Genomic DNA, 72,089 nt, shown 5'->3' with positions numbered 1-72,089 from the left:
CACAATTCGTGATAAACCAAAATCAACTCTACAAAAGAACACCCCAAGGAATTCTCCTCCTTTGCATTGACCATCACAAAGCCAAAAAAGTCATGGGAGAGGCTCACGACGGAGAATGTGGCCCTCACATGAGTGCAATGATGCTTACACGGAAAATCATGCGGCTAGGTTACTACTGGACCACCATGGAAGCTGATTGCCGTAACTACGTCAAACATTGCCACAATTGCCAAATCTTCGCCAACATACAACACATACCACCATCCCTTTTATACACCATGACATCACCCTGGCCTTTCTCAACCTGGGGCATCGACATCATCGGGAAAGTCAACCCGATAGGCACCAAGGGGCATCGCTTCGTCCTCGTCGCCATCGACTACTTTACCAAATGGGTAGAAGCACAGTCATATGCAGTCTTGACCGCCAAACAAGTGGCCAAGTTCATTCAAAATAACATCATCTGCCGATACGGGGTACCCCATGAAATCATCAGCGATCAAGGCTCTCACTTCCGGGCGGAAACTCAAGCTTTGTTGGACAAATACAAGATCAAACGACATCGATCATCCCCTTACCGTCCCCAGACCAACGGAGCGGTGGAGGCAGCGAACAAAACTCTTATCACCATTATCAAGAAAATGCAAGACAACTACCGCGATTGGCCGGGCAAACTCCCATTCGCAATCTGGGGATACCGAACCTCCATTCGAACACCGACAGGCGCCACACCTTTCTACCTAGCATACGGTATGGAGGCGGTTCAACCGGTAGAGTTAGAGGTCCCTTCTCTACGCATCCTACTGGAGAGTCAAGTCCCTAAGGCGGAATGGACCCGTCGACGGTACGAACAACTCACTCTTCTAGACGAAAGGCGACTCAACGCCTTGCACAACGTCCATCTATACCAACGACGTATACAGCGGGCATTCAACAAGAAGGTCAAACCCAGAAACATCCAGGAGGGCGACTTGGTCCTCAAGTCAGTTCGAGCACCATTACCCGTCGATCCGAGGGGAAAATTCAAACCCAACTTGGCCGGGCCATACCTGGTCAAGAAAATACTTTCGGGGGGCGCAGTGAGACTGAGTGACCTAGATGGGGAGGACTTTACAAACCCGACCAACCTAGACCAACTCAAGAAATACTACCCTTGAACCATGGCAACCAACAACCGAGCCTAGTTTTTACAACTAGCAACGAGATCAACCCTTTTCAAGTCAAGTTCTTCAACGTGTTCTGATTTGAAATTGCATGTTTTATCTAGTCTAAGCTGCGGCACCTTGCCCATTTCAAATGTCCTTTGATCTGTCAAAGGCAACGTCCATTTGCACTAAAACAAAAAAAAACCCCCCCTGAACTACGAGCATGGTTTGATTTCACCTTTTCAGGTGAATACGTAGGCAGTCCCTCTTATGCCTGAGGGATACAACCACAAAACCCAATTCAAATTCACAAAACATTTTGAACTACGATCATGGTTTGATTTCACCTCTTCAGGTGAATACGTAGGCAGTCCTTTCTTTCACGAGAAGGATACAACCATTCCCACAAAAAAAAAAAACATCACCCACTTCAACTTCCAAAAAAAGAAAGGGAAACCATTCCTTTCACACAAAATACAAAAATGAGCCTTTCTCCCTTTTCACAAAATACCACTTCCCAAGTGCAATTGTTTAGGACGATTTAAATCGAATTACCTTTACGAAATGGATGGAAGAAACAAGCGTTCACAATTTATGACACGAGCAACCCTCTTATTTAATTAATAATGGGAGGGATTACAATTTCAACAACAAATAAAGCTCGTCAAGTCTACAACTTGTCAAAGCTAAGGTGTCAACTAAAACACTTCACATAATAAAACTAGCACAAAACATACAATAACTAGCTAGTACCACATAATAAAAACTCACAACAATAATACAACATAATAATAAAGTGGGTAATGGAGGTCTTCACTCTTCCATTCTACCCTTGCCTTTTCCTTCGGGGTACATCTTCCCCTTACTCTTCTTGTTGGCCCGCCTAGCATGGATTTCCTCCTCGGAACGGATCCTCAACGGATCTAAGACGGCGATGGCCTCCGGTCTAGCACAAGACCCCATATTCGACCCAAGACGAGCCAATGCACGGCCCACCATATTCTTGGGGCGGGAAATCCTCCTCTTCGGTGGTCTCATCACATCGGGAGTAGCTCCATCAACATACTCCTCAAAGAAGGCACGGTTGGCCTTGCCAACCTCTCGATACTTCAAGTCGACAACCTCGTCCTTACGAAATTTGGATCTCTCTTCCAAGGACGGAGCTCGTGACCACTTGACATAAGCGGGAGTCAACCATGTCGTGGCAACGGGGTTTGGTACCTCCCAAAGTGGCCGAGTGGCCCACCACCTTTCGAAGAACTCCACAAGCTCGGAGTTCCGGAAAAAATTCTCTTGGACAAGAGTATCTTGAGCGGGCACCTTTTGTTGACGCCCCATTTGCCTCATAAGCCTTTCGGGATATATGAACGAAACAACCTTCAAGCCCACCACCATCAAAGAACGAGGACTAGCACCCGAAGCGGGCAACCACGTAAGGGACCTCAAGTGCCACCACGGCACCACCCAACGGATATGAGGACCACCCTCCTCCGCCAATCTTGCGGCCCAATAGGCCTCGGTGGAAGCAAAACTATCCTGGTACAACTTCTTCCTCATGGTAAGATGACGGAAGGAATAAGAAGAAGGATTAACCGGAGGCTCCACATACCTTAGCCTCTCCAATAGCCACACTTGGAGGATCCTTGGGGATCCGAAAGAGGGAGCTTCTCCACAAGAGCCTTCCTTGTCCAAAGCTTGGATAATCTCCCCAAGCACCAACCATGATGGATCTCTACCATGCTCTATTTGCTCAATCACATGGATAAGGGTCATGATACCATGGCATCTTGGCCCCTCCTTCTTCAAGACATCAACAAAGAGGTACACATGGACGAGGCAAAATGCAAGAGCCCTTCTCCTAGCCACCTCCGAGACATTAACATCTTATCGGTTCGAGAAGATGTTGATAAGAGCCAAAATATCCACACTATGTTGAGCAAGAAGAAAGTTGATTTGGCTTGTTGATAAGCCCACATGGAGCGGAATTTCTCCTTGTAGCACAACCGAGTCGGAGGAAGCACCGGAACACAACCCGGCCACCCACCAATGGCTCCAACTTCTTCGGCAAGAGGACAAAGCTCACCTTTCGGGAAAACGAAAACATGATGCTTCGAATCCCAAAACCGAGAACATGCTTCAAGAAACGAAGGTTGCACCTTGACTTGACGAAGCACCAACTATTGACCAACTCCTATGCAAGCGAGTTGATCCTTTTCGGGAGGCGACAAATCCCGGCACCATTGTCGCAAGGCGTTCTCAAAAGCATCCATGAAATATTTTTGTGGAAGAAGAAGAGGTTTTGTAGAGATGATTTTGTGTTTCGGATGATGAAATAATGAAGCGCAAACGTCCCTATTTATACAAAATGATCAGCGCATTTTTCAGAAAAAGGGGAGAGCCGGCTTCCATCGCCAGGCTGTTCGCGCCTCTTTGAGGCTTCTCCAGGATTCCCGCTGTTGACTTGTCTCTTTCAACATGTGTTTTCTCCTGACACCTCAAAACTCCCGCCAGGAAGCTCGCGCCTCTTCGTGATAATCCGGGATATTTTGTGTTTCCTCACACTCACATACGGATTTTTTTTCTTTTTTTAAGGGGGGAAGGGCTATTGAATAGATGTTGTCGTTGGGTCACGTCTGAATCAAAACACAATTTATAACTTCACAAAAAACTCTACAATTAGTAAAGAGGCAAGTAAAGGTCGGATCCCAAGGGACGGGAATTGAGATGAGATTTCTATTGAAACTAGTGGTGTCTTAGGGGTGTCACAATTTGGGTTGATGTAGAAGGTCACTAAACTAAATAGCAATGTAAGTAAATAAGCAAGATGAAATGAAAGGGTTGTACACAATTGATAAAAAGCACTAGGGTATCATGGGGTCATAGGGGAATCATGGGAATTGAGCATACAAACATGTTCTCAAATTATAAGCAAGCAATTATTGTTGTGATGGATTGAGTTGGGTTATATCTTACAATCCTAGGAAAGTTTGGATCCCGGAGCCGAATCGATTAGATTGTACAACACCTACAAGTCGACTTAATCTTCCCTACTCAACAACATGCATGGTCTAATGAGACTCGAGTTGGTTTATGTCTTACAAGTCTCATTGAAAAGATAGGTGATGGGTAAAAAATGCAAGGATTCATAGGCTCGCATTTCATCAAACATAACACGTGCATGAGTTGAGATCAAAACAAGCACTTAAATAAACCATGAAAGCATATTAATTTAAGCATGAATCATCCCCCATGTTGGTTTCCCCTAATTACCCATTAACCCTAGCTAGGTCACTACTCACTCATTATCATGTTGATCATGCTAGCAAGGTTGTCAATTATACCAATAAAAGGAAACATGATGAATAAATGAAAGTAATTAACAATAATTAAAAAGGGATTAAGAGAATTATACCTACTAATGATTCCAATAATAAAGCAAAGAATAAAAGAAGTACTTGATGCTTGATTGAGAGGTTGTCAATCTCCCAATAATAACCCAAATAATCTTCAATTACCCAAAATAAAGGATGAACAAAAGAGAGATTAAGGAAATAAAACTTGTATTAAAACTTGATTAATTGTTGATTACAAAACTAAAGAGGGATTTGATTGATATTAACTACTCTAATAATTGATAAGAAGAACATGCTCTTCTAATTAGACTAATGGGGTATTTATAGTGGAAATTAGGTGGATGCATTAGGGATAACTAAGGGCTAAACTAGTAATTACACTTTTTAGATTGAGCAGGGAGACGCCGGTATTTTTCGAAGGAAGGGTTTCTTTCTTTAAAGCTTGAAGAAGACGAAATTGTGCTGGACTGGAATCCGGGCGTATTGGTGTCGGGACGGGCGGATTGTAGCAGGGGAAGACGGGCGTCTTTGGGAGAAGACGGCCGAATTATGGTGGCTGCTGCCCGGGCGTCTTGGACAGAAGACGCACGGATTATGCTGTGGAGGACGGGCGGATTCAGGGCAATCCGCACGGATTGCTGCTCAGCTTTGTTCCTTCTTCTTTTCTTCCCTTTTCTTCATAAAATCCTTGGGGATTTCCTCGGGGATGCAAGGATCCTTTCGTCAACAATGCTCATCTACTATAATATGTACAAAGGCCTTCTAATCTTGTCACTCCTTGATGCTTGGTCATTGAATTCAATCAATTTAGTCTCGTTTTGCCATGAAAATGCAAGATTCTTACTCCTTTCCTACCAAGGGATCAAAATCTCAAAGAATATGCAAAACAAAGAGCTAAAGACAATAAATGACCCAAATATGCGCTAAAAAGCATGGGAACAAGGCTAGTTCGGGGGCTAAATATACGCTAATTATGGTCACATCAAATATCCCCAAACCGAACCTTTGCTCGTCCCGAGTAAAGAGGTGACAAAGACTAGGACCATTATTTAAACTAACCTAATAACATAGCCGATATGAGACAATTAGCGGGTCTCACTCCGCCCCTTCAACTAACAACAAGACAACCATGAGGTAGGATGCCTTCTTGCAAGGCAAGGTCGGTCTTGCCAAAATGGCGACACATCCAATCATTAAAGCAGACAAAATCAAATAATGGATGCATCTACAAAAGGAATAGCCACTTCCTCATCAAGTGGCGGAGGCAACTAAAAGAGAACAAATTTAAGAGCATATAATCCTTCACAAATACTAGTTCAACAAATTACTAAGGCTAAGAGGATGGCACTAAATCACCTCCAAATGGTGTTAAACTAGACTACTTTCGTCCTCAATTTCGAAATGCTTTCATCAAGAGCGATCGGATGGTGGTGGAATAATGATCCCTATGATGCTAGTAGCATATGACATGACAAGTCTCGAATTCTCTACAAAAGTAAAGGTTATGGATCGTCCCAAGCTCGACAAAGTGGCTTGACAAAAAGGCTTTTTGGGAATGAAATGCTCAAATCTTTATAAACAAAGGTGGATATGACTAGTATTCAAAAATTGACCTCATTCAACTTTCACATTTCAAAAATTTTAAGATGGGGTTTGTCCCTTCCGGGCGAGTGTCCTTTGCTTTCGCCAATCGCTTATTAGGCAACCGGTTAACCTCTAGACAATAGCTTTTCGGGGTGATAGTCACTCTGTCTCTGGGCAGTTGAATTCACAACCGTGTGGGGGCCCAATTCAATGGATCCCTCTCCAAAGCACATCGAAGTGGTACGCCTCCATCAAAACAACTAAATTTCTCAACATTTCAACATTTCATAACATTTGAGGTTTCCTTAGCAATAAATTACTTCCACATGACAAAATTTTCGAAATGAGCACTTCAAACTTATTGATAGAAAGTATTTTTGGGTTGCCTTACCACAAGGTCAATCAAGGTCACCTAGACAAGTTAACCAAGTCCACATCGCATCACGGGGTTGGAAAGGTGACTCACATTCAAACCCTTGACTAGGCTTTGGGTCATGGGTCAAAAGACACTAGTATGACACAATATAGGGTGTTTTACAACCATTCTAGTAGGCAAAGTCTTAAGTTGAAAAAGTATTTGTAATTGCTTAGTTTCTCTTGTCAAAGTTCTCAATTAGGCACTTTTCAAAAATATTTTATCTAAATGCAACTACATGCCATGATGCAACTATTATATACATCCTAATGCAAGTGATTCTGCCAACTAGTATGACATATAAACTAAATGCAAGTCCTAAGTTCACATTGTTATACTGCATCAATCAAAACAAAGCCACATAGTCATTAACATAAAGAGGAAAAAGGAGATTGGAAAGATCATACCATGCGGTCTTCATGATCCTCATGTCTCGGATGTGGCGTAGTCAATAAATGTGAACAAGGATAGAACAAACACAATATATACAACAATATATATATGACTACACTACAAAAGAAATAAACATGTTTTTGCGTTTTTCAATTTTTAAATTTTTATGGTTTTTTCGAAATTTTTTGATTTTTTTGATTTTTGAATAAAAGTTAAGTTAGAATTCCCCATCCCCACACTAATATGGGCATTGTCCTCAATGGCCAAAATGATGGGAAATTATGCAAACATGATGCATGATTTCTACACTAAATGCAAGCTACACTAATCTACACTACATGATGCATGGTTTTTGTTTATGACGGAGAGGATAATTTAGATTACCTCCCGTTGTGTATGCATTGACTTCCCCAAACCAATCTAGACATTATTGCTAATGTCCTAAGGATGGGTGTAGTTCATGCACACACTATGCAATGCATGAAACTAGTTTTGTCATTTTGGATTTTGAAAGGTGGGAACAATAAAATGAGAACACCTCAATGGGGCCGAGGTGTGAGTCCTCTATGGTGCTATGACTACTCCAACAATGATAAAGATTAATAAAATACAAGTTAACAAAACACAAACTTCTTTTCATGAAACTTGAAAATTAAAGAGAGGAGATGAGGAAACTTCACTTAAACTTAGGTGGGTGCCTCTCGCCCGCTCCACCTAGCTATGAAGCAATCCTCTAGAGATCGGCATCATCTCCCTCTACATCGCTATCCCATATCTCCTTTGATGCATCACTCATACTTGGGTCCATGAACTCGTCCTCTTCACTTTCAAGCTCCACCGTGTCTCCTTCACAAGAATTGTTGCTTCCCTCCTCTTGTCTTCCGTTTGCCCCTTCATTTGCCCTCTCCGAATTGGGGAAAAGTAGGTCCATTTGAGCCCATGAGGGAAATGCTCCTTCCTCACTAATCTTTCCCTTTTGAACCATATCGTGGTATTGAGGATAGAGTGCATAGTAAATGTCCACGTTGGTTTCGTATTGGCGGAAGTGCAAATCTTGTAAAATTCCCGTGACAAAGTCATCACGGGGGAGGATGAAGGGGTTAGGATGGTTGTACGGTTGATAAGGAAATGGGTAGGGAGGTACTTTGATCTTCTCATCTTGAGTTTGTTGTTCTTGTTGTTGTGGTGGTGGATTTGGAGGTGGTGCTTGTTTTGGTTGGGTTGGGTTTGGAGGGATGAGGTAGGATGGGATTGGAGACAAAGGTCCTCTTCTCGAGGAAATTCGTGGAAGGCCGGTCATCGGTAGATATATCGGATCGCTTCCTTTCGTTAACCACTTGATCCGCTTATCAACCCCCTCAAAGGTTATCCAATGATGATGAATGAGAAGAAGATTTTCATTTATCCTCGTGTTTCCCGAAAGTGGAGCATAATCATTATACTCGTTGAATCTCGGATTGAAATGCTTCGCAAGCCTAGTAATGAGTCCTCCATTCACAATGTGTTTCATTCCGTCATCATCACCATTCCTAAACTTTGCCCATTTCTCGAGTAACACTAGTGGTGCATTGAAGTGGTATGCACTTCTTCCTTGAATATTGAGGTAGGATTCCATAAACACAAGGTCTAATTGGTTCACGATCGCCGGATCTCGGCGAGCAAAGAGGGTGCCCGAGAGGAACCGGTAAGTGACCCTTAAGATCGGATTTTGGATATGAAAAGCAAGACATTCCTTGTTGTGTATGAAGTCCCGGACGGTCATAGCCCTCCACAAAGGTTCAACACTGTATTTCTTTGGCTTCGATGTTCGGGTAGGCGTAACATCGAGTCCAAGCACATTTGCGAATTCTACAAGGGTCATCATTCTTGGGACATTTTCCAACCTAAACTCTATGCATATTGTTTTGTTCAAGGTTGTAATCTTCAAAAAGCTCAAAAACTCAAGCACAAGAGATCGATAAGTTTGATCATACATATGGAAAAGGGTGGAGAGACCAAATACTTCAAAGAGAGCTTCCACTTGGTGATAAATCCCAAGTTTCCACAAGGTATTATGACATAAAAACTTAGTGGGAAGAATGTTCTTACTTAGAAGCCGGTGGAAGACTAATCTTTGCACATCATTGACAAATTCCACATTTGAGAAGTCATCAAGCCTTGTAAGATCTACAATCTCTTCATGTTCCCTTCTTAATGTGTTGACATGGGAGGTAGAAGAACTTCCCCTCATCCTTGGTCTCCTCCTATTCCTAAAAGAGGATCTTCTTGGTGCCATTCCTTGATTATAGAGCTGGATTCTTTTGATTTGTGAAGGAATAAAGATGCTCCTTGTTGATTGAGTGTTGCCTTTGGAAACCCTAGAAAATTGGGGCTTTTTGATTTTGTGGGGTTTAAGAGTGATTTAGATAAGCTTGGGAGTCATAAGGAGGTGGGTTTTATAATGCAAGTGGAAGGAAGAGTGATGTGTCACTAAATGTGTGGTGGGGTGTAAATTTAATTAAGAAAAGATGGGTCAAATCAACGTGGGAAGACGGGCGGATTCGAGCAGAAGACGCTCGGATTCAGGCTTCTCGGGACGGGCGGATTCTGGGTAAGACGCCCGGATTCTGTCACACCTAAATTCCCAAAAATATAACTCCACAAAGACGGGCGTCCCGAGCATGAGACGCTCGGATTCTTTTCTATCGGGACGGGCGTCTTCTTCTGAAGACAGGCGGATTCCCTTCCAGGGATTTTTCTTGAAATGCATAGGTAGAAAGACGGGCGTCTTTCTGCAAAGACGGCCGGATTTTTCAGGATGGGCGTTTTCCTTTCTGGGACGCTCGGATTCTCCTTCAGTCCGAAAATCTTCAAAATCTCAGTTTAGCAGGACGGATGGGTTCTCCTCAGGACGCCCGGATTCTGGCAAGACGGCCAGATTCCAGGGAACACGCACGTGTTCAAGCTGTGAATTCTTCCTTTGACTTTCTTTCCTCTCTTAGATGCTTCCCCACACTTGAAAATTGGTTCCTTCCTTCATAAAAATTCGTTAGTGACCCTCCCTCACTTACTCTCATGAAAAGAGCTCATGCTTATTATTAATAGAAATACAATAAAATTATAAATACAAGTTAGAGGGTTAGTATATTTACAAGTGGTGGTTTAGGGAGGACTTCACCAAACTCTCCCTTTGATGGTTCTTTCAAGGATGAGAAGGCCCGAGGTAGGTGACCTCGACTTCTCCAATGAACGCTCCTTCATAGTATGGCTTCAATCTTTGACCATTGACTTTGAACTTGCTTCCATCCTCCGCCTTGAGTTCAAAATCTCCATATCTTCCAACTTCGGTTATCACATAGGGACCCATCCATCTAGAGTTCAACTTTCCCGGAAAAAGTCGATAGCGGGAATTGAATAGAAGGACTTTGTCCCCTTTGTGCAAGGCCTTTTGTCTAATTCTCTTGTCATGGAGTAATTTCGTTCTTTCTTTGTAAATCTTTGCATTCTCATAGGATTGTAGTCGGAATTCCTCCAACTCTTGAATTTGAATCATCCTCTTTTGACCACTCAATTTGAGATCAAGATTAAGCGCTCGGATTGCCCAAAAAGCTTTGTACTCTAATTCGATTCTTAAATGACATGCTTTTCCATAGACAAGCTTGTAAGGGGAGGCTCCTATGGGAGTCTTATAGGCCGTCCTATAAGCCCAAAGAGCATCATCAAGCTTTGTGCTCCAATCTTTCCGAGTTTTGTTCACAACTTTCTCAAGGATTTGTTTGATCTCTCTATTTGAAATTTTAACTTGACCGCTTGTTTGAGGATGATATCCCAAGCCGGTTCTATGTTGAACACCATATTTGGTCAAAAGAGATGCAAGTTTCTTCTCATGGAAATGCGTTCCTCCATCACTAATGATCGCTCTAGGAATTCCAAATCTTGGGAAGATTATCTTCTTGAAGAGCTTGGTGACCGTTTTTGCATCATCATTTGGAGTGGAAATTGCCTCCACCCACTTTGAGACGTAGTCTACGGCCACAAGGATGTACTTATTCCCATTGGATGTCACAAAGGGACCTTGGTAGTCGATTCCCCAAACATCGAAGATCTCCACCTCTAGAATGCCCTTTTGTGGCATTTCGTTCCTTCAAGAGATATTCCCCGTTCTTTGACAAGCATCGCAATGAATGATAAATTCTCTTGTGTCTTGAAACATTGTAGGCCAATAGAAGCCCGATTGAAGAATTTTCGCAACGGTCCTCCTTGCTCCATGGTGCCCACCGTAAGGTGATGAGTGACATCCTTCCAAGATTCCTTGGACTTCCCATTGAGGGATGCATCTCCAGTAGAGCCCATCACTACACTCCTTGTAGAGGTTTGGGTCATCCCAAAAGTACCTCTTCACTTCGAATAGGAATCTCTTCCTTTGGTTGTGATTCAAATTTGGAGGGAGTACTTTTCCAACAATATAATTAGCATAATCGGCAAACCATGGGGTGATGTGCCTTTCGAGTTGTGTTTGAATGGCCATCAAAATATCGTCGGGAAATGAGTCATTGATCGGGGTTTCTCCATTTTCATCATGAAACCGGATTCTTGACAAATGATCCGCCGCTACATTCTCGGCTCCTTTCTTGTCTCTTATTTCTAAGTCAAATTCTTGAAGAAGCAAAATCCATCTCAACAATCTTGGTTTTGCCTCCTTCTTTATCAAGAGATGTCGGAGAGCACGGTGATCCGAAAATACAATCACTTTGGATCCAAGCAAGTAGGAACGGAATTTGTCCAAAGCATAGACAATGGCAAGAAGCTCCTTCTAGGTGGTATCATAATTCACTTGGGAGGGGTCAAGAGTCTTGCACTACTACAGATACAGGCTATAACAACGGTCAAAAACCGTTGTTATATAAAAAAGCGGACGTTGTTAAAGCGTCCGTTGTAAAAGGTTTTAACAACGGTTGGTTTTCTTAAGGAAACCGTTGTGAAAAATATTAACAACGGTTTTAAGTATAAAAACCCGTTGTGGAAAGTGTGACTCAATTTTGGGGGGAAAGTTATAACAACGGGTTGTTTGTAAATAACCGTTGTTGTTTGTTCTTAAAAAATAAAAAAAGTTAAATTAAATATTACTAGATGCATGTATAATTACGGCCCGTTAGAATTCCGATGCATGCAGAATATCCCTTAAATTAATTACCAACGGTTTTGAAAAAACTTATAAATGTGACTAGCTATAAATATTAAAGCATCCTTTACTAACATTCATTAATTGAAACAACATGGCAATGAACCCTAATTTTATCAACAACGAAGAATGGCTTACACAAACGATTGAAGATGATGGGAAGGTTCTCGCCGGGCTTCCCGCCGATCAACCCCCATTAATCAAAGCATCCCTTGAACATCAACGGAATTATTGGATTAAGAGGCGTGAAGCAGTCCGACTTGTCAACAAAGCCTCATCATCATCATCATCTTCATACCCTCTTCGGCTGTTACTTTACTCGCAACTTGGTCAAAGCACCAGAGATATGTTGAGTTGTACTCTTCCAACCTTATCTCCACATGCAAGTCGTGTCCTTGCATATATTCAATCTGTTATTGTAAAATATGAAGCCAATGACCCGGAAGTTAGCGGTATACCGAGTGGTGTGATTGGTGGCGGGTTGAGAAGCGCTTTTACGCTTAACCGGGGTTGTTCCGGCTTATTATACATCTTTTGATTTCCGATAATTGCTGTAATGTATTTGGTTTAAAATTAAATGAAATGATCATTTTGAAAGTGTTGAGTTATGCTTGTTTGATTTGCTTCCATTTTTTGAACTCCATAGATCATCATCATCAAGATCCAGATTATTACCGCCATCACTTGTGCATATGAACGGACAATATGGAATGAGAAGGGTTAGTAATAAGATTTGAAGCAACATTGAGAGATATGATGATGCTGATTATGGCACAACTTCCTAACATATATATTAATTAAAAAACAACTCAACCCACACATTGCTTAGTATAAATACATTGTATTATCTCAACTAACATGCATTTCCATTATCTCAATATATTCTCCAAACCCTAATCACTAAAACAAACTCCAAATAAATTAACCCTCTCCTTAATCTTTCAAAACAAACTCCAAACTCCAACAAAATGAATGATATCATCTTTAAGACTCTTACTATGCTCGATCCGTCAAGGACGCCAAAGAAGATGGCTTGACGGAGCAAGAAAGAAGAATGCGGCTATATATGATATAGCGAGATCTTTGAATTTAACCTAATGGTCGATAAAAACACATACATGGAAATGAAATAATTAGAAAAATAAAATAATGACGATGAAACAAACCTGATAATTACAGAACGTACGTAAAGAGACGATGAAATCAACAGTGACGGCGAGAAGATAAAGCGACGATGAGAAAGAGAGAAAGAGACGATGAGAAAGTGTGTGTTTTGTGTTTGTGTTTGGTCACTTTGGGTTTGTGTTTGTGTATTAAGGTTTGTGTTTTGTGGCTGCAGCAAACTTGTGTTTGTGTGGTTTATAGTATGGAAGGTATTGGCAACGGTTATTAAACAACAACCGTTGTGTAATATGTTTTAACAACGGTTTTAAAAAACACGCGTTGTTAAATAAGTTTTAACAACGGGTTTCAAAAATAACCGTTGTGATTACTTTTCACTAACTTTGCGCCAATTTTGCGCTAAATTATTAACAACGGTTGTTCATGTGTGACCCGTTGTTAAAACGAATAACAACGGTTTTTATAACCATACCCGTTGTAATTGATTTTAGTAAAATTCGCGCCATACATTCTACAACGTCTATTGTGATTTTCGTGAATAATCGTTGTTAAAGGGGCGTTGTAGTTGCCTGGATTTGTAGTAGTGTTGCTTATATAATAGATGGCGTGAAGAGCTCTCCCTACCCGTTGGCCAAGAACCGCTCCAACGGCATAGTTGCTAGCATCACACATAATCTCGAATGGTAATTCCCAATTTGGAGGTTGGATGATCGGTGCCCAGATTAGTGCTTCCTTGATTCTATTAAAGGCTTCAACACACTCATCAGTGAATTGGAATTGGGCATCTTTAAGCAAAAGTTGAGTGAGGGGTTTCGCTATTTTTGAAAAATCCTTTATGAAACGGCGATAAAAACCCGCGTGACCGAGAAAACTTCTCACCCCTCTAACATTTACGGTGGGTGGGAGTTTCTCTATCACCTCAACTTTAGCTTTATCGACCTCGATGCCCTTTTCCGAAATCAAATGACCCAAAACAATTCCTTCATTGACCATGAAGTGACACTTTTCCCAATTTAAAACAAGACTTACATCTTCACATTTTTGCAACACAAGAGAAAGATTATGCAAACATGAGTCAAAGTCCTTTCCATAAACACTAAAATCATCCATAAAAACTTCCATTATGGTCTCTAAGTAATCGGATAAGACACTCATCATGCATCTTTGGAAAGTGGCGGGGGCGTTACATAAACCAAAAGGCATCCTCCTATATGCAAAAGTACCATAAGGGCATGTGAAGGTGGTCTTATGTTGGTCATCCGGGTGTATAGGGATTTGGAAGAATCCCGAATACCCGTCAAGGTAACAAAAGAATTTGTTGGAGGCTAACCTCTCAAGCATTTGGTCAATGAATGGTAGGGGAAATGATCCTTTCTTGTTGCGGAGTTTAATTTTCGATAGTCAATGCACATACGCCAACCGGTGATCATTCTTGTGGGTATTAGTTCATTCTTTTCATTTGTCACTACCGTGGTACCTCCTTTCTTAGGTACCACTTGGACGGGGCTAACCCATAAAGAGTCCGATATGGGATATATGATTCCCGCATCAAGTAATTTCATAACTTCTCCTTTGACAACTTCTTGCATGTGGGGGTTAAATCTTCTTTGGGGTTGAATGGTAGGTCTATGGTCTTCCTCTAGATGAATTCTATGCATGCAAAAGTTGGAACTTATCCCCTTAAGGTCATCTAGACTATAACCTATAGCCTTTTCATGTTGTTTTAACACATCAAGCAATTTTCCCAATTGGTTATCATCAAGTCTATCATTAACAATCACGAGTTTGGTCTTTGATTCATCAAGGTAAGCATATTTCAAATTTGGGGGAAGGGGTTTTAAAGTAGGAGTTTGTACCTCACTTTCCTCCTTTGGAGTTTCATTGAGAATTTGCTCCATCTCCATTAGACATTCCATTCTCATAGCATACTCAACTTGTTCTTCATTCTCATCAACCTCATCATATTCAAATTCCATGATGGGTTCCTCTTGCTCTTGAGCTTGTAAAGTATCTTCTAGGATGGATTGCTCATCTTCTATGGGTTGACATGCTTCCACAAGAATGTTATGCACTAATATGGATTGTGCATGAGTAAGTTCTTTGTTAGCTAGAGCGGCCTCAAAAAGATCCACCTCCAATTCCCAATACATATTTTTAGCCTCACTTGCTTCCAAGGCTTCCAATGCTTGCATGGGATCTTTGAAGAAAGGTATACTTAAGTGGTCCTCTACAAAACAATGTATAAGGTCCATCTTGCAAAATATCAAACAACTTGAAAATAATTAGAACAAACCTTGAGGAGTTTTACTTCCTCAAGGCAAAGAAAGACACAACTAATAACAATATAAGAAAATCTAAATCAAGTTAACACCGTCCCCGACAAGGTGCCATTTTTGATCGGTCCGTTTCGTGTTCACAATTGAATAGATGTTGTCGTTGGGTCACGTCCGAATCAAAACACAATTTATAACTTCACAAACAACTCGACAATTAGTAAAGAGACAAGTAAAGGTCGGATCCCAAGGGACAGGAATTGAGATGAGATTTCTATTGAAACTAGTGGTGTCTTAGGGGTGTCACAATTCGGGTTGATGTAGAAGGTCACTAAACTAAATAGCAATTTAAGTAAATAAGCAAGATGAAATGAAAGGGTTGTAAACAATTGATAAAAAGCACTAGGGTATCATGGGGTCATAGGGGAATCATGAGAATTGATCATACAAACATGTTCTCAAATTATAAGCAAGCAATTATTGTTGTGATGGATTGAGTTGGGTTATATCTTACAATCCTAGGAAAGTTTGGGTCCCGTAGCCGAATCGATTAGATTGTACAACACCTACAAGTCGACTTAATCTTCCCTACTCAACAACATGCATGGTCTAATGAGACTCGAGTTGGTTTATGTCTTACAAGTCTCATTGAAAAGATAGGTGATGGGTAAAAAATGCAAGGATTCATAGGCTCGCATTTCATCAAACATAACATGTGCATGAGTTGAGATCAAAACAAGCAAGCAAATAAACCATGAAAGCATATTAATTTAAGCATGAATCATCCCCCATGTTGGTTTCCCCTAATTACCCATTAACCCTAGCTAGGTCACTACTCACTCATTATCATGTTGATCATGCTAGCAAGGTTGTCAATTATACCAACAAAAGGAAACATGATGAATAAATGAAAGTAATTAACAATAATTAAAAAGGGATTAAGAGAATTATACCTACTAATGATTCCAATAATAAAGCAAAGAATAAAAGAAGTACTTGATGCTTGATTGAGAGGTTGTCAATCTCCCAATAATAACCCAAATAATCTTCAATTACCCAAAATAAAGGATGAACAAAAGAGAGATTAAGGAAATAAAACTTGTATTAAAACTTGATTAATTGTTGATTACAAAACTAAAGAGGGATTTGATTGATATTAACTACTCTAATAATTGATAAGAAGAACATGCTCTTCTAATTAGACTAATGGGGTATTTATAGTGGAAAATAGGTGGATGCATTAGGGTTAACTAAGGGCTAAACTAGTAATTACACTTTTTAGATTGAGCAGGGAGACGCCGGTATTTTTTGAAGAAAGGGCTTCTTTCTTTAAAGCTTGAAGAAGACGAAATTGTGCTGGACTGGAATCCGGGCGTATTGGTGTTGGGACGGGCGGATTGTAGCAGGGGAAGACGGGCGTCTTTGGGAGAAGACGGCCGGATTCTGGTGGCTGCTGCCGGGCGTCTTGGGCAGAAGACGCATGGATTGTGCTGTGGAGGACGGGCGGATTCAGGGCAATCCGCACGGATTGCTGCTCAGCTTTGTTTCTTCTTCTTTTCTTCACTTTTCTTCATAAAATCCTTGGGGATTTCCTCGGGGATGCAAAGATCCTTTCGTCAACATTGCTCATCTACTATAATATGTACAAAGGCCTTCTAATCTTGTCACTCCTTGATGCTTGGTCATTGAATTCAATCAATTTAGTCTCGTTTTGCCATGAAAATGCAAGATTCTTACTCCTTTCCTACCAAGGGATCAAAATCTCAAAGAATATGTAAAACAAAGAGCTAAAGACAATAAATGACCCAAATATGCGCTAAAAAGCAGGGGAACAAGGCTAATTCGGGGGCTAAATATGCGCTAATTATGGTCACATCAGGCTAGTCGCCCCGATCCGCGACGGATCGTTTCCATGTCAGTCGAAATTCCAAAAAATTTTCGCTTTTTCGCAATTTTCCATCAAAAATCAAAATCGAGAATTGATAACACGACATCAATTTTCATCAAAATTCAAGCACTCACAAATTCGAGTCTTGACCCCAAAAATCAAAAATCAAATATACTCACAAAAATCCTTTTCTAAAATTCTTTCCTGACGGTTTGAGTTTGAATTTTTCGAGTCAATTTTCAATAATTTCGATGCAATTTAATTTACAACAAGAGTTAATTGCTCAAATTTTCAAATCAATTCCTTTTAAATTCCGAACGTGGCGACTTGTCACGGAATTTTCAAAATTCATTTCAAAATTTCAATCTTAACTTCAAGTCATCTTGGTTAATTTTGGTTTTCAATCAAATGCTTTACGTGTTTCGATCAAACGCTTCTACGTGTTTGCGTTTATGTATATGTGCTATCTGTTGCCTGTTTTCTACACTAACGATGCAGGAACTGGTGCAAAGCAAAAGGAGAATCAAACTGCCGACAACGCTCTTCCAAAACACAACACAAAAAAGCCAAAAATCACAAAATAAACCACAATCCAAATACACATATATACAAACCGCCTTACGCAAAATACATCGACAAACGTCTATCATACAGACACTAGCCTAAAACAAACGTCTATTATACAGACACTGGCTTAAACCAAACGTCTATCATACAAACGCTTGTCTAAAACAAACGTCTATCATACAGACAACGAAGTGGGGGCTATCCGCCACCTACTGAACTAAGCACTCTCTATCCTCTCAAACGGAAAAGAAAGAGAGCAACATGGGAAACAGAGGAGCAACAACGAAAGCAGAGGAGGTTACCATGACGATAACCCCGCGTTCCTCTTCCATAAAAAAAAAAGAAGACAGTGCCTTGTAGACTTCGGATGATGAGGAGGCCAAGAACCATGATGCGACGCACCACGCCGGTGCTGAACCCCACTCATCAGCCACCCTGTTTATGAGCCACAACGAAAAGGACAAGCCGGTATCAGCCGCCTCTCCTCCTCTACGGAAGCATCCTTCACCACCGCCTCGAATACGGCAGCCACCTCGGCCGCTACAGCCCCTCCAGGATCGACTTCCTCCTCCAAAACCTCAACGACGGACCCCATAGGTCCCAAACGATACCTTGCGATCGAAAAAGGGCAACAAACAAAAAACGTCAACCGGAATTTCGGCATTACGACGGCATGAAATGGATAAATCAAAAACAAAAAAACACAACCTGTAATACAAAACAAGGGCAATCCCGCCCAAAATCCAACCGAACAAAACCATTCCAAAACAAACACAAAAACGACTCGCCCCTCTTTTCAAGCAAAAGACGAGTCAAAGCCACAAAAACGGCATTTCAAGACCTATACAAGGTCCGCCTAAAAACCAAAATACATTCCCGACGCAATGGGGTATTTTTCTACGGCTCAAAAAGGCAATTCATACGCTAATTTGAGCCCAAACCGGTCAAAATTCAAAAACGACCGCAAAAAGGCAAACGTGATTTTATCACGCCTCAAGGTGACCTAAATTACCAATAAGGTCCATTTCAAGGCAGACTGACTCAATTCAAGCCCAAACAGGCGCTTATTTTGTCAGACGTAAGACCGTCACAAAAGGCAAAAATCCAATTTTGCCCACAATACCCAACGAAGGTCCATAAATGGCGAATACGGGTTTTTCCAACTACAATGCAACCTAGTGGGACCCAATACCCAAGCAAATAAACTTGGCATTGCAAAATGAGACGGTTTCTCGACTCACTCACGTTTTTCGAGCATAGGGAGCGGGAACGGGGACCAAAATGCAAACTAAAAGCACCCCTATACTCCTAAACAGGTTTCTAACCTAATGCAAGCATCAATTTCACTCGAAATGGGCTCAATCAAAAACGCCTAATTCGATTTTCTAGGGTAAAATTCGCCCTAATTCAATCAAGCTAAAGATCAACAAATTTGAATGGATTCAAGAGGAAATACTTACCTTGAGATGACATTGTTGATGAAGGCAAGAATTCAAACAAGCTAGAAGGTCCAACAATGGCGGATTTGGCTTTGTTTTGTCGAAGAGAAAGAAGACGAGATGATGAATGGTATGCGGCCTGAACTCGCGTCTTTTACAGAAAAATAGGGAAGCCCCTTTGGTTTGCCAGGTGGCTCGCGCCCCAATCAGGGGTCCCTTGCTTTTTCAGCGAATTTTGGGCTTTAGCCTAATTTCCACATAACAAACTCCGAATTTTCATTTGACGATATTAAAGGTCGTCAATTTCTCAAAAACAAAAACAAATAGTGAAAATTCAAATTCACTATTTTCAAAAGCTTTAAACGACGGCACATAAACCGTCCCTCCAATCGAATAGTGAAAATTTACATTCGCTATTTTCAAAAAATTTCAAAGCAAACGGCGATCAAAACCACCAATTCCAAAAATAATAGTGAAATCAAATTCACTATTTCCCTCCAATTTCAGAAATAAATAACGAAAATGCAAAAACCGCTATTTCTCCAAATTTTAAACGACGGCAATTAAAACCGTCATTTTCAAGATAATAGTTGGAATTTCAATTCCACTATTTTCACCACACATGTCAACGGCGGCACATAAACCGTCACTTCAACCAATGGTGAAGATTCCAAATTCACTATTTCCATCAAATGTCAATGGCGGCATATAAACCGTCACTTCAAACACAATAACAAACTCAAAATTTGCTATTTTCCTTCAAAATTCAAACAAACGGCGATCGGAACCGCCACTTCAAGTTCAAAGAAGAACGACGAATGGTGAAGATTCCAAATTCACTATTCTTTCAAGTACCAGCAGAGGGCTTCCTCGCGGAACCCGCTCATTCCAAAAACAATGATAGTGAAAATCCATACTCACTATTCCCACAGCGGTATCACGAGTTCGCTACTTTCAAAACAAGCCCATTCGACGCGGCTATTCCCATGGTCCATTAACCGACCTTACCTATGGCTGGCGAGCCTTTGTCCGCAACCTTTCAAGGACACATCCCGAAGATGCCTCGGGTACATTTCCTTACCATGGCTGGCGAGCCTTTGTCCGCAACCTTTCAAGAATAGATCCCGAAGATGCCTCGGGTACATTTCCTTACCATGGCTGGCGAGCCTTTGTCCGCAACCTTTCAAGGACAGATCCCGAAGATGCCTCGGGTACATTTCCTTATCACGGCTGGCGAGCCTTTGTCCGCAACCTTCCAAGGGCACATCCCGAAGATGCCTCGGGTACATTTCCTTACCACAGCTGGCGAGCCTTTGTCCGCGAACGCGCAAGGACATATCCGAAGATGCCTCAGGTATGACTATTTCTTATGGCTGACGAGCCTTTGTACGTAGTCTAACGGACCTTAAACGACCCTCACGGACAGTCGACAAACTCTAAACTATTCCCGACGACAGGTCCTTGACTCGTACCCTCGAGTCACCTTGGCGTCGCCCTTCCCGACGGCAGGTCCTTTGCCTGAATCCTTTCGAGCCGCCTCGACGTCGCTTGGGTCTCCAGGGTTGTAATCTTCGATTGACACTGGGGGGCTCTACTTTGATTTTAGCCCTGTCCAAGCCTCGGTCAAAGTGGGGGCTCAGAGATACCCGATCTGCTGAGACTCCAACAAACACCCGATGATTATCGGACTACAACATGTTTTGGAATCGCGGCGTTTGATCGACAGTTTGTGTACAACTTTACGTCGGAAAACTTAAAACGATTTCGAAAATAAAACATTTCAAAACATTTCAAAAATACCTGGAGTGTTTAATGCACGACGACGGGGTCGCAATGACACTAACTAGAGTCAAAACCGACACCGGACCAAAAACCGACTCAAAAATTCAAATCCCGACTCCAACAACGATTCAAACCGAGTCAAACACAAAAAACCAAACATTTCAAACCTTCTACCTTAAGTTTTCCCGGATTCATGTTGGTCAAGTACCAAACAAGTGACTACAAAACCTAGGATAGAACAAATCATGATTGCGTTTGTTGTGAAAGTGACAACACAGCTCGAAGACCCGCGACGTGGCTCGTGCCTCTTTGAGTAGCCCAAGTGGCCACGTCGCTCAAAACTCACACAACCACTCATTCTCCTATAAATACCCCTTAAATGCCACCGATTTGAGACTTACGCGAGTGTCCGCCCCCTCTTCTCTCCCTTAAAATTCTCGACTCGACTTCTTAAGTCACAACCCGACACGTATTTACGACCTACCGATCGTAAATACAAGCCTTACACATTGTTTGGTACCGTCATCGTGCATTAAATCACTTGACCGACCACTTCGACCACTACACCATCACCAAACTTTTAAAACACTCTTTTACTTACCAAAACGGTTTTAAACCAAGTTTTTTCCGATAAAACGAGTTATTACACTTACGTCGGTCACTCGCCATAACCAAACATGTAAGTATGAGGGTGTAAAAATCCTCTTTTTTTTTTATGTTTTCATTCGTTTCATGACTATAACATTCTAAAACATGCATAACATGAACCAAAACATGGAATAAACGAGCCAAAACTGATATTTGGTCTGAGGCAGAAGCCCCTTAGGTCGCCAACTAGCCCGCGCCTAAATGGGGTATTCAGACCAGAGATCAACCGTGTTTGTTCTCGTTATTTCCCTTTATCCATTTTTCATATTTGTAATCGGTTTTCACCGTTTCAAGTATTTTCGAACCATTGTTATTTTATTTCACATGTTTTAACCATAAAGCATTTTTTACCCTTGGTTCCTCATACCATGACGGTTAAATCCGTGTTTCGGTGATAATATTTGGTTAATGACATTTAAAAGGTATTTTAAAGCCTTTTATTCCATTTCTTTATATTTTCAAACAAACATATTAGTCACCAACACAAAGTCATCCTTGGTTCTATATACCATACCGGATTTTAACCCGGGTACGATGACGAGTATCGATTAATAACATTCAAATGGACTTAAAACAATTAGTCCTTAATTATTTTCAAAACTATTCATGTCAAGTTTGTCAAATCGAACCCGACACCGAATATTATCAAAATAATGATGATTATTCGAGTCTAGTTCTTCAAATCAACAAATGCGGTCTAAACGACCCCTTCAAATCAAACCGGGTTCAAATACCCATTTTCAACACGTTTTATAACGTTTTCTAAAAGGTCGAGACACGGCACATAAATCAATAGGCTAACCCGCGCCTAAACAGGCTCTCCATTTCTCATTTTCAAAACCGAGGGAGGCCCCTTACACCGCCGGCTGCTCGCGCCTCATATAGCCGTGCAGTACAGGGCCTTCCCTTCCAAAGATTAGTCTGGGACGATCCCGACTCCGGTTAACCTGGATATAGGACGGATCAGATGACTATTTGATTATCCAAAACCATATTTGCAAAATGCCTTACTAAGACAAATGGATCATGTTATGCACCCTAAACCTAATACGGTAAATGGATGTTTAATTTCCGTCTTGCATGCTAATCAACCATTAATCCAACTCGACATCTTATACTTGATACTTGGATTAAATCAACCGACTTAGAAAGCTCTCACATGTTAGGTTTAAATTATTGGATGCACATTCATGCATTTAAACCGTTTTATCAACTTTTGCATTCAACCAACCAAGATCGATCAGTAGAGGCCGCTAAACGCGGGCGGGATTGCGTGTCTGATTAAAGGGCTTCCCAATACGTACCTTCACCTCTTACTCAGAAACTTTGGATAGTGGACGACCTTATCCACGGCGTACGAGAGTCATTCTAGAGATAGGATGCTAAAGAGGGACGATTTCCTTATCTTTAGTACCTATGTCAAACGCTGCTTTGTGCTTCGATTTGACCGAGGTATAAAGTGGAATTCGAACGGGTTCCAGGCATCCCACAAATGCTTGGTGGCGACTCCGAACATATCTAATCGTTTCGAGACCCTTACCGAGACGAAACCGACCGATCTAAAACGATCCGGTCGAAAGCACCTTTACGCCGCCGAGCGTGGCTTTCAAAAGACCGCTGCATGTCCACAGATTGGCTTGGCGTGCAGGTGGCCCGTGACTACGGACCGGTAGGTGGCCCAAATCCACAGACCGAGATGTGGCCCATGCCCACAAAAGGCATATGGAAAGTCGAGGTCATGTTAAGGTTAAGGTTAGCCCGAATCTTCCTCCCCCTGATCGCCCTCCACGCTCCCACCAGAGCCCCGAAAGCACCCAACTCGACGATGGCCTTCTCTTCCTCTGGCAGTCTTCCGAAGGCGTCCATCATCGTCGAGTAACCAAAAAAGGACCTCATGTTCCCGGCCTCCCGTATCAATTCGAAACAATGCTATCTTTAGCACAAGACAAACGAGAAATGAAACGGCAAACAAATAGGAAATGTAATAAGAAATGACAAGTTTAAAATTTACTAAACTCCTCGCCGTCCTGTAGGACGGGTGGCTCTCTGCCGCCCAAATAAGATGTCTACTATCCCATTTCTCGGCCCACTCGGGTGCACCCACTAGCTGGCAACCACCACGTCCCATGTTGGCCCGCCTCAGGACCTCCTCAGCCTCCTCCTCGTCTACCTCCTCGCTCTCACCCCTACAAGAGCGAGAGAAGGGTCGTAGTCTACTTCCACATCTATAGGAGCCCTCCCTAACGTAGAAGGAACGTCACCTGCAAAATTAAAGTAAATTAGGCCGCGTCAAGCCACGACAAGCCTCGATAAGGTCGTTTCAAGCCCTAAAAGTGGCCTTTTCTCGCCATCTTTGGCCATTTCTTTCGAAACCCGGCCACTCATATGGAATAGTGGGTCAAGTCAAGTCTAAGCCCAAGCCAAGTCATGGGTTTGAGTCGAAATTTCGGCAGCATTTCGCCATAATGGCGATTATGGCCTAGAAAAGTGTCCTGAAAAAGTTCTCGCAAATCAAAAATCCGACATGATAGGAAGTTTACCCAATACACAAGGGTTCGAAAACAACAAATTTCATCAGAAATGGACAATCCTAAAGGCATTTTCGAAGCAATTTTCGAAACAGCTGAGAAACCGTCTCAATTTCACTCAAATGCTCAATACTTGACGAAAATTCAAAAAAAATAGATGGTTATGTTCCTAACATTGCCAATTATCCATTTCTAATGTCAATTTTATCAAACAAATCCGTTAAGGGCAAAACCCCCAAATTTTCGACATAAAGGGGAGGGGAAACCCTAAATTTTCGGCTCTAATTGATCAAGAACGAGAATTAAAAGCAAGAATGTGATGCATACCTCGATTAGTCATGATTAATGGTATGGATTGATCAAATGTTGACGAAAATTGGTTGGAATTTGAGAGATTTTAGGAAAGAATTGTGTTTTGAAATTATGAGGAATAAACACGGTTTATCGGGTTTTTACTCAGACAGGGACAAGCCCAAGAAAAGACGCAGCACCTGAAGCGCCCTTTCCAAGAGCTGCAGCTCTTGCTGCGCCTGTTCCCCAGCACCTTTCTAGCTCGATTTTTGAAATTTCGTTATGAGTTCGTTATTTGTGGGCCCAAATTTTGTGCGCCTCTTCTCCAACGCCTTATATCTTATATTTGGTCTATTGGGCATTTATTTTTGTCCGGGCCCGTATTTTTCTAAACGGACTGCAAAACTGTCACGGTATTGTATCTCCCAGCAAGGATCTTTTGCAAGGACCTTTCATCAGGATTTGGCTTGCACCAACGAGCGGATTTCCAGCGGTGCTTAGGACGCGCCACTATCAGTCAAGCCTCTTCATTTTCTTTGACGATGTTTTAAGACACACCTTTATCGATACTTCATTATCCAGCGAGAGTTCATGATAGCCGATTGCACTTCTCGATAGATGGAGTTTGTTTGGAAGAAGACACAAGCAGATTCCCAGGAATGATTCAATCCAGACAGAACACTCAACATACTCCCCGACAAGAGTTCGCTTGAGACCGACGTAAGCTAATTCCCCCAGCAGTTTCTACCGACGTCCTGCTGCCCTTGATATTTTTTGTTTCCTCTTGGAGTTCGGCAAAGGTGTCGTTCTCTGGATGTTCTCATACCAACCGTCTTTTTAGGTTCCCAAACTACCCAGGTTCATACACCTAGCCTCTACCTATAGGATCGTAATCCTTTAAGATCGCCTTTTCTCGGGGTTCATACACCCAAACCATGGCTACCCTTAGGCCGCCTTCTCATCGATGTTTTCCTCTTAGGATCCCACACCATAGCTCCTACGCTTAACCGTAGCTCATACGCTTAACCCTAGCTCCTACGCAACTCCAGAAGCGCCTCGGGAAAGAAGTCTCAGGTATGGTTTCTTCTTATGGCTGGAGAGCTTCCTTACGTAGTCAAATGGACTTTAAACGACCCTCCCCGATAGTTGACAGACTCTAAAATGTTCCTGACGACAGGTCCTTGGTTCAGACCCCTTGAAACGCCTCGCGTCGTAATAGACGTCAGGTTGTAATCTTCGATTCACCTGATGGCTATACTTTGACTTTCGCTTTGTCTAAGCCTCTGTCAAAGTGGGGGCTCTGTAAATACCTCATTTCTACACCTCCCGCCAACCACCCAATGATGATTGGGCCGCATGTTTGGTACGCGGAACGATTTATGACAATCCGTAAGTTTATCGTCAAGTGATAGCTCAAATACTTGTGTCTACCCCTTGGTTGTCATCTACGCGCTTATACGGTCGTTTTGACAGTAATTAGAGTTCATTTGGAGTCCGGGTCAAACACCGCTTCATTTTATAAGAAACCGTTTAAAATGCCGAGTCGGAATTATCTAGAATATTCCGGATATTTGTTCCATAAATTTAATCTTTTATCCTTTGGTAAAATATGCCTCGTATATCTTATCTTAAGGAATAAGGAAGTATAGATCCACCGCAATTCCATAAAAGAAACGCGGAAATCTTTCTTCCGCAGGAGGAAACTTCTGGGAAAATGACGCAACAGATGCCACGCCCTTTGGAAGGATCGCAGCAGCTGCTGCGCCTCTTCCCCAGCTCATTTCTGCATGTTTTCAGATTTTTTCCGTGATTTGTTTCCAAAGTTTGAGTCATTCCGTAACTCTTCATATTTTTTAGTATAAATAGGGACCTTCGTTCTCCATATTTTTCACGCGAGTGTCCGCCGTTCTCTTCTCCCTTTGCATTCTAAGACCGTGCTCTAAGCTTTCGACGCCTACGTGCTTGATCAATCGACCACGTAAGCTCAGATCATTCTGAGTTCCAGTCACGTTGCATGACCGACCAATTTGACCACTACACATCAATCAACTTAATCTAAATCCTCTTACGAGGGCACTTTCTTCATACATTCGAGTCGAGCAAACACTAAACGTTAACTTACTTAATCTCGTTTCATCAAACATGTAAGTCTGAGGGTGTAAATCCCATCTTTTTTATTGTATTTTATTTTTGTATCAACTAATGTACGATTCACGTCAAAAATACATTCAAAGCCGACTTCTAAAACCCTTTTATCAAACTGTTTTTATGGATCAGCAGCAAACAGACGTCGAGAAGAAAAGTAGCAGCTACTGCGCCTCTTTGAAGGGTTGCAGCATATGCTGCGCCTCTTCCAGAAACTGCCGCTGCTTCTGCTCTTCTTCTTCTTCCTCGGGTTTTCTGTTGTTTCGTTCCTTTTGTTTTATCTTCTTGTTTTCTATCTTTTCTTTGTACATAAAATAACTTTTAACATATTCCTTTTAATTATCACGTTTTATTTACGACTTAGATCCCTTATAATCAATATTTGCGGGTTTTCGTCACTAAATCGAACCCGGATTTTAGAAACTCGATTTGTTCATATCAAGTTTCTGGAATTCGTCCTTTGTACATATTTCCATTGTTTGTTTCCAGTTTATCACATCCGTTCAAGTTCGTTTTCGTCATTAATCAAACCTAATTTGTCTTAATCCGTTTATAATTCATTCTTGACTCGTTTTGATTCGTTTAAATTCATGTTTATCGCCTTTATTACGGTTTCATATGTTATTAATATTTTAAATCACTTCCACTCGAGTCAAATATCGATAATCAACAATAAAATTTACCAATGAACATTAACAAACACGCGGTTCTGACTTCACACCCAGAACTCAACTCAAGAATAGACGCAGTAATAGCCGCGCCTCTTCCAAGGGACGCAACAGTGCTGCGCTTGTTCTGAGTTGAGTTCTGTCCCTGCATTTCCGTTCTCGCTTTAATGTAGCCTTTAATTACGTAATTAATTGACTATTAACCTTAATATCACGCTTAATCTGTCTTATTTTCTTACTTTAATTTTTAACCCTTTTGTTTTCTTTTCTTTTCTTCAATTTTCCGTCTTGAGCGTAGTTTTGACATAAATCAATTAATTCATTGTAATTTTATTTATTGCTATTTATTATCATTTATTGTATGATTTCTTTGCTTGTATTCATATGTAATTAATTCTAATTCCCAATTAGACATAATTGAGTGCTAATTACTTGTTCACCGACATAGTCTAATTCACATGCTAGGATTAAAACGTTGTTTGTTGCATTGCATGCATATAATCGACAACATATCAAATACGAACAATTTCCCTAATCATTAGTAGTGGCCGCTATCGAGGCGGGTGGGATTAGGTGTTCATTAAAAGGACTTCCTAATACCTACCCTCACCCCTTACTCCAGATCTCTGTGAACATCCGTGTTCATTGGCATCCACGAGAGTCATTCTAGACATAGAATGTTAAGGGTAACGAGTTCTTAGTGTTCATGTCACTACTTTGTGTCTTGACATGACACGAGGTATTCGAACGGTTCCAATTTCCCATAAAAATTGGTGGGGACTCCACAAATGCAACGCTTGTCCCAAGCGCCCCGTGGCCCATGTCCACACAATCTCGTTTCATCAAACATGTAAGTCTGAGGGTTTAAAAACCTATTTTATTTATTGTACTTTTTTACTTCGTATCATTAATGTAATGTTTATATCATAAGCACGTTCAAAACCGTCTTTAAAAACCGTCTTTAAAACCGTTTTCACAAAACAACAGAGATCTGACGTCGAGAAGGAACGCAGCAGCAGCTGCGCCTCTTTGAAGAGTTGCAGTACATGTTGTTGCGCCTCTTCCTGAGGCTGCCGCTGCTACTACTCTTCTTCTTCTTCCTCGATCTTTTGCAACTTTATGTTTTTCTTATTTTCTTTCGTTTTATTTCGTTCATACCAGTATATAATCGTGTCTAATTAATTCTTTTCAAATTATAACATTTAATTTCGACTTAAATCCCTCATAATCAATATTTGCGGGTTTTCGTCGTCATATTCAAACCCGGATTTTAGAGGCTCGATTCGTTCATATCAAGTCTCTGGAATTCATCTTTTGTATATATTTTCCTTTGCTTAATTTCAATTTAATTAATTCAATTTCGTTTTCAAGTTCAAAGTTTGTTCTTTTTATATTTCCGACATCATATTAATACTAATCATGTAAACCGCTGTAAATTCTCACCTTATAATTCATTTTATAACGGTTCAATATGCATGTAATTAATTAAATTAATTCAACTTGAGTTTAAATATCAATAATCGACTTTAGATTCACCAACGAACATTAACAATCCGCGGTTCTGACTTCACAGACAGAGCCCAACTGGAGAATAGACGCAGGAAGTGCCGCGCCTGTTCTGGGTTGGTTTCTGTGTCTGAACACTTTCTCGCTTTGACGTAGCCTCTAATTGTGTATTAAATCAACTATTAATCGTATTACCACAGCTACTCAGACGTATTTTCATACCTTTGTTTTAATTTTATTTTTCTTTTAGTTTCCTTCTTAAAATCTCGTTTTGAGCGTGCTTTTGACGTAAATCAATTAAACCATTGTAATCCTTGTAATTTATTATAATTTATTTATCTCTCTTGTATGATTTATTTACTTGTCTTTCACATGTAATTAACCTAACATCAACTTCGACCCCAATTTGTTTGCTAAATTACGTGTTCACCGATTTAGTTTAATTCACATGCTAGGATTAATCAATGGCTGTCGTATTGCATGCATATAATCGACAACACATCAACTATGAATAATTTCCCTAATCATTAGTAGAAGCCGCTATCGAGGCGGGCGGGATTAGGTGTTCAATTAAAGAGCTTCCTAATACGTACCCTCACCCCTTACTTCAGATCTCTGTGAACCGTGTTCATTGGCATCGACGAGAGTCATTCTAGACATAAAATGCTAAGGGTAACGAGTTCTTAGTGTTCATGTCACTACTTTGTGTCTTGACGTGGCACGAGGTATTCGAACGGTTCCAATTTTCCATAAAAATTGGTGGCGACTCCACAAATGTAGGCTCATTCAAGCCCTTTCGCGCGCGGCGCGGGTGGCCCATGTCCATAGTTTGGCGACTCCGCTGGGTATGATACACTTATGTGTTACCTAGGGTGAAATTTGAACAAGGTTAAGGAATAGTTTATACGAGACAGTTGTCGGTTTTCATTACTCGACCTTCTTAGGTCGTTTCATTCGGCCTTCCTAAGCTTAACCCAACCCATTCGACCAATCGTTCCGTCTGGACGGTCCAAATTCTTATCTGGGCCTAAGGATGGAAAGCGATTGACGTCAACCATACCATGCCGCATACTCATCTTTGTATCAAGGGCTTTCACTACTCGAGGAAATGGACTAGGAACCGACCTTACTCATGTTTGGCACAGACCTCTCCACAAACCAGGGTTTGATTTCTTGGTATGGTAACCCACCTTTTTAAGCCAAATCCTCTTAAATGCACTCAGCATACCGTTATAATGCCCATATGTATGTTTGTATCATATACGTGATCACCTTTTGTAAATATTTTCAAACTATGTAAATGTAAATATGTAAATTCAATTGGGCTAAGTTAGAGTCAAAATTCAAACCGATTATGTCCTAGTCGGAACTCTGCCAGGTTATAAACCCATCTTCCTTTACATTTTTGGTCTTTTCAAATTCGAGTCAAGTCCTAAGGCGTCACGCCGTCATTTTGGACCCCATACCCCAATTCAGTTAGGATCTAAACATTTCCGACACCTCGACTCACACATTCGAGTCAACACACCGAATTCTCTTAGTGTCACGTTCGTGTACACACATACCCGAACCTCGAGTCAGGTCTGTCCTAAACACACGTCTTAGAATCAACACGTGTCATTAATCCCGTCAATAAGGTCAACCATATAAGGGTCACTCCGTCAAAGTCAACACTCGAGTCTAAAATTAAAGTCAAGCACCGTGAATTAAAACACGAGAAGTCGCTCACGACGTTTCACGAATACACAAGTCAAGTCTAGATTTGTCGTCTTATCCTTGTGATTACTTGTCCCTTCCTTTGTTTGTTGCCTTAGTATGCATGATCCCATGTCAAATCGAGTCGTAATGCGCGTCATTTCTGTCGAGTAGAAATCTAACAAGTTCCGTCAGTCAGCAAAATCAAGAAGCAGATCAAGCCACAATCACCGTGTCTCTCTAAGACGTTTATGCCATGGTCCTACGAGTTCAAGCTACAGTGGGAAATTTGAGCATTCGCGTCCTCGCACTTGAAAATGGAATAGTGGAAAAGAACACGCCACCTAGAGAAACCTCTAGTCTTGGTCGTCCAGAGCCTGCATCTTACAATAACTGTCATCCTAGAAAGCCGCAAACAACCGAAAGGAAACCTGGGAGGCATCAATGGGTGCTTTCTGATTTAGGCATGTCTTATGTCGATGCTTTGAAGAGACTCTCTGCCCAAGGTAAGCTACATCCAATAGGTCCGACTCCGGATCCACCTTTAGAGAAGTAGGTGAACCTCTGGATGGGCAACAACTACTGCCTATATCACCAAGGTAGAGGCCATGATATTGAAGAGTGTTTCTCTTGAAACACACCATCCAAGATATGATCGAAGATGGCAAGCTTCCAGTGCCACCTTCTGTCTAGCAAACTAAACATGATGAAGAATCATCCCTCGATCCTCGTGACGATGAAGAGATCAACGTGCTTGGGGAAGACGATATCCAAAGTGGAATGCTCATGCTTTCCATTGCCTTAAACAATAAATTTTCCAAAATAGAAGGAGCCATTGATAACCTAAACTCTCGGCTTTCCAACATGGAGAACCAGATTGCTGAAATGGGTAAGAAGTTTGAGGCCCAACCTCCCAAGATGAAAAGTGTCCAAACAAATCCCTAACCCGAGAGTCCTAAAGCAATAAGCGAGGAATCTATTCCTAGTCCTTCTCATCCAGGAATCAAAATCAATAAAGACAACCTCATGGAGCCTTCGTCAAAGAGACCTAACAAATCTCCCAGGTGATTCACAAGTCTAGGCATACCTTATGCCCTAGCATCGAACAAATTCTCCTCTCTAGGTCTTTTTCGGCCAATAGGGCCTAGCCCAGACCCAGAAAAGAAATCTAAATTATGGGATGGCAATTCGTATTGTCAATACCATAGGTGTAGGGGACACAATACTGAGATTTGCTATAAGCTCAAGCATACGATCCAAGATATGATCGAAAGTGGGAAATTATCCCTCTCAACCTTTAACTCACAAGGCAGCTTAGGCAATCCTCGTGGATATACCACTTATCAGGAAACTCTTCTTGACCATTATTCTTCCAATGTTCCTAATGATGAGGATGAGGTGCTTAAACGGGTGAATGTTCAAAGTCAGATGCTGAAGGCAGTTGCCAGAAGAATAAATGTTCAAGCATGGGCCGATGATTAAGAGTTTGGATCTAAGATCGAGTCAGAGTCCGAGTCATAGGCTTTCTATCCCATTTTTTTTCTAGTGTCTTTCTTCGTGTCCGTTTCCATTTCTAGTGACAACCTGGGGGCTGTCCCATGAGTCACATGTCTTTTTGGGTCTATGTTAAATACATTCATTATTCATTTCAATAAAAGTACACTTTTCAATCCACATATTCTATCTCTTCCTTTCCCCTTTTCCTGTGACAACAAGAATTGATTTGAGACATTTTAAAATAAACAACGCATGGCAAGTCGATGTGAGTGCACTTAAACGATGTTCTATTCCAAGTTGCAAGGGACCCGAAACTCCGTGTCCATTTTCTTACCTATTCCATGTCTAGCAACAAAAACCACATTATAACCCTACTTTAGGACGAGCCTATCTCAAGAGATTTTAGGACGAATCCAGACCATCTCCCGTGTTAACGATCCATGACGAGAGGCAAGTATATTCCCTACAATAAACAACCCGTGTTTACTAAAGACGAACCTGTTTCACACCAAAGGTGCTAGTTTGACCCAAATCCATAGTAGCAAGCAAATCCAAGATGATACGAGCCATGATCAAAGACAAAGGCTCAATCAAGAGAAACTGGTGTCAATATCCAAGGCCGCAGTTATGCCCGTAATCTAAGACAAAAGAGTCAAAAGAAGAAGGCTCAATCAAGCAAGTCAATATCCAAAGTCAAAATTATCTTCAAAAACCCGAGTTAGGAATCTGAGCAAAAAGCCGAGATATATTCCAGACTAAGAATTTGAGTCTGAATCAGGACCAAGCTTGAAATCAAATGCTGAACGGAATAATGCTGAATTATATATAAAATCAAGACATCAATGAATATAGTCAGCTAGCACCCTTACTTAGCCTTTCACATGCCACACAACCTAAGTCCTTCTCGAGACAGTTACTGGGAGATAGTTAGGAATTTTGAGAATCCTCTCAAGCTTGTCAAGTATACACATCCTTTAGAGCCAAGACATGGAAACTTGATCCCGCATCAATTAACCTACCCTTTATGTGCACAGGCTACATCAAGCCAGGAGACTCCATTTCCAAGCCACGCTACAAGACGTAATCCTACCAAGCCTCAACTCCACAAAATCAAACTTCAAAGATTTGCTCATCAAAGCCTCTTATTTCCGAGCTCCACATTCCAAATATCCAATCCAGTTTCACCTTGACCCAGACACGGAGTCTTCGAAAACTTTGCTACTTAGGACGGGACGAAGCCATATCATCCTTAGGGTCCACTTTTGGGTGTGCTCAGACGACAATGAAATCTTTACAAACTTACACCTCTTTGGTCTATGATCATAGGGAGTTATCTCAAATCGATTCTTCAAGTCACCAAAGGAAACTACTCTCCTGGCCCATGCACTTTAAGGCCCTGAAAACATAGCTTAGGCACAGACCTGAACTACGAGCATAGTTTGATTTCACCTCTTCAGGTGGATACGTAGGCAGTCCTTTTTTACACAAGAAGGATACAACCACAACAAAATTAACCAAACCTCAGAACTATGATCTGGTTTGATTTCACTTCACGTGAATTCGTAGGCAGTCCTCAAGGACACAACCATCCCCACTTTTAAGTTTCAACCTCAATTATCAACCATCCTCAACATAACCATCCCTTTTTACCTCTTTACTGGAGGCTCCTTCTTGTCGCCTAGACTCCTTTTTTACCAAATTCTAGAGTCATCGTCTCATCCTGGGGGCTTCTCTTCCGAGATGCCACCCTCTCTTTATTCCTCTCTCATTTGAGTCGAGCTAGTGCTCGGTCCGGACAATGACATAGGTCTTAGATCAATTCTTCAAGTTATCGTGACTCAAGAGGGGTCTCTTGTACAGCAAATGGCGGCAATAAATGTCCGAATAAACAGCTGATCCATGGCTCATGCCTTGCCTTTATATGCTCCCATCTTTCTTGCAATTCTTCTACCTTTGGAACTGATATGCGTTGTCACCCATGCTTGGCTAGGGGTTGCACATGCTTAGACAAAGTCTGTCAGAGTCATCCTTATGTTTCGACAGTCGGTCCTATGTCTATATTCCGTCTACATTTCGCGTCCGTATAGGGCCTGCGTCCGCGTCAAGTCATATGTCTAAAGCTCATTGAATATGCATAACGCATTACAAAACGACAAATTTCATTAAACAAGTTTTCATAGCTTTTATAAAGAAACAATTTTTGCAAAACCTATGTGCTTCCTCATTTGAGGTCCATGTGCCGATTGCTTACGTGCATATGTGTTATATGTTATTTGCCTATTAGATTGCATTCTTGTGTGGCTACTAACCATGCAGGTAAGTATCAGAAGCAGTGCTCGCCCCAACTGGGGGCTTCGCCCAAGTCTTCAATCTCCCAGAGTAGCAGTATTTTGCAGTATTGCCCACTCAAGATTTCTTCCATGACGATCAAGATGTTCCTAGTCGTCAATATATTTATCCCTAGCGCAGCATTATTTTGCAGTATTGCTCAAGATTTCTTCCATCACGATCAAGATGTTCCTAATCATCAATATTTTCCCCAGCAAGAGTTTTGCTTGAGGACAGAGACAGGCAGATTCCCCAGAGTCATCGATATTTTCCCCAGCGAGAGTTTGCTTGAGGACAGAGACAGGCAGATTCCCCAGAGTCATCGATATTTTCCCCAGCGAGAGTTTTCTTGAGGACAGAGACAGGCAGATTCCCCAGAGTCCTCAATATTTTTCCCAACGAGAGTTTGCTTGAGGACAGAGACAGGCAGATTCCAAGAGTCATCGATATTTTTCCCAGCGAGAGTTTGCTTGTGGACAGACATGCAGATTCCTAGAGTCATCTATATGTTTCCCAGCGAGAGTTTGATAGAGGACAGAGACATGCAGATTCCCAAAGTCATCGATATATTCTCCAGCGAGAGTTTGCTTGAGGACAGAGACAGGCAGATTCCTCCAGATATGGTTTCTTCTTATGGCCGGCGAGCTTCCTTACGTAGTCTAATGGACTTTAAACGGCCCTCCCCGATAGTGGACAGACTCTAAAATGTTCCCAACGATAGCTCCTTGGCTCAAACCACTTGACCCGCCTCGTGTCGCCATAGTCGTCAAGTTGTAATATTCGATTGACCTGATGGCTATACTTTGACTTTCACCTTGTCCAAGTCTCATTCAAAGTGGGGGCTCTGTGGATACCTCATTTCTGCACCTCCCGCCAACCACCCAGTGATGATTGGGCAGCATGTTTGATACGCGAAAAGATTTTATGACAGTTTGTAAGTTCATCGACAAGTGATAGCTCAAACACTCGAGTCAACCTCACGGTTGTCATTTATGCACCGATACAGTCGTTTTGACAGTAATTAGAGTTCACGTGGAGTCCGGTTCAAAAACCGCTTTATTTTATATAAACCGTTTAAAATGCCGAGTCGGAATGTTCCAGAATGTTCTAGAATTCTATGGATATTTATTCCTAATTTAAATTAATATCCTTAATGAAATATCTTCCGTATATTGTGTTTCACGGAATAAGGAAGTGTATAACTACCGAAATTCCATAAAAAAACGCGGAAATCTTTCTTGTAGAGGAGGAAACCTCTGGGCAAATGACGTAGCAGGTGTTGCACCTCCCCCAAGAGTCGCAGTGGTTGCTAAGCCTCTTCCCCAGCCCTCTTTCCATGCTTTCCAGAATCTTTCCGTGATTTGTTTCCATATCCGTGCCATACCTAAATGTAGATACCTCATTTATGCACCTCCCGCAAACCACCCGGTGATGATTGGGCCGCATGTTTGGTACACGGAACGATTTATGACAGTTCGTAAGTTTATCATCAAGTGATAGCTCAAATAATTGTGTCTACCCCTTGGTTGTCATCTACGCACCGATACGGTCGTTTTGACAGTAATTAGAGTTCATTTGGAGTTTGGGACAAAAACCGCTTCATATAAACCGTTTTAAAATGCCGAGTCTGAATGTTGTAGAATATTCGAGATATTTATTCCATAATTTAATTTTATATTCTTTTGGTATAATAGTTCCCGAAAATCTTATTTTAAAGAATAAGGAAGTTGAGATCTACCGCAATTCCTTATAAGAAACGCGGAAATCTTTCTTCCGCATGAGGAAACCTCTGGGGAAAGGACGCAGCACCTGCTGTGCCTCTTCCTAGAGTCGCAGTGGATGTTGCACCTCTTCCCCGGCTCTTTTCTGCGTATTTTCATATCTTTTTGAGATTTGTTTCCAAAGTTTTAGTCATTCCATAATTCCTCCGTGTGATTAGTATAAATAGGGACCTTCGTTCCTCATATTTCTCACGCGAGTGTCTGCTATTCTCTTCTCTCTTTGCATTCTAAGACCGCGCTCTAAGTTTATTGACGTCTACGTGCTTGATCAATCGACCACGTAAGCTTGGATCCTTCTGAGTACCAGTCACGTTTGCATGACCGACTAATTTGACCACTACACAATCAATTAATCAATCTTTTTAAATTCCTTTTTTAAGGGCACTTTCATATTTGCATAGATCGAGTCGAGTTACCACTAAAAACCGATTAGTTAAATCTCGCGACGCTAATATGTAAGTCTGAGAGTGTAAAATCCTAATTTTATTTAATGTATTTTATTTTATTGTAATTAATTAATGTACGAGTTTATGTCATAACCATGTTCAAAACCATCTTTAAAAACCATCTTTTAAACCGTATTTACAAAACAACAACGACCTGACGTCGAGAAGAAATGCAGCAGCAGCTGCGCCTCTTCGAAGAGTCGCAGTATATGCTGCGCCTCTTCCTGAGGCTGTCGCTGCTCCTGCTTTTCTTCTTCTTCCTCGCCTCTCTGTTAATTCGTCTTCTTTTGTTTCTTTATCTTATTTTCTTCTTATTCATTCGCATATAATAATTATAACACGTATTCATAATAATTTATCACCTTTAAATCCCGACTTGAATCCCTTATAGTCAATATTTGCGGGTTTTCGTCATCAAATCAAATCCGGATTTTGGAGATTCGATTCGTTCATATCAAATCTCTGGAATTCGACTTTTGTATATGTTTTCACCTGTTTATCACGACTTTCGTATTGTTTCCGTCAAAATAATTTAACCTAAATAACCTTAATTAATTTCTAATTAATTTTTTAATCCGTTTTAATTCGTTTCATTCGTTTTTTACCGCTTTTATGACAAATTCATATGTAAATAATATGTTAAATCACTTTCATCCGAGTCAAATATCGATAATCAATGATTAAAATTACCAATGAACGTTAACAAATAACAGTTCTGACTTCACAGCCAGAACTCACCTGAGGAACAGACGCAGTGACCACTGCGCCTCTCTGTGAACATCCGTGTTCATTAGCATCCACGAGAGTCATTCTAGACATAGAATGCTAAGGGTAACGAGTTCTTAGTGTTCATGTCACTACATTATGTCTTGACATGACGTGAAGTATTAAAACGGTTCCAATATCCCATAAAAATTGGTGGCGACTCCACAAATGCAAACACTTGTTCCCAAGCGCCCCCGTGGGCCCATGTCCACACTAAACGCCTTCGTGTGTTTAGTATAAATAGAGACCTTCGGCCTCCATATTTGGTATGCGAGTGTCCTCTCTTCTCTTCTCTCTTTGCATTCTAGACCGCGCTTGTAACAACCCGGATTTTTAATGACTTAATTAAGGGATAAAAACGGAATAAAACTAAGTCAATGCTATAAAAATGAATCCAGATCGTCATGGATCAGTTACACATGACTAAATAATTAAGTCGAGAGATTTAATTACAAATTAAACCAACATTAAAAGCTCCTCTCATAACCCAGTATGCCCTTTAGGGTGTCTCCATCTAACTCGTTCTTGGTACCTGAAAAACATTTAAACAAAAGTCGATGAGCGACAATAACCTAACGATTCTCCTATCATCGCCTGAATCATTCAAAAGCAGGAATGTGAATGGAAATGATATGCATAAATAAGAAACAGATAAAGCATACATCACGTAAGTTCTCTTATCACAACATTCTTGATATACAAATGGTACAACAGTATTACTCAAAGATATTAAGAAACCATTTTAGTAATACAACAACACTTAACAATGTTAAGCACATGTGAGCACAACAAGTCCCAATCATCAAACATGTGACATTATTACCCTGATCTTCCTTTATCATGTAGTAACATTCTTCAGCATATAGCAATTTCATCGGTAAGTCTAACATGTATCATGTGAGTAAAAACTGTAGTCATTGTTTTTAAAACATTTGTTTTCTTAACAAATAAGCACGGGACGTGACTACTAATGTCACACGCATACTCACGGCTTGCATCTCACCTTAAGTACGAATGTGAACATCAATCACGCTAACCATACCGATACTAGGAGGTTTACATCTCACCCCTAGTGCTCATTAGGACCGGATAACTAAATTGGCTTGGTTTAACGACCAGAATCGTGGGGAAGAACAGACTGCTAAAGGGTGGTCTCAGATGTCCCATTTAAGTGACATGTCCCATACACTTCGAGGCACCAAGATAATCGCAACCGTCAAGGTCTGCACACGATCGCAACCGTGAAATAATAATTGCCAAGATATCTAAAAGGTAGTAAAACTGATCAAGCTCTTGTCAATATATGCGCATATACCCACTCCACAACTTCTTGGAACACGCAGCTCCTAAGTGGCAGCTGGTCGACAACTATCCTAACGACAATCCCTCCACACGCAGCTTCGGGATGTGTTGTCCGTACTTGTATCACATAAGCTCTCTAAGTATTCTTCCATCACGTCGATCCCTAAACCTTACCAAGGCAGTGCCCAACATGTAGCACGAAAGACTCATGGATGTCTCATAGAGACGATGATACCTCAATATGCGGATCATCCCAACATATCGACAATACAATGGTACTTGGCTCAGAGGTCCCATTCAAGGGGCATACCCAAGTAAACGGGAAGAGATGCCATGGCTCAGAGGTCTCATCTAAGAGGCATAGCCAGGTTACCGTTTACTGATATATTGGTCTCAACGGTCCCATTTAAGGGACATGTCCCAGAGTGTCAGAAGCTTTCAAATAAGAAACCTAACCGTACATAAATTCATCTTGATTTATCATTTCTGAAATCTTTAGGATTTGGCAAATCTTATTTGAAATTTATTATTTCTAAATTCTTTATTTGAGGAAGGTATTTAGAATTTTTACTATAATAAGCTTGAGTTTATGCTTCGTTTTTAAGAGCTTGTTCAAACTTCTTTTTAATAACATTTGGTTATTTAATAAACATTTTATGTAAATCATTTGGAAGCACTACTAACCCATTTCGAATATCTTAACTTTACAAACTATAGGAGTAAAACTTTTATCGAACAAAAGTTATAAATTAACTTAGACTTATTTATTAAATAACTTACCTTGTAATTTGGAGAAACATTTAAACCTTATAAACCATTTTCGTTTTGAAAACATTTACGATTACTTTTAAATTTTCTAACCTTTAAAAGGATTGTTATTAAGCTTTAACATTTAAAGAAATTTAAATTTATTAATTCTAGCCTTAGCTATATTTAAAGAGGAAAGGTATAATTCTTTGAGGCTAGTGGTTGATAGCTAATATGCTTTTACTCATTTGAAAGTTAGCATCTCAATAGACTACGTACTGCAAAAATCATAAGATAACATACAGGAACATACGTCACACGACCGTAAATAAATGTAGCCAATTAAGATATTACTCAATTACATTTCCTAATCATGTTTCTAGGTGAGAATATAGCATCACTTGTTATCATGAAATTTTAACATACAAATCCAACTAATTGAGTAATTAACTAGCGCATATGTATATTTCATGCCATTGTTAATAATTTAGCGGTCTAGTAATTCTAATCAGAATTTTAGTAGTCAAACAAGTTACGGAATTCATATTTAAACATATTCATTAACATTAGCATAACGAGTCTTGTAAAATTCAGGAGGGATAGAAGAAGGTCGGGTTACCGGAGTTAGTGAAATAAGTGAATGTGCTTATTAATTCGATTTAATAAGAAATTAATCATTATTAATAAAGTCACAAAGCTAACTTAAATCCGTAATTATGGCCAAAGAAGTCCAAGTCCGAATCCCGTCAATCAAACCTTGAATTACGAAACATTAAGTTAGTAAATCGGGCCAGGCCCGAATCATTATTAATTGCGTAAACATAAACGGAGTTAAACGTTTCCCCCAAATTGATTTGGGTTTTACGCAGACCAAACTCACCCCTCACCCTACCAGCGTGAAGCGGAGAGGACGGCGACAGAACATCAGGCAAAGCGGCAGCGGTGGCTCTGCAGCACGGTTGAAGAACAGAACAGGGTGAGGCATATCAGAGGACGGAAACAAAAGAAAGATCGAAAAAGAGAAGGAGGGCGAGGAGAAGGAGGCTCACGGCGGTGGTGCTGTTCTGATGACAACAGGAGTTGTCCTGATGGCAGCTGATAAAGGCGCGCAAGATAACAGTGAAGGATGTCACCGGCAATAGCGCATGAAACCGAGAAGGAACAAGAGGCACACAGCCGAGTGGGTGATGGTCAGAGCTCGGGTGACCCGAGTTTGGTATTCCGGAGATGGTGGAAGGTGAGGTGATGCGTGAGCAAGTGTGATATATGATTAAGAATCTGATGGTCTGATGAATGGTGGTCGTGGCAGTGCTCGGTGACTGACGCCAACTTAACGACGATGGTGGGTGGTCGTGCTGATGGTTGACAGAAGCCAAAAGCCATTGTTTCTGATTTTGAATCAGGGGAAAAACAGAGGGATAGGAGGACGGAGCAAGGTGTAGGTCTGAGCCGTGAAAGGTGGTCGATGAGGGTGGTTAGGTTGGTTGATGGTTTATATGTTGGCTTGGCTTCTGTTTTGGAACAGGGACAGAGAGCAGGGGTAGGAGAACGGAGGTAAGGGGCTCACAGCGGTAGTGTATGATTGCTATGGACAGGGTGATGACAATGAAACGGATGAAGGAGATGGTATAAGAGGAGTGTTATAGTAAAAAATATAAGCAGGATGTGTATAGTGTAGTTATAGAAGTTATCGAACACATGTGACGGGGTAAAGGAAGTGACAAAACAATAAGCAGAGGGAAAGATACATGTGAATTTATAGTAATGCATGTGAACTAAGGCAGCTGAACAATGGAAGTGTATAGTGGAAATGACAAAACTACATGCAGGGAAAACAAGAGAAGCAAGGTTGACATAGCCAAATGTTTGATACGCTATAAAGTGAGTAAGATAAAAGTTTGGGGTGATGTGAAGGAATATTATTGAATAAGGCAACGATTGTCATCGTATTTTTATTTGAGACAAGTTTTTTTAATTATAATTAAAATAAACGAAATCATTTATAAAATTTAAATTGTGAACGAATAGAGATAAACGTAAGTTAATATAATTGGGAAATTATAAAAGTAGTTTTAATTGTAATTAAATCAAAATAATTTGTAGGAGTTTAACACGGGGTGTTACATTATGTAAATCTTTTAGATCAAAAGTAAAATTAACAAAATTACTTATAGGATGTATGAATAATTTAAATTAAAATGGAAATGTGACGAAAATAATTTAAAATATGAGTGGAAAATTATAATAGCATATTTATATATATTTAAGTCAAATTAATCAGTAGTGATTTAATACGGGGTGTTACAGTAGTACCCCCTTAAAGAAGTTTCGTCCTCGAAACTTGTAAAATAAAGTCGAACTTTTAAAATAATCAACATTTTAAATGAGGTTCAAGTATAGTACCTGTTAGGCCCAGTTTAGCCTGGTCTGACTCTAACCTGGCCTGACCTTACTAGGCTGATTGAGGCAACTAGAGACCGGACAAGTCTAACTACTATTTGGCAGATAAAGAGTATTACATGATAAGCAGGCTACTAAATCCTGGAAGAAAAGCCTGAAGGTAAGTGCAAATTAGCCTGGTAAAGCCTCCAAACAGGCTGGATTAAGAAGATAAACAGGAAATGCAGTTGTATGAACTAATAATCACGTCCTATTCACAAAGAAGACCAAGTCTAACTACAAGACCTTATCACTCCCATGAATCAAGACGCATAAGGAGGAAGAGCTGAAGATTGGTTAAAGAAAAGAACGAGTCAACCGGATTAATAGGAAGTGTGCCCTATTAATCTGGTAACAACTCCGACAATGGAGGGGAACGTTAAGATTAATGCAACGTTAACATTTGTACAACTATAAATAGCATTTGTAAACAGATGATGGGAGATGAATTATTCCTTAGTTATTTCACAATTTACCTCTGATTATTTCTCGAATACTCGATTATATTCACAAAATTGTACTCAGCTTATTCAGATAATACAAAGCGATATTCTTTATACTTAGTCTTTCCTTATTATTTATTTATAATATTTTTCGAAGCTTATAGAACTAGATACCCAAATTACTCTTTAATCAAGCCGGATCCATTCAGGGAAAATCCTGCTAAAACAATTGGCGCCCACCGTGGGGCATCTAGTTCTTTAATAAAAAAATCCCTTTTACCATTCTCCATTTAATATTCACATACAAAAATGGTGGAACTTACCCCAGAACAACAATTAGCGGCTGCCCTGGCCAAGATCAAAGAATTGGAGACAATTCAAGAGAAGGCGACCAGGCAGAAAGTGAAATCGAGAGGCTTAAGGAATCTGAGTCTAACCTGAAAAAGAAATTGGAAAATCAGGCTTCAGGCTCCAAGACTAGATTCGAGCCAGGAACCCCATTCTCATCCATTATCAAAAACATTGACTTTTCCAATTTTGGAACTCCGGAGAAGGATACCTTATCCGATACCCGGACCATTCCCAATGATGAAACAAACAAAACTGAAGCAGCAATAATGATGGCTATGCTTTAGGAAATTCAAAAACTCCACAACAAAATAGAAAATATACCTGGAGTACCAGACCCTGTGGCTGAAGTAGAAATTGACAGCTTTGCAGATTCATCCTTTGCAGATGAAATTGCAAAGATTGATCTCCCCAAGAAATTTACCGTCCCATCCATGAGAACTTATGATGGGACCTCTGATCCACAAAATCACGTTGCCATATTCAAACAAAAGATGTTGGCCGCCTCAATACCTAGTGAACTCAGGCATGTCTGCATGTGTAAAGGCTTTGGTACAACCCTGACCGGAGCAGCATTGCAGTGGTTCATCAATCTCCCAAATGGAAGTATCAAGAATTTTGCAGAATTGATCAATGCCTTCAATCAACAATTCGCAAGCAGCAGAGACATGGCCAAGAGATCCAGTAACCTGTTCAGAGAAAAGCAACTCCCTGAAGAATCTCTCAAAGAATTCCTGGCAAGATTTGTCAAAGAAGGTGGCCATTCCCGTGTGTGACGAAGAAACAAGAAAGAGAAGCCTTCAGCAAGGAGTCCCGCTTGACAGTGACATCTATGCAGACTTAACCAAAAAGCACTGCCCAACCTTTGCCACTGTTCAATCCATCGCCTTAGAACATGTCGATTGGAGGAAGATCTCAACTTGAAACAAACTCGTCCGGAGGAAACCAAGGCTATGGACACACTAACGAAAAAAGCTCCTACCGAAAGGAAGCAACCCCGATCAAAGCACCCTATTCCAGCCCGAACGATCCAAGTCAACATGGCACAAGAACACAAAGGTAACCTTTCTAACCTACCAACTATTCCCGAATATAACTTCTCTATAAATACTGCAGGATTAATTAAACGCCCGGAAAGCTTGGGAGATACGGTCGATGGCCCAAAAATCCGACAACCCCAGAAAGATCCAACGAGATGGTGTGACTTTCATCGGGACATCGGGCACACCACGAAAGAATGCATCTAACTCAGAAACAAGTGGCATACCTCCTAAAGAAAGGCTATCTGAAGGACTTAATCCAACAGCCAAAGAACAAAGATGAAGGACAAAACAAGAGAGATTCGAGAACGGCAGAGATCCTCCTCCTCCTCCCCCATCTCTCTCAAGTCAAGTTCATAAATGGAGCATCGAAATCGTGGTCCGACCAGCTCATTGCCAAAAGAATATCCAGGAGTCTAGACTTGACCCCTCTTAGATCCAAGTCATTGCCTGCTATTACTTTTGATAACTCAGACTTGCAGGGAATATCAGATCTACACCATAACAGCTTGGTAATTACCATACAAATTGGCACAGCTAAGGTATCAAGAATCCTGATAGACGGAGGGAGTTCAATCAATTTGGTGATGCTTGACGTCCTCAAAGCTATGAAGATAGATGAAGGAAAGATCATCAAGAAATCCAGCGTCCTGGTTGGGTTCAGCGGAGAAACAAAGAACACCCTGGGAGAAATTAGCCTGCCAACCTATGTGGAAGGCGTGGCTTCATATGAAAGATTCGGGGTAATGGATTGCCTATTCTCATATAACGTAATCCTGGGCAGACCATGGATCCACAACGTCAAAGCAATCCCATCAACATACCATCAGTGTGTGAAAATACCAACCGAATGGGGGATAACCACCATCAGGGGAGAACAAAGGACGGCTCAGGAATGCTACACCCAGGCTTTGAAACCCTCAAAGTCAGGTAAGTCCCTTGCATAGCAATTAAAGTCACCTGTCAAGGAAGAATATATTGCACAATCACAGATGGAAACAGAGAGGTCATTTTGGACCCACAATTCCCGACAGAAGGTACTTGTAGGGTTAGATGCACTGGACTCGGTCGGACCTAATCTGGTCGACTTTCTCAAAACTAAAATGTCTTGTTTTGCTTGGTCACATTTTGATATGACCGGTATAGATGCTGATATTATAACCCATAAGTTAAATATTGACAAATCATTTAAGCTGTCTGAAAAAGAGAAGAAAATTTGTCAAGAAGGCATGAAATCATCAACCAAGAAGTTGACAAGCTATTGGACATGGGAATGATCGGGGAAGTAATGTACCGACGCTTGCAAATGTAGTAGTCGTCCAAAAGAAAAACGGCAAATGGATAGTCTGTAGACTACACCGACCTAAACAAGGCCTGCCCCAAAGATCCATTTCCCCGCCACACATCGATGCAATGGTGGATGCTCTCTGCAGCCACAAGATGTTAACATTCATGGATGCCTCCGGTGGATTCAACCAAATAAAGATGCACCACCGCAGATCGAGGAAAGTACGCTTTCATCACCGAAAGAGGAATATATTGTTATCTTGCTATGCCTTTTGGATTAAAAAATGCAGGTGCAACCTATCAAAGGTTAGTCAACATGATGTTCAAAAGATCAAATAGGAGACACCATGGAAGTCTACATAGACGACATGGTAGTCAAGTCAAAAAAACTAGAGGATCACATTAAAGACCTGGAGACAGCCTTCAAGATACTGGAGAAATTCAATATGAAGCTCAATCCACAAAAATGCCATTTTAGAGTCTCAGCAGGAAAATTCTTGGGCTATATGGTGACAAAAAGAGGAATAGAAGCCAACCCTGAACAGATCAAAGCCATCCTGGAGCTAGAACCACCAAAGTCAGTCAAAGACATACAAAAGCTGACGGGAAGAATAGCAGCCCTAAACAGGTTCATTTCAAGATCGTCAGAAAGGTGCAAATCATTCTATAACCTGCTAAGGAAAAACAAGAACTTTCAATGGACCCCTGATCATCAGGCTGCCTTTGAAGATCTGAAAACATATCTATCCTCTCCTCCCTTTTGGCGAAACCAAATAAAGATTTAACCCCCGACAAGATATATTGCACCACGGAATCGCTTTGTCATGCGGTCCTGGTCAAAGAAGAGGACGGACAACAACACCCTGTCTATTACGTAAGTAAAAGTATATTGGATACAGAGATCAGGTATGGCCTACTTGAAAAATATGTTTTAGCCTTAATTATGAGTTGCACAAAATTAAGACCATACTTTGAAAGCCACCCTATAATAGTCAGAACCAATCTTCCTATCAAGTCTGTACTTAGGAAGCCGAGTGTTGTCCTGGACGAATGTGCAAATGGTCGATCCATAAGCACGTACAACATAACATTTGAACCAAGGACAACAATTAAGTCACAAGCACTAGCAGACTTTGTGGCTGATTTTAGTCCGACCCTAGAACCCGGCCTAATAAAAGAAGTAAATAAACCGACCAAATGACCAAACAGGACCTAGAATGGACCCTATTTGTCGATGGTGCAGCCAACATGAGGGGCACAGGCCTGGGGTTAGTACTAAAATCGCCACAGGGGGATAAGATAGTACAAGTTATAAGCTGTGCATTTGAAGCTACCAATAATGAGGCGGAATATGAAGCCTTAATAGCTGGATTAAAGGTATGCATTGACCTTGTTGTGCAAAGCCTAAAGGTACTTACTGATTCCCTTCTTATTTCAAACCAAGTAAATGGAATATAGACTGCAAAAGACTCAAAAATGATGCTTTATTTAGAAGCTGTCCAGAAGTTAAAAGAGAAATTCCGCAATTTTAATATTGACCAAATTCCCAGGGACTTGAATACCCAGGCCGATACCTTAGCCGGCCTAGGATCCAACTTCAGTCCCCTCGATTTTGACCAAATACCCATCGTACATTTATTAGAACCTGCAATAAATAAGCAAGATGAAAGTTTCCCAATATATGTTGCCAACTCTTGGACAAAACCTTACTACGATTGGCTACAACAGAGAATCCTTCCCCTAAATAAGCAAGATGCCAGGGCACTAAAAATAAAAGCTGCTTCATATACTATCATTAACAACGTGCTTTTTAAGAAATCGCAGTGTGGGCCATACCTCGGATGCCTGGAACCACAAGAAGTCGAACATATATTATCGAAAATACATGAAGGATACTTGTGGGAATCATAAAGGCGGAAGGAGCCTGGCAAGCAAGGTACTCGAAACAGTTATTATTGGCCCACCTTGAGGGCCGATTGCACCGGATTTCACTCTAAATGCGAAGCTTGCCGATTCATGGACCATATATCCATCACCATCCGAGGAACTACATTCCATATCCGCACCCGGCAATTTATGAAGTGGGGCATGGATATAGTAGGAAACTACCTCAAGCTCCCGATAAAAAGTTTTCATGCTAGCAATGATCGACTACTTCTCCAAGTGGATAGAAGCGATTCATACAGTAAGTCAAAGAAAAGGATGTCATAGCATTCATCAAACACAACATCATATGTAGATATGGCATCCCCTCCGAAATAGTATGCGACAATGGCACGCAATTCGTGGGAAAAAGAACAAAGACCTTACATGCTCAATGGAACATCAACCTAGTAACCTCCACGCCAGGATATCCAAAAGCTAACGGCCAGGCGAGAATCCAAGAACAAAGTAATAATCAAATTGCGTATAAAGAAGAAGTTAGAAAGAAGGAAAGGTAGATGGGTCAAGAGCTCCCCTTGGTCATCTGGGCGACAGAACCACGCCTAAAACATCCACAGGCCAAACACCCTACTCCTTGGTCTATGGATGTGAAGCAAGATAATCCCAGTGAGGTCGACATTCCATCACCAGGTGCGGCTGAACACAATAACGAGCAATATACCTCTAATGGAGGACAACGTGGACTTAACGGAAGAGCTAAGAGATGCAGCCAAGATTAGATTGGCAAAGATATCGAAAGAAAGAGTTGCAAAAAGCTACAACAAGACCGTCAAAGCTAGAGTATTCAGGGGTAGGACACCTTGTCCTCGGAAAGTCTTTCAAAACACAAAAGAGAAGAATGTCGGCAAATTGGCCCCAACCGGAAAGACCCTACGATTGACTCAATAGTCGGCCAAGGAGCTTATAGATTACAAACCTTGGACGGTGAAATGATCCCAAGAGCTTGGAATATTGCACACTTAAAACTATTTCACATATAAAATATATCTCTCGGTCCAGTATAATTTTCATCTTCACATTTCTTGCGACTGATGTGAAACTAAATGTATAATACTTGCCATTATATGAATAAATGCCTTATATAATTTCTTCTATTATGTGCCCAAGTACTTGTCAATATTCTCATATTTCCATTTACCGAATAGAATCATCAATATCTGTTTTACATACTGCACTTTACTTAAAACAAATCTTAAAGATTGGGGGCCACCCCACTGACATCCAACTGATACCCAACTTTCAGTTGCAAAAACAGGCCTTAAAAAATCGAGATCAACTTAATATACAAACCTGGAAAACCTTTTCCTGGCTTGTCCAACATAGATGGGTCATAACCCCTCCAGACAGGCAGGGGACATAAGCCCTCCAGACAGGCAATAACCCCACCCATAACACAATGAATCGGCGATCCAAGACAAATAATCGCCCGATCCATCGAATAATCGCCGATCCAAGACACAACCAACACTACAAATATACCTTATCAAAACACAAAAAGAAACAAAGACCAAATATTTATTCAAAACCAAAAGAAAATATCCATCCAAAAAAGCTAGCCTTACCACATACCTAATAAATATTCATTCCAGGGACATCCCCCCTGGATGGGCCAAAACAAAAAGGAAAAACAAAAATCTAAGCGGGCTTGAGCCGAATGGACTCACAACAATCCACCATTTCCCGATCACCGATTTCTCCTTGGAAGCGGGAGAATCCACTTCTTCTTCTTGACCCATATTGGCCAAATCGGATACTTTGGGTGTCTAGTCTTGTCTCATCCCGGTCCGGATCCCAATTAGCCCGGTCAGATTCCGGATCCCTCATAGCATCAACCCGGCCTTTCCCAAAGAAGTACTGAGCGGCATCAGCAAGCCGCGCCTCCACTAGTTCCTTTTCAGCACCAAGCTCTTCATTTTTTCTCAGCTGATCCTGCATTGCCTGCTTCTCGGCAGCCAGCTCTTCCTTGACAAATCCTCGTTCTTCCCTTACAGACCTCCAACTCTTGCCTCGACAACCTTCTCGGCGTTTTTGCAGCCACCTCACAAACTATAGCAGCCCTGGATGCCTCTCTAGTCGTCCCCAGTGAGATTGAAGTACTACCTCATTACCCCTGGATGTGTGCAACTCACGGTTGATTTTATCCACTTTCTCTTCCAAGCTAGAAACCCTAGCCTGGCATCCCTGAGCTAACAAGCGAGCTTGACCCGGCATCTAATCCCTACAAAAAACAAAAGAAAGTCAATCAGCCAAACATAAAGCAACACAAAGAACACATAACAAATAAAAATCCCTTTACAACCAACCTCCTTAGCTTGAGAAGCGAGTTCGGCGACCTTTGTCACAAGAGAAGACAGGATAGAAACCACTTTAGTAGAAGACTCAAGGGTATTAGCAGATAAAAGCGATCGCTCATACAAGCGAAAATTCACTTATCCATGCCCGGCAAAGATCCATATCGTCCATCCTAGCGACACTTGCCGATACTCGATTGGTTGAGCCTGAATAGGCTCTTTCTCTCCCCTTCCTCTTCAGAATAACATCTTCCCTTCTCCTTTTAGAAGCCTCGAACGACCTCCGTGATACTAGCCTGGCGGTTCTTGGGAGGCTGGACATCAAAAACCAAAATATCAAGCGTCTTGTCACTCCCACTAGCCTTCCGGCTCTTGAACTGCTCAAAGAATTCTAGCAACCCCACCTTTAAATCCTTCGCAGAAAAATTGGCCAACCTAGCGAAGACCCGAATACTTGAATGTATAGAGAATATATATAAATATCAAAAGAAAAGCAATAAGAAGACAACAATTGACACAAAGACATATAGAAGACATACAGGAAAGAGCAGTGGAGCCAGGCTTGCCTTTGGGTACTTTGACCACACTCAGCTTGGTCTTCATATACCGGGCAATAAATCCCCGCCTGCACTAGCGGGCCAGGCCCTCTCTTCCTCAGGAATAGCAAGGAAAGCCTCTATCCTAGAAAAAGCTTCCTCGTCAAGAGGATCAGAGTTCCAATCAGGAGCTGCAAAAATCATCAAAAATATACAGGTGAAACTCAAAACATCCTAATTTCGTATAATATATATTGAAAACTAAGAGTACAGGAAACGTACCACTCTCCAAGGGAGGATATCTCAGATAATCAAAGCCTGATCCCAGACTCTCAGTCCGGATGAACAGGAAAGTCTTTGCCCAACTTTTATCATCTCTAGAGTCCAGGTTAGTAATTAATGGAGACATTTTCGACTTGATTCTCAAATTAAAATGACCAGTAGAAGGATTTTTCATATGATATATTGCCTTGATATCATTAATAGTAATTACAAGTTTATGCTTAGCGCATAAATTTTCAATAGAATGGACAAGTTTCCAAACCATTGGCATAATTTGAAAAGGTGATACTTCCATAGCACGAATAGTATCAATCATTAAAGGAGTAAACGGTAACTTACAACCCGCCTTGAACACCCATTCAAAAATACAGAACCAACCAGGAGACACCCAATTGGCTCTGACTGGACAAGACTCAGGAATCCATACCTCAGTCGAATTAGGAATTAATTTTTTCTCCCTTAAAACCCTATCATAGTTTGTTTTCAATAAGTTTTCTTCAGAAAAATAGGGATCCAGAGATTGAAGAGCAGAAAAAAATAGAATCTTGATATTTAAAAGCTATAGCATGAGCAGGAGGATCAACTTCAACCACCTCCTCCTCCTGGACGTCTTTGGGTTCGAGCTCAGCAGCTTTTTTTCTGGGCGCGGGACGCTTTTTGGCTCCCATATCCTTTATTATTTTGTTTATTGTGATGAATTTTATTTTATAAGTTAGCAGAATGGAACTCCTGGGAAATAGGGGAGAATTTTAGAGAAAATTTAGCAAAGAAAGTGGAAAAAATTTGGTGGAAAACAAACTCATCGCAAATACCATATTTATAGAAGGGGAGTAACGGTGCAAAAACCCTAGAAAATGCAAAACTGTCAGCATGACATCATACAATTAGCCGTTATAGTGTTTAACGGTAACTAGGAGTCTAAGAGTCATTGAGCAAATATAATTCTTTTTATTGTTTAACCCGGTAAAATTGACATCTCACCCCCGGCCGATCCAAGACGGGCAAAATGTCAAGGGGCAATTGTTAGGCCCAGTTTAGCTGGTCGACTCTAACTGGCCTCGACCTTACTAGGCTGATTGAGGCAACTAGAGACCGGACAAGTTTAACTCTTGTTTGGCGATAAAGAGTATTACAGGATAAGCGAGGCTACTAAATCTCGGAAGAAAACCCGAAGGTAAGTGCAAATTAGCTTTGTAAAGCCTCCAAACAGGTTGGATTAAGAAGATAAACAAGAAATGCAGTTGTATGAACTAATAATCACGTCCTATTCACAAAGAAGACCAAGTCTAACTACAAGACCTTATCACTCCCATGAATCAAGACGCATAAGGAGGAAGAGCTGAAGATTGGTTAAAGAAAAGAACGAGTCAACCGGATTAATAGGAAGTGTGCCCTATTAATGCAACAAACTCCGACAATGGAGGGGAACGTTAAGATTAATGCAACGTTAACATTTGTACAACTATAAATAACATTTGTAAACAGATGATGGGAGATGAATTATTCCTTAGTTATTTCACAATTTACCTCTGATTATTTCTCGAATACTCGATTATATTCACAAAATTGTACTCAACTTATTCGGATAATAATACAAGCGATATTCTTTATACTTAGTCTTTCCTTATTATTTATTTATAATATTTTTCGAAGCTTATAGAACTAGATACCCAAATTACTCTTTAATCAAGCCGGATCCATTCAGGGAAAATCCTGCTAAAACAGTACCCCCTTTTAACAATCTTATTTTTCTACACTGTGAGAGCGGAGTAATGAAATATAATTTGAAATGGTTTAATATGATCATGAAAAACTATATTTTTGAATTTTGATATATTAAATAGTAAGAAGGTACTTGAAATTGTTTGAGAAAACTATAAAGGGATCTGAAAGGATTGTCAAATAACACCTGAACAAAATTATTACATTCCAATGAGAAGAAAATGAAGGTTAACGACTTTCAAAGTTTTCGAAAATTCAATGACAAAGAGACCTATCAGGAGGAAAGGTAGGCAACATACACTGCACGGAAAAAGGTTCGATCAAATGAAGAGGAGATGCCCGAAGGATTGATGTAAACAAAAGTGGATATGAAAAGCGGCAGAAATTTTCGAGCACTTAAGAGGCATGAAAGAAAACAATATATATATATATATATATATATATATATATATATATATATATATATATATATATATATATATATATATATATATATATATATATATATATATATATATACACACACATGTCAGAAATTTAGAAGAGGGGAGAGGGTAAAAAGGAGTTAAAGGAAGTATCGATGATTTTGTAAAAGGATAACTTACGGTTCTATCATCGTTCATTCATTTCTCTTTACTATTTCCAACGGGTCCTTACACCACTCTACTCTTTCTTTTTCCAACGGCACTGCTACAGTAACCCTTCCTCTACAAAACACTCAAATTCAAACATCTTACTCACTTAATTCCTTATTTCCATAAACATCTTTCAAGTCCCAAAATTTCAAGTCCATAATCATTAATCATGGCTACTCCATACGACGAGCTCCATTAGTCAGTTAAGAAGTCTCTCGATGAAGTGAAGACTCTGCTTAGTTGGTTAATGGTCGTCTTTGTTGTAATGGTTTCTTTCTTTGTATTACTTATGGTAAACCTATGTTAAGAAATTGGGTAACAACCCTGATCCAATAAACGATGTTTTTAATACAGTGAAATCTTTTCCACTTCCAGCTTACAAAATTCCTTACACTCGAATTTCATTACATTCAAATGACGGAGTATTCCTTAAAATTGTAAAGTAAAAACCTCGAATTCCCATTAAACAAACTGATTATAATCCTTTAGTAAAGAAGCTAAGTGGAACGGAGTCCTTTCCTTAATCCAATTAATCATCACTTTAACGTGTCCTCTATTATGGGATTTATACCAATACCGGAAGTGGTTATTACGAAAGCCATTATATCCCAAAAATTTCATACACTAAAATCAAATAATTGTGTACCATCATACTTCTCTTAAGAAAACTTCTCTAACTTGTTAGTCCCACAATAACAGTTGTCCTGACATTTTTGGACGTATTCCTGTTCAGTTGTCGCCAAGTTGAATCTTGAATTTCGACCACAAAATTTTCCACAAGTTCAAACAAACCTTTATTCAGATGTATGTTTGCTAAGCCATTAGTTCCATTATAAATATGTGGTAATCGTGTCATATATCACACCACTCTCTCTTTTTATAATTCTCCTTCAAATCGAGCATCTTTACACGAAATGGCTTTTACCACTGATGTCAATATAGTTAGGCACTATGAGAGTAAGATTGGGGAAATAGTTCAACAAATTCCTCCCTTTTTCATCTGACTGAAGGTAGTTCTTACTGAAGAAGCTATTTGGAACCTACTAAACCAAGCTTCAGCATTAAGTCTCTTGGGAAACATTCTATGGGAGGGTCCCGATCCACATCTCTCTCCAATAACTCCGGCCGAGGAGGTTACCAGGGGTAAGTCTAACTCTACCATACTCTATGCGTAAACTAACTTATTTCCACAAATTACTTATAATGAACTCAACCTTCTTGTCCTGTTACAGAAATTATTCGGAAGAAAAGTGAAGAGTTAAAACAGCTAGAAGATGAGGTTGTGGAGATATGCAAGCGGCTTCAAAAGATTATGGTGTGGAAAACAGTGGTTGATTTGTGCATTGGATTGGGAAGGATCTTTATTGGTCCATATGAGGATACTAAGCTCCTCGATATATACACCGACCGAATGATGGAGGAGGCTGAGGAAGAAGCGATGCAAGCTGCCTTGTCATCTTCAGAAGACAGTTGTAACATTGGGGCTACATTCTATTAGGGTTAAGATCTTAATAAATAAAGCAACATGCTAAAAAGTAGAATATAACACTTGTATTCCTTCTAATGTTATGAATCATCAAGTCCATTACTGCAATATTACCATGATATCCCAAATCAAAACTTCTAATTCTCGCATATCCACTAGCATCGAAACTTGTGTCCTATAAATCCTTTACACACTCAGTTGAGTCCTAAATCGTCATACATATATCTCCAATAGGTCATATACGTCCACAATAATAATGAGTCACTACATCTTACAACCTCAATTAAACCATCGTGGTAGGTATATCCTCAAAGTAGTTACTCCTTAAATATAACCCAACTTTTAAACGGTTACTCTTAAACTGTTATACTTTACTGTAAGGGATCTTGTCAGCCGAATTCTGACTTTCATACTACCAAGGTTGATTTCTTTCTGACTCAACCGACTAATAATCCACCGTCATAACAATCATGACGCTATTCGTTCCATTGGTCACTCAACCTTATGGTTCATCTTACTAACTTCTGAACAAGCTACTACATACTAGCCAGTAGTTATATATCTTCATACTGTGTCATTCTGACTCCCTAAGAACATCGATTATCGCTAAGGCTAAAAGAAGCATTGATTTGCTCATATAAAGGTCTCAGATCACTCCACGATTTGGTACTACTCTATTTTCTCTCCCTACTATAGGCATTTAATCGTAAGAAAATATGCCCCGTAGAACTGCCATTGAAAAGGTTAGGTCTTATGAAAAGAAGATTGATGATATTTTGAGTGAACTTTCGGAGTTCTTTTCTCGCTTAAAAGTGTTTCTCGTTGATGTCATACTCGGTAGGTTGTTGAGCTTGGGTCCTGCATTAACCCTCATCGAAAGTAACGTAAGGGGTGGTATTCATCTTCGCTTGACTCCGGTGGTCTTAGCTAACAAAATCACGAGGGGTAAGCTATTATATAATATACTTAGCAGCATATTACGCTATGGTGTGACCTAATGCTCATCCCTTTTTTTTTGAACTTGTCTCAGCAACCGTTCGTATGAAGCGTGAAGAGCTGAAGAAATTGGAGGGCGAAGTAGTGGAGTTTTTCAAGCTTCTGGAGAGGGTGCTTAGATGGACTGCTTTGGTCGATTTGTGTCAAGGCAACGGAAGAATCTTCGTGGGTCCTTATGAAGAAACCATACTCTTGGATGTGTATATGGATCACTTTTTAGAGGAGGCCTATGCGAGCACGACATCATCGTCTTCTCTTGAGGATTAGTAACAAAGTAGGACTATGGCTAGCTCTTGTAGGAGAATTAGTCTTCTTGATGTTCTGTACGAACTTACTAGTATTATCACTATTAAGTTAGTTGTTAAAGGCTTGTTTGCTTTTGAAAGCATGTTTTAAAACAATGTGAAAACAGGTAAGTTGGATGGTTAGCAAAACCTATTATTATGATTAGCAACAATAATCGCACATAACAACAGCATGCAAATACCAAATCAAGGATAATGCAAATAGCATATCACAATTACCTTGCAATAAAACCAAATATGACGCGCTAGGTCTGGGCTGGTCACTAGACATATTTACCCATGCTAATTATTCTACCCCAATAATTTATTTAGACGAATCCTAAGTGTTTCTAAGTGAATCTCTCTTTTTAGTGATCTAAATAATTCTACTCATTTTAATAAGTCTCACCCAGGCGTGCTCCTCGTTAGGTAAACGAAGTTTAGTCCTCATTTACGGTCACAAGGTCGCTCTGATACCAACTGTAACAACCCGGATTTTTAATGACTTAATTAAGGGATAAAAACGGAATAAAACTAAGTCAATGCTATAAAAATGAATCCAGGTCGTCATGGATCACTTACACATGACTAAATAATTTAGTCGAGAGATTTAATTACAAATTAAACCAACATTAAAAGCTCCTCTCATAACACAGTATGCCCTATAAGGGTGTCTCCATCTAACTCGTTCTTGGTACCTGAAAAACATTTAAACAAAAGTCGCTGAGCGACAGTAACCTAACCATTCTCCTATCATCGCCTTAATCATTCAAAAGCAGGAATGCGAATGGAAATGATATGCATAAATAAGAATCACATAAAGCATACATCACGTAAGTTCTCTTATCACAACATTCTTGATATACAAATGGTACAACAGTATTACTCAAAGATATTAAGAAACTATTTTAGTAATACAACAACACTTAACAAAGTTAAGCACATGTGAGCACAACAAGTCCCAATCATCAAACATGTGACATTATTACCCTGATCTTCCTTTATCATGTAGTAACATTATTCACCATATAGCAATTTCATCGGTAAGTCTAACATATATCATGTGAGTAAAAATTGTAGTCATTTCTTTTAAAACATTTGTTTTCTTAACAAATAAGCACGGGACGTGACTACTAATGTCACACACATACTCACGGCTTGCATCTCACCTTAAGTACGAATGTGAACATCAATCCCGCCAATCATATCGATACTAGGAGGTTTACATCTCACCCCTAGTGCTCAGTAGGACCGGACAACTAAATTGACTTGGTTTAACGACAAGAATCGTGGGGAAGAACAGACTGCTAATGGATGGTCTCAGAGGTCCCATTTAAGTGACATGTCCCATACACTTAGAGGCACCAAGACAATTGCAACCGTCAAGGTCTGCACGCGATCGCAACCGTGAAATAATAATTGCCAAAATATCCGAAATGTACTAAAGCTGATCAAGCTCCTGTCAATATATGCGCATATACCCACTCCACAACTTCTTGGAACACGCCGCTCCTCAGTGGCAGCTGGTCGACTACTATCCTAACGACAATCCCTCCACACGCAGCTTCGGGATGTGTTGTCCATACTTATATAGCATAAGCTCTCTAAACATTCTTCCATCACGTCAATCCCTAAACCTTACCAAGGCAGTGCCCAACATGTAGCACGAAAGACTCATGGATGTCTCATAGAGACGATGATACCTCAATATGCGGATCATCCCAACATATCGACAATACAATGGTACTTGGCTCAGAGGTCTCATTCAAGGGGCATACCCAAGTAAACCGGAAGAGATACCATGGCTCAGAGGTCTCATCTAAGAGGCATAGCCAGGTTACCGTTTACTGATATATTAGTCTCAGCGGTCCCATTTAAGGGACATGTCCCAGAGTGTCAGAAGCTTTCAAATAAGAAACGTAACCGCACATAAATTCATCTTGATTTATCATTTCTAAAATCTTATTTGAAATTTATTATTTCTAAATTCTTTATTTGAGGAAGGTATTTAGAATTTTTACTATAATAAGCTTGAGTTTATGCTTCGTTTTTAAGAGCTTGTTCAAACTTCTTTTTAATAACATTTGGTTATTTAATAAACATTTTATGTAAATCATTTGGAAGCACTACTAACTCATTTCGAATATCTTAACTTTACAAACTATAGGAGTAAAACTTTTATCGAATAAAAGTTATAAATTAACTTAGACTTATTTATTAAATAACTTACCTTGTAATTTGGAGAAACATTTAAACCTTATAAACCACTTTTGTTTTGAAAACATTTACGATTACTTTTAAATTTTCTAACCTTTAAAAGGATTGTTATTAAGCTTTAACATTTAAAGAAATTTAAACTTATTAATTCTAGCCTTAGCTATATTTAAAGAGGAAAGATATAATTCTTTGAGGCTAGTGGTTGATAGCTCATATGCTTTTACTCATTTAAAAGTTAGCATCTCAATAGACTACGTACTGCAAAAATCATAAAATAACATACCAGAACATACGTCACACGACCGTAAATAAATGTAGCCTATTAAGATATTACTCAATTACATTTCCTAATCATGTTTCTAGGTGAGAAAATAGCACAACAATAAATCACTTGTTATCATGAAATTTTAACATACAAATCCAACTAATTGAGTAATTAACTAGCACATATGTATATTTCATGCCATTGTTAATAATTTAGCGGTCTAGTAATTCTAATCAGAATTTTAGTAGTCAAACAAGTTACGGAATTCATATTTAAACATATTCATTAACATTAGCATAACGAGTCTTGTAAAATTAAGGAGGCATAGAAGAAGGTCGGGTTACCGGAGTTAGTGAAATAAGTAATTGTGCTTATTAATTCGATTTAATAAGAAATTAATCGTTATTAATAAAGTCACAAATCCGACTTAAATCCGTAATTATGGCCAAAGAAGTCCAAGTCCGAATCCCGTCAATCAAACCTTGAATTACGAAACATTAAGTTAGTAAATCGGGCCAGGCCAGAATCATTATTAATTGCGTAAACATAAACGGAGTTAAACGTTTCCCCCAAATTGATTTGGGTTTCACGCAGACCAAACTCACCCCTCACACTACCAGCGTGAAGCGGAGAGGACGACGACAGAACATCAAGCAAGGCGGCAGCGGTGGCTCTGCAGCACGAACAGGGTGAGGCAGATCAGAGGACGGAAACAAAAGAAAGATCGAAAAAGAGAAGGAGGGCGAGGAGAAGGAGGCTCACGGCGGTGGTGCTGGTCTGATGACAACAGGAGTTGTCCTGATGGCAGCTGATAAAGGCGCGCAAGATGACAGTGAAGGAGGTCACTGGCCCTAGCGCATAAAACCGAGAAGGAACAAGAGGCACACAACCGAGTGGGTGATGGTCAGAGCTCGGGTGACCTGAGTTTGGTGTTGCGGAGATGGTGGAAGGTGAGGTGATGCGTGAGCAAGTGTGAGATATGATTAAGAATCTGATGGTGTGATGAATGGTGGTCGTGGTAGTGCTCGGTGACTGACGCCAGCTTAACGACGATGGTGGGTGGTCGTGCTGATGGTTGACAGAGGCCAAAAGCCATTGTTTCTGATTTCGAATCAGGGGAAAAACATAGGTATAGGAGGACGGAGCAAGGTGTAGGTCAGAGCCGTGAAAGGTGGTCGATGAGGGTGGTTAGGTTGGTTGATAGTATATGTGTTGGCTTGGCTTCTGTTTTGGAACAGGGACAGAGAGCAGGGGTAGGAGAACGGAGGTAAGGGGCTCACAGCGGTAGTGTATGATTGCTATGGACAGGGTGATGACGATGAAACGGATGAAGGAGATGGTATAAGAGGAGTGTTATAGTAAAAAATATAAGCAAAATGTGTATAGTGTAGTTATAGAAGTTATCGAACACATGTGACGGGGTAAAGGTAGTGACAAAACAATAAGCAAAGGGAAAGATACATGTGAATGTATAGTAATGCATGTGAATTAAGGCAGCTGAACAATGGAGGTGTATAGTGGAAATGACAAAACTACATGCAGGGAAAACAAGAGAAGAAAGGTTGACATAGCCAAATGTTTGATACACTATAAAGTGAGTAAGATAAAAGTTTGGGGTGATGTGAAGGAATATTATTGAATAAGGCAACGATTGTCATCGTATTTTTATTTGAGACAAGTTTTTTTATTATAGTTAAAATAAACGAAATCATTTATAAAATTTAAATTGAGAACGAATTGAGATAAACGTAAGTTAATATAATTGAGAAATTATAAAAGTAGTTTTAATTGTAATTAAATCAAAATAATTTGTAGGAGTTTAACACGGGGTGTTACATTATGTAAATCTTTTAGATCAAAAGTAAAATTAACGAAATTACTTATAGGATGTATGAATAATTTAAATTAAAATGGAAATGTGACAAAAATAATTTAAAATATGAGTGGAAAATTATAATAGCAGATTTATATATATTTAAGTCAAATTAATCAGTAGTGATTTAATACGGGGTGTTACAGCGCTCTTCGCTTTCGACGCCTATGTGCTTGATCAATCGACCACGTAAGCTCAGATCATTCTGAGTCCCAATCACGTTGCATTGACCGACCAATTTGACCAACTCCACTTAATCAATCTAATCAATCTTTTAAATCCTTTAACAAGGGCACTTTCATATTCGCATATTCGAGTCGAGCAATCACTAAGAGATAATTTAGTCAATCACGTTTCGTCAAACATGTAAGTCTGAGGGTGTAAAAACCTATTTTATTTATTGTACTTTTATTTCGTATCATTAATGTAAGGTTTATATCATAAGCACGTTCAAAATCGTCTTTAAAAATCGTCTTTAAAACCGTTTTCACAAATCAACAGAGATCTAACGTTAAGAAGAAACGCAGCAACAGCTATGCCTCTTTGAAGAGTCGCAGTACATGCTGCGCCTCTTCCTGAGGCTGTCGCTGCTCCTGCTCTTTTTCTTCTTCCACGATCTTTTGCAACATTTTGTTTTTATTATTTTCTTTCGTTCATACCAGTATATAATCGTGTCTAATTAATTCCTTTCAAATTATGACATTTAATTTCGACTTAAATCCCTCATAATCAATATTTGCGGGTTTTCGTCGTCTTATTCAAACCCGGATTTTAGAGGCTCGATTCGTTCATATCAAGTCTCTGGAATTCATCTTTTGTATATATTTTCCTTTGCTTAATTTCAATTTAATTAATTAAATTTTGTTTTCAAGTTCAAAGTTTGTTCTTTTTATATTTCCGACATCGTATTAATACTAATCATGTAAACCGCTGTAAATTCTCATCTTTTAATTCGTTTTATGACGGTTCAATATGCATGTAATTAATTAAATTACTTCAACTTGAGTTTAAATATCAATAATCGACTTTAGATTCACCAACGAACATTAACAATCCGCGGTTCTGACTTCACAGACAGAGCCCAACTGGAGAATAGACGCGGGAAGTGTTGAGCCTCTTCCAGAGGACGCAATGGATGTTGCGCCTGTTCTGGGTTGGTTTCTGTCTCTGAACTCTTTCTCGCTTTGACGTAGCCTCTAATTATGTATTAAATCAACTATTTATCATATTACCACTGCTAATCAGACGTATTTTCATGCCTTTTGTTTTAATTTTATTTTTCTTTTATTTTCCTTCTTAAAATCTCGTTTTGAGCGTGCTTTTGACGTAAATCAATTAAACCATTGTAATCCTTGTAATTTTAATTATTGTAATTTATTGTAGTTTATTTATCACTCTTGTATGATTTATTTACTTGTCTTTCACATGTAAATAACCAAACATCGACTTCGACCCCAATTTGTTTGCTAAATTACGTGTTCACCGACTTAGTTTAATTCACATGCTAGGAGTAATCTATGGATGTCGCATTGCATGCATATAATCGAAAACATATCAACTATGAATAATTTCTCTAATCATTACTAGAGGCCTCTATCGAGGTGGGCGGGATTAGGTGTTCAATTAAAGAGCTTCCTAATACGTACCCTCACCCATCACTCCAGATCTCTGTGAACATCCGTGTTCATTGACATCCACGAGAGTCATTCTAGACATAGAATGATAAGGGTAATGAGTTCTTAGTTTTCATGTCACTACTTTGTGTCTTGACGTGGCACGAGGTATTCGAACAGTTCTAATTTTCCATAAAAATTGGTCGCGACTCCACAATTGCAGGCTCATTCATGCCCTTTCGCGCGCGGTGCCCATGTCCACAGTTTGGCGACTCCGCTGGGGATGATACACTTATGTGTTACCTAGGGTGAAACTTGAACAAGGTTAGGGAATAGTTTATACGAGACAGTTGTCGGTTTTCATTACTCGACCTTCTTAGGTCGTTTCATTCGGCCTTCGTAGGCTTAACCCAACCCATTCGACCAATTGTTCCGTCTGGACGGTCCAAATTCTTATCTGGCCCATGTCCGTAGCATTATGGATGAATATGTCAACGGGTTTCTATTTAAATGCGACTTTTGTCAATATATTTATTGACCACAGTTTTATTTTTAACCGTAATCGAATTTATAAAAATTTTTTTAAAAAAATTATTTTAGCAGGTTCCAGCAGCTGCTGAAATGCTAATTTTTGCAGTAGCAGGTTTCGCTTAAATGCTAGTGCAAAATAGCATTTCAGCAGCTGCGCATTGCAAAAATTCAATCCTGCATCATCAGAATATTACACAGATTGATCGATTCAACCTAGCATCAAAATATTATAAACAGGGTGACCAAAACTAAATACACATGGATCTATATACACACATACATAATGAGCGGACTATTGATCATCCGTTAATGAAAGAAAATAAGTGGCCACTTACTTCTCATGTCTGCGATGTCTTCCTTCGAATAGGTTGGGTCTTTGTTGTTGATTGAAAGTGGGAACTACAAATCAAAATATACTTAATCAAAATAGACAGAATAAGTGGAATATTACACAGAATTAAACCCAACTTATGTTTGAAATAGTTATTAAAACACACTAATCAGTGACTCTATGCTGGTATATTTTCGGGTGATAATCTCCCACATGGACCGACAACAGTAAAAAGGCGCATTATTTGTCGTCTGTTTGTAGAGGAGACTAATATATAAATCACATACAAATAATCTAAATTAGATCAACCTCTCCCATAAACATAAATTAAATGATAGGAGTAATTATTAAGAATACACTTACTATTATCCGGAGAATAGTTAAACTTGATGCTCCAATTGCTCGAAACACCCTAATTCATAAATATATACAGGAAATTATAATTAGCATTTGGCTCAGTAATATTGATGGGACATTAAAAGGAGCCTAGTCTTCAAAGGTCATACAATAATAATTGTCATTATAATGTAAGGTTGTAAACTTACTCAGTTATATAATTTACAAATTTCTCAGAGGGAGCATGTCCGCAAGAGTCAATCCAGTACACTATGCTTTTTCTCACATTGATTGCCACTAGCAGCCAATGATTGCTATGAAATATTGAAAATTGAACTGTTAGTTCATATACATGCATGTAAGCGTGTTAATAAATGAATAGAATCGTGATTCATTATAATAAAGTACTATACATACCGATTCTCATTGTATTGGGCAAACAATAGGCTTTTGGGCGTCCTCAACCGTTGAGCAGTTCAATCGATGTGATCTCCGTATGTGTATCCAAGCACCTTTAGAGAGAATACTTCAGGTGACAAGAATCCGTAGTCATCAGAAACGTAGCTCCCCTCAGCGATGTGTATAAACAAGTACCTATTACGTCAAATGGAACGAAGAATGTTATTTTCATTGATGATTTAAATAAACATCACTTATTCGTAAAACCAAATGACAAGTTTTATTAATGAACTTACTTCATCCAAATTAAAATGTGCATAGCATATAACTCGTCAAGGTCGAGAAACTAACACAGTGATTCCCCATCCATCATAACAACCGTACCTTTGCCCACAAATCCTCTTCGATTTCAATAATGAGTACATCCTCGTTAGCTGCCTTCCTTTCAGCCAGCTGGTGCAAAGCTACGAGCGTTGGAGTATTAAATTTTTGCTTATAATCATCGCTCTGATATTTAGCTTTAAGAGGAACAACAGGCTTGTGTCCAGCAAAAGTAGATGGCTTATAACGTATGTCGTCTGATTTAAGCTCGGTCTAAAATTTAGAAAAAAAAAGAAAAATATATATATATATATATATATATATATATATATATATACATATATATATATATATACATATATATATATATATATATGTATATATATATATATATATATATATATATACATATATATATATATATATATGTATATATATATATATATATATATATATATATACATATATATATATATATATATGTATATATATATATATATATATATATACATATATATATTGTAACTCCAAGTGCCTTACCAGGACCACTTAGGTATAAGGACGTCACCATCTCGGTTACCCGAGGCAATGATAATCATAAGACAATGAAGAAACATAATTTAAAGGTAAAATACGGTTTAATGATTACATGTTCCAAAACCCAAAACTGTTAACTGAAATACAAGGTACTCAAACGGTCCACTAGGAAAACTATCAAAACTACAGAGTATCGTCTGACACAGCGGAAGACTCTTCTAACTGCCACGTGACGACTCATCCCAGATATCCCATATGCATCATATCATACCTGCTTAATAACTGCTCACCATCCCCGAATGGATCACCACAGTTTTTAAAAAATTTAAACGGGGTCAGTACTAATTACACAACACAAAGCCACAACGAAACAAGTACATAAACAACTCAACAACACAGCAATCCTCCAAACTCCATAATCAATCTCCACACAACTGACAACACACTAAAGTGTGTAGCCCTGCCAGAGTACCCATCGCAACAAGTACTCCACACCGCCAGTGGGGGACCGCAGCCGTACCCACCAAATCCCCGCTCATCAACCACTGAGCGATAAACCCAAGTTTCCTTAATGTGCACATCCCCTACTGTGGCGGGTTCCACAGAGGGCGAACCAAGGGCGTGAAGCCACTCCCGCAAGTGACTCCACTCAGCCAGGGACGCGCCCTGAATATCACAGACAGTTATACAACAACAATCAACAGTATAAACCAACAATCGTCACAATCACCAACAATATAATTAATCAATAACCACAATACAACCACTACACACATCATGTGCCTAATACTAAGTAGGGAAACCCTACCTTGAAAGCAACACGAAATCAGACGATCTAAGCAGCTACTTAGAATCTCTCCTCAACAAAGCCTCCTCCAATACATACATACATATTATCACTACCGTAACCACATAATAACTAAAACCCCAAAATCCTCAAATTAGGGTTTAACCAACATTAACAAAATGATATAAAAATGATATGTAGAACTTACCCACGATACAAGGATCACAAAGGTGTAAAGAATGATGAAAACCAACACCTCTAGCTCCGGGATTTGCTAATAATACGAAGGGACAAGACAACGTAACTTGAAACTTCTCTTGACTGTGATTTAGGTTTTGTAAAAGTGTTTAAAGAAAGATGACGGAACTTAATATATATTAATACGCATTATTAACAAACCCGTCGCAAATCACCCGTAAACCCACTTACTCGATCGAGTAAGTCACTTACTCGATCAAGTGACCCTTACTCGATCGAGTGCCAAGCTTACTCGATCGAGTACCCTACAAGCAGACTACTGTTTTGTATAAAATCAAACTTACTCGACAGAGTAAGCCCCACTCGATAGAGTACCCTCAGACACATAAAACCGTAGTATTACAGTCTTCCCTCCTTAAAAAGAACTTCGTCCCCGAAGTTCAAACCACAACCAAAACAAAAGCACACTAACATTCTCCCGACACAATAATACAAACAATACTCAACATAAAACTCCAAAACATAGTTCCCAAACCAACTCAACCCGACTCAAAACAACTACTAAGTATACTAAAACCAACATAAAACATGTAAAAACTCTATGCGACCATCTCCTACCCCCCTAAAAGAAACAAGGTTACGTCCCCGTAACCATACATACCTGGTCAAAAAGAGACGGGTACCGCTCTCTCATAGAGTCTTCCGCTGCCCATGTAGCCTCCTCAACCTCATGGTTAGACCAAAGAACCTTAAGCAACACTGTCTCACCATGTCTAGTTTTCCTAACCTTTCGATCAAGAATCTGTTTAGGCACCTCAAGATAAGACAAGGACTCATCCAGCTCTATGTTCTCTACCTCTAACACATGTGACGGATCACTAACATACTTCCGCAGCTGAGACACATGAAACACATTATGCACTCTATCCAAAGCAGACGGTAAAGCTAACCGATAAGCAACTTCACCCACACGATCCAAGATCTCATACGGTCTTATGAACTTCTGGCTCAGCTTCCCTTTCTTACCAAATCTCATGACCCCACGCATAGGAGACACTTTCAAAAGAACCTTGTCCACAACCTGAAACTCTATATCCCGACGATGTAGATCTGCATAACTCTTTTGTCGATCCTGGGCTGCTCTCATCCTCTGTCTGATCAGCTTAATCTGTTCCACCATCTCATGTACCATCTCTGGTCCTAAAACTACTGCCTCAGCACTATTGTCCTAACAAATCGGACTCCTACACCTCCTCCCATATAAAGCCTCAAATGGCGCCATGCCAATACTGGTGTGATAACTGTTGTTGTAAGAAAACTCAATCAAATCCATTCTCTGCTCCCAGCTACCACCAAAATCCATAACACAAGCTCGCAACATATCCTCTAGAGTCTTGATGGTCCTCTCAGTCTGGCCATCTGTCGCAGGATGAAATGTTGTACTCATCTTTAAGGTAGTTCCCAAAGACTCCTGCAACTCTTTCCAAAACCGTTAGATGAATCTCGAATCTCTATCAGACACTATATCTTTAGGCACCCCATGCAGTCGAACCACGTTTTTCCGATAAGCCATAGCTAACTGCATCTTTGTCCATGTATCTTTCATTGGCACAAAATGAGCTGACTTGGTCAGTCGATCCACTATAACCCATATCATGTTGTTACCCTATTGACTCTTCGGTAAACCCATGATAAAATCCATAGAAATGAACTCCCACTTCCACTCAGGTACCTCAAGAGACTGAATCTTACCTTGTGGTCGCCCCTACTCCCCTTTCACTCTCTAACATGTCAAACAATGAGCCACGAACTCAGCTATTTCTTTCTTCATCCCAGGCCACCAGAAAGTCTTTTTCAAATCTTTGTATAGCTTGTCACCGCCTGGATGTACCGAGTATGGTATGCAATGAGCCTCTGTCATGATCATCTTTTTCAACTCCTCATCATTAGGAATGCACCACCTCCCATCAAATTTCACACTACCATCTGTATGAATAGAGAATCTAAACAATGTCCCTTTCTCTACTCCAGCTCTCCACTCCTCAATCTTGGGATCCAAAGCCTGTTTACTGCGAATATCATCATAAAGGTCTGGCTCCACTGTCAAATCCCCATTAGCATCCCCTTTTTGGATCATATGTATCCCGAACTTCCCCACCTCATCTCTCAATCTCATAAAAGATATAGCTGTGCATAAATAATGCACACTCTTCCTGCTCAAAACATCTGCAACCACATTGGCTTTCCCTTCATGGTAGATGATGTCCATGTCATAATCCCCAATCAACTCCATCCACCTCCTCTGTCTCATGTTCAACTCCTTTTGAGTGAAGATGTACTTGAGACTCTTGTGATCTGAAAATACCTTAAAGGTCGCCCCATATAGGTAATGCCTCTAAATCTTAAGAGCAAACACAACTGCACCCAACTCTAGATCATGTGTAGGGTAGTTATCCTCATAAGGCTTCAATTGCCTAGAAGCATAGGCAATCACTTTCCCATTCTGCATCAACACACAACCCAGCCCATTCTTTGAGGCATATGTATACACCTCAAAGTTCTCACTCCCTTCAGGCAATGCTAAGATTGGAGCTGTGGTCAAATGCTCCTTTAATGTTTGGAACGCCGTCTCACAACTGTCATCCCAATGAAACCTGTTCTCTTTCTTCATCAAAGCTGTCATAGATCTAGCTATCTTTGAGAAATATTTTACTAACCGTCGATAATACCCTGCTAAACCCAAGAAACTCCTGATCTCAGCCACATTCCTTGGTGCTTCCCACTTAGTAACTGCTTCAATCTTTGCAGGATCCACGACTACCCCTTTCTTTGAAATCAGATGCCCCAAAAAAGCTACCTCCTCTAACCAGAACTCACACTTGGACAACTTGGCATACAACTGATGATCTCGCAAGGTCTGCAACACAATCCTCAAATGCTCCCCATGCTCCTCTTTAGTCTTAGAAAAGATTAAGATATCATCTATGAAAACCACCACAAACTTATCCAAGAACTGACTGAAGACCCGGTTCATCAAATCCATAAACACGGCAGGTGCATTAGACAACCTAAACGGCATCACCACATACTCATAATGACCATACCTCGACGTGAAAGCTGTCTTTGGTATGTCCTCTTCCCTAATCTTCACCTGATGGTAACCCGACCTCAAATCAATCTTAGAAAAGACTGCTACACCACTCAACTGATCAAACAAGTCATCTATCCTTGGCAAAGGATAATTGTTCTTTACCCTCACTCTGTTCATCTCCCTATAGTCGATGCACAACCTCAGGCTCCCATCTTTCTTCTTCACAAACAAAACTGGTGCTCCCCACGGTGATACACTAGGTCTAATGTATCCCTTCACAAATCAACAACCGTCACAATCACCAGCAATATAATTAATCAATAACCACGATACAACCACTACACACATCATGTAACTAATACTGAGTAGGGAAACCCTACCTGGAAAGCAACACGAAATCAGACGATTTAAGCAGCTACTCAGAATCTCTCCTCAACAAAGCCTCCTCATATACATACATACTTATTATCACTACCGTAACCACATAATCATAAAAACCCCACAAATCCCCAAATTAGGGTTTAACCAACATTAACCAAATGATATAAAAATAATATGTAGAACTTACCCAAGATACAAGGATCACAAAGGTGTAAAGAATGATGAAAACCGACACTTCTAGCTCCGGGATTTGCTAATAATGCGAAGGGACAAGACAACGTAACTTGAAACTTCTCTTGACTGTGATTTAGGTTTTGTGAAAGTGTTTAAAGAAAGATGACGGAACTTAATATATATTAGTATGCATTATTAACAAACCCGTCGCAAATCACCCGTAAACCGACTTACTCGATCGAGTAAGTCACTTACTCGATCGAGTAACCCTTACTCGATCGAGTGCCAAGCTTACTCGATCGAGTACCCTACAGGCAGACAACTGTTTTGTATAAAATCAAACTTACTCGACAGAGTAAGCCCCACTCGATAGAGTACCCTCAGACACATAAAACCGTACTATTATATATATATATATGTATGTATATATATATATATGTATGTATATATATATATATATGTATGTATGTGTATATATATATATATAGAGAGAGAGAGAGAGAGAGAGAAGGGTTCTCATGAGTCCACTACATCTAATAAGTCCCTAAGTCCATCTAAGAGCCTTTGGATGGAAGGAATGAATGGATGAGATTAGATCTCAATGAAGGGCCATAAATCTCCCTCCCAAATCCTCCATAACTTCTTCCTAATTCTCCATAACTTCTTTCTCATCTAATCTCCATACTCACTACCTCATTATTCATTCTCTCTCATTCATTCCTTCTCTCTAATTTTCCTCTCATTCTCTCAAAACAAAATAAAACCAAAAAAACCCAAAACAAAAATCAAATCGAAACACTCACAACCAAAACAAATCAATTATTTTGTTTAGATATGCAAATGAACACTCCCAACCGACCTCCCAACCTCCAGTCACCGCCGACCTCACAACCTCCTACCACCGTCGACCTCACGGCCTCCACCACACCTCACGCCTCCACCAAAACCTAGATCTACAAAAAAAACACCACCACCACCCCATAAAAAACCTAGATCTATAAAAAACCACCACCACCACCACTCATCATAAAAACAAAAAACACGAGATTAGTAAGAAGAAGGCAGAAAAGGAGGAAGAAGAAGGGAGAAAATGATTGTGCGTGGAGGTGGGTGCGGGTGTTGGTGTCGGTTGGTGCGGGTGTTGGTGTCGGTGAGTGCGGGTGTTGGTGTTGGCGTCGGTGGGTGCGGCTGGTGCGGGTGAAAGTGGTGGTGGGTGCAGGTGTTGGTTGTGGTTGGGTTAGTGCGGCTGGTGTTGGTGAAAGTGGTGGTGGGTGGTGTTTTTATTTACTCTTTTTTTTTTCTCTTTTTTCAAATCTCAGTTGTTTCGGATTTAAAATATCGTTTTGTTTTATTTTAAATTTTTCAGATCTACTTGTGAATTTTTAGTAACAAATTATATTTTAATTTTTCATATCTATTTGTTATTTTTTGTTGACTAAAGTTACATTATTTACGACAAAAGTTACACTATTTAGGACTAAAGTTATACTATTGATGACTAAAGTTATATACTATTTACTACTAAAGTTACACCCTTGAAAAAGTAAAGTTAGATAGACTTTGTAATAAAATTCCATAAATTGAACATAACATATAAAATAGAGTCTATTTTTTTTATTTACTAGTTAGTTTTTGTTGACAAAGTACATTTTTTAAAGTTCTTTATTATTGTTGGTAATTTTTTTTTGTTAGTGTTACACTGTTACATATTTTGTTTTTTTAGATAATGGTTTTTTTTTCAGATCTAGTATTGTTGGTTTAAAGTTAGTATTGTTGGTTTTTTCAGATTGTATTTCTTAAAGTTTAGCTGTTTTTTTTTTTTGCAATATTATTGTTAGTATTCGGTTTTTTTATTTCTCGTTTTTTAAAGTCTCATATCTTGTGCTAAAGTTAAATAATAATCAAAATAAAGTTGTACTATTAACATCTAAAGTTATACATTGTGTAAATTGAAGTTACACAAACATTGGAGTTATACAATGTGAATTTGAATATATTAATTTTAATTTTTGCAATTTTAAGGCAAGTTTTTATAATTTTTGCAATTTTCAGTGTTGAAGAGAAAAGAGAATTTATTTCAAATATCGTCGTGTTATTGTGTTGGTTATTTTTTTGTTTATTTCAAAGTTAGATAAACATTAAAGTTACACCCTCGGAAACTTCAATGTGTATAATATTCAATGGTTATTATTTTAACTTTATTACACATTTTGTGTAACTTCAATGCTAATATGTGTAACTTCAATTTCCTCTTGTTATTGAGTTGGTTTCAAATCGGAATTTAAATTTGGACTAAAGTTACACAATTTTGGACTAAAGTTACACAATTTTGAACTAAAGTTACACAAATTTGGACAAAAGTTATAGACAAAGGACTAAAGTTATAATAGGACAAATTATATAAACTTGTCTTCAAATTAAAGAAATTACAATTAATGACTAAAGTTACACTATTTATGACTAAAATGGCACTATTTACGACTAAAGTTATATCCTTTAAACTTTAAAGTTACAATGTTTAGGATAAAAGTTATATCATTATGGATTAAAGTTATAAACTTAAAATATTAAATCTCTTATTCTTCTTAATTTTCTTTTTTTGTGACTAAAGTTGCACAATTTTGGACTAAAGTTACATCATTTTGTACTAAAATTATACAAATAAAGATTAAAGTTATAGTACGACAATTTATATAAACTTGTCTTAAAATTTAATAATTTCACTCTCAAGAAATAAAGTTTTACCTGTAAATTACAAAAGTTATACAAATTTGGAATAAAGTTATACAAATATGAATTAAAGTTACACAATATTGAATTATTGACTTAAAATTATACAAATTAAATTTATATATTTAAAATCATGTAACTCTAGTGCTTTAAGAGTGTAACTTAGTCCTTAATATTATAACTTCAGTCGTATAGTCCATTTATATATTATTTTGAGTTGATGTAATTCTAGTTTTTTGTGTGTGTAATTTTAGTTCATTGATAGTGTAACTTTAGTCCATAATAGTGTAACTTTAGTCCTTTTTTGTATAACTTTAGTCCAAAATTGTGTAACTTTAGTCCAAAATCGTGTAACTTTAGTCCAGAACTGTATAACTTTAGTCCAAATATAAATTCATATTTGAAATCAACAACAATAACAAGATGAGATTGAAGTTGCACAAAATGCCACTAATGCCCACTGAAGTTGTGCACATAATGTCAGTGAAGTTGCACACAATGTCATTGAAGTTGCACATAATGTGGATTGAAGTTATACATAATGTCAGTGAAGTTATACATAATGTTGATTGAAGTTATAATGTCGGTGAAGTTATACACATTGAAGTTTTAATACTAAATCTGAAAATTTTATATAACAACACGAAATTTAACAAGACGAGATTTTAAATAATTTATAAAACAAGAGTTGAAGTTATAAAGATTGAAATTTGAGAAAATAAATAAATATACATTGAAATTTAAATACTAAAACTGAAAAATTTATATAAGAAGACGAATTTTATCAAGACGAGATTTGAAAAAATAATAAATAAGACGATATTTGAAATGTCAAAATATGAATTATAATAACTTTAATATCTCTGATTAATATTAACAAATAGAAATAAAACAACTCAAAACAACAAATTTAACACGAAATTTGAAAAAAAAAACGATAAAAAAGAGACCCACAATCTGGAAAAAAAAAACGTTAACTGTTTCTGAAACGAGATCGTGGCGGTGGGACGGTGGGACGGTGGTGTCGCATGGGGTGGTGGTGTATGAGGAAGAGAGGTTTTTGATGAATTTGGGTTTTTGATTTATTTTGATTTTTTAGGTTT

This window comes from Silene latifolia, chromosome X, assembly GCF_048544455.1.
Source record: "Silene latifolia isolate original U9 population chromosome X, ASM4854445v1, whole genome shotgun sequence".
Taxonomy (NCBI): Eukaryota; Viridiplantae; Streptophyta; class Magnoliopsida; order Caryophyllales; family Caryophyllaceae; genus Silene; species Silene latifolia.
Note: the sequence above shows the minus strand (reverse complement) of the source record.